General features: G+C 51.7%; 21 protein-coding genes across 21 annotated transcripts in view; 10 read left to right on the top strand and 11 right to left on the bottom strand.

The window, feature by feature from the left end:
• Nucleotides 1-3034: 3034 nt before the first annotated feature.
• On the top strand, nt 3035-3328 carry UHO2_01262 (uncharacterized protein; the record flags this gene model as incomplete). The annotated part of the gene is made up of 1 exon (XM_041553730.1): nt 3035-3328. The coding sequence occupies one exon, from the start codon at nt 3035-3037 to the stop codon at nt 3326-3328; it is 294 nt and encodes a 97-aa protein (XP_041409664.1).
• Nucleotides 3329-5302: 1974 nt separating this feature from the next.
• On the top strand, nt 5303-6316 carry UHO2_01261 (uncharacterized protein; the record flags this gene model as incomplete). The annotated part of the gene is made up of 1 exon (XM_041553729.1): nt 5303-6316. The coding sequence occupies one exon, from the start codon at nt 5303-5305 to the stop codon at nt 6314-6316; it is 1014 nt and encodes a 337-aa protein (XP_041409663.1).
• Nucleotides 6317-6439: 123 nt separating this feature from the next.
• Nucleotides 6440-8263, bottom strand: UHO2_01260 (uncharacterized protein; the record flags this gene model as incomplete). Its single annotated transcript, XM_041553728.1, has 1 exon — nt 6440-8263. One exon carries the CDS (start codon nt 8261-8263, stop codon nt 6440-6442), a length of 1824 nt encoding a protein of 607 aa, XP_041409662.1.
• Nucleotides 8264-9413: 1150 nt separating this feature from the next.
• Nucleotides 9414-10785, bottom strand: UHO2_01259 (putative NADH2 dehydrogenase (ubiquinone) 40K chain; the record flags this gene model as incomplete). Its single annotated transcript, XM_041553727.1, has 2 exons — nt 9414-10413; nt 10607-10785. 2 exons carry the CDS (start codon nt 10783-10785, stop codon nt 9414-9416), a joined length of 1179 nt encoding a protein of 392 aa, XP_041409661.1.
• Nucleotides 10786-11225: 440 nt separating this feature from the next.
• Nucleotides 11226-12542, bottom strand: UHO2_01258 (uncharacterized protein; the record flags this gene model as incomplete). Its single annotated transcript, XM_041553726.1, has 1 exon — nt 11226-12542. One exon carries the CDS (start codon nt 12540-12542, stop codon nt 11226-11228), a length of 1317 nt encoding a protein of 438 aa, XP_041409660.1.
• Nucleotides 12543-13431: 889 nt separating this feature from the next.
• On the top strand, nt 13432-15054 carry UHO2_01257 (uncharacterized protein; the record flags this gene model as incomplete). The annotated part of the gene is made up of 1 exon (XM_041553725.1): nt 13432-15054. The coding sequence occupies one exon, from the start codon at nt 13432-13434 to the stop codon at nt 15052-15054; it is 1623 nt and encodes a 540-aa protein (XP_041409659.1).
• A 1049-nt stretch (nt 15055-16103) lies between these two features.
• UHO2_01256 (uncharacterized protein) lies at nt 16104-18015 on the top strand (the record flags this gene model as incomplete). Its single annotated transcript, XM_041553724.1, has 2 exons — nt 16104-17640; nt 17720-18015. The coding sequence occupies 2 exons, from the start codon at nt 16104-16106 to the stop codon at nt 18013-18015; spliced, it is 1833 nt and encodes a 610-aa protein (XP_041409658.1).
• Nucleotides 18016-18220: 205 nt separating this feature from the next.
• Nucleotides 18221-20020, bottom strand: UHO2_01255 (uncharacterized protein; the record flags this gene model as incomplete). Its single annotated transcript, XM_041553723.1, has 1 exon — nt 18221-20020. One exon carries the CDS (start codon nt 20018-20020, stop codon nt 18221-18223), a length of 1800 nt encoding a protein of 599 aa, XP_041409657.1.
• Nucleotides 20021-27636: 7616 nt separating this feature from the next.
• Nucleotides 27637-30940, bottom strand: UHO2_01254 (uncharacterized protein; the record flags this gene model as incomplete). Its single annotated transcript, XM_041553722.1, has 3 exons — nt 27637-30304; nt 30455-30583; nt 30870-30940. 3 exons carry the CDS (start codon nt 30938-30940, stop codon nt 27637-27639), a joined length of 2868 nt encoding a protein of 955 aa, XP_041409656.1.
• A 1605-nt stretch (nt 30941-32545) lies between these two features.
• UHO2_01253 (uncharacterized protein) lies at nt 32546-33326 on the top strand (the record flags this gene model as incomplete). The annotated part of the gene is made up of 3 exons (XM_041553721.1): nt 32546-32579; nt 32642-32781; nt 32940-33326. 3 exons carry the CDS (start codon nt 32546-32548, stop codon nt 33324-33326), a joined length of 561 nt encoding a protein of 186 aa, XP_041409655.1.
• A 94-nt stretch (nt 33327-33420) lies between these two features.
• On the top strand, nt 33421-36615 carry UHO2_01252 (uncharacterized protein; the record flags this gene model as incomplete). Its single annotated transcript, XM_041553720.1, has 1 exon — nt 33421-36615. The coding sequence occupies one exon, from the start codon at nt 33421-33423 to the stop codon at nt 36613-36615; it is 3195 nt and encodes a 1064-aa protein (XP_041409654.1).
• A 2101-nt stretch (nt 36616-38716) lies between these two features.
• Nucleotides 38717-42412, top strand: UHO2_01251 (uncharacterized protein; the record flags this gene model as incomplete). Its single annotated transcript, XM_041553719.1, has 1 exon — nt 38717-42412. The coding sequence occupies one exon, from the start codon at nt 38717-38719 to the stop codon at nt 42410-42412; it is 3696 nt and encodes a 1231-aa protein (XP_041409653.1).
• A 419-nt stretch (nt 42413-42831) lies between these two features.
• Nucleotides 42832-44442, bottom strand: UHO2_01250 (putative DAL5 - Allantoate and ureidosuccinate permease; the record flags this gene model as incomplete). Its single annotated transcript, XM_041553718.1, has 1 exon — nt 42832-44442. One exon carries the CDS (start codon nt 44440-44442, stop codon nt 42832-42834), a length of 1611 nt encoding a protein of 536 aa, XP_041409652.1.
• A 1223-nt stretch (nt 44443-45665) lies between these two features.
• On the bottom strand, nt 45666-46134 carry UHO2_01249 (uncharacterized protein; the record flags this gene model as incomplete). The annotated part of the gene is made up of 3 exons (XM_041553717.1): nt 45666-45743; nt 45867-46010; nt 46120-46134. The coding sequence occupies 3 exons, from the start codon at nt 46132-46134 to the stop codon at nt 45666-45668; spliced, it is 237 nt and encodes a 78-aa protein (XP_041409651.1).
• Nucleotides 46135-46860: 726 nt separating this feature from the next.
• UHO2_01248 (putative SPF1 - P-type ATPase) lies at nt 46861-50601 on the top strand (the record flags this gene model as incomplete). Its single annotated transcript, XM_041553716.1, has 1 exon — nt 46861-50601. The coding sequence occupies one exon, from the start codon at nt 46861-46863 to the stop codon at nt 50599-50601; it is 3741 nt and encodes a 1246-aa protein (XP_041409650.1).
• Nucleotides 50602-51431: 830 nt separating this feature from the next.
• On the bottom strand, nt 51432-52486 carry UHO2_01247 (uncharacterized protein; the record flags this gene model as incomplete). The annotated part of the gene is made up of 2 exons (XM_041553715.1): nt 51432-51973; nt 52150-52486. 2 exons carry the CDS (start codon nt 52484-52486, stop codon nt 51432-51434), a joined length of 879 nt encoding a protein of 292 aa, XP_041409649.1.
• A 2063-nt stretch (nt 52487-54549) lies between these two features.
• Nucleotides 54550-55071, top strand: UHO2_01246 (putative ubiquitin-conjugating enzyme E2; the record flags this gene model as incomplete). The annotated part of the gene is made up of 1 exon (XM_041553714.1): nt 54550-55071. One exon carries the CDS (start codon nt 54550-54552, stop codon nt 55069-55071), a length of 522 nt encoding a protein of 173 aa, XP_041409648.1.
• Nucleotides 55072-55290: 219 nt separating this feature from the next.
• On the bottom strand, nt 55291-60732 carry UHO2_01245 (putative SPO14 - phospholipase D; the record flags this gene model as incomplete). The annotated part of the gene is made up of 1 exon (XM_041553713.1): nt 55291-60732. The coding sequence occupies one exon, from the start codon at nt 60730-60732 to the stop codon at nt 55291-55293; it is 5442 nt and encodes a 1813-aa protein (XP_041409647.1).
• A 989-nt stretch (nt 60733-61721) lies between these two features.
• On the bottom strand, nt 61722-62463 carry UHO2_01244 (putative transposase; the record flags this gene model as incomplete). Its single annotated transcript, XM_041553712.1, has 2 exons — nt 61722-62416; nt 62451-62463. 2 exons carry the CDS (start codon nt 62461-62463, stop codon nt 61722-61724), a joined length of 708 nt encoding a protein of 235 aa, XP_041409646.1.
• A 2789-nt stretch (nt 62464-65252) lies between these two features.
• UHO2_01243 (uncharacterized protein) lies at nt 65253-66275 on the bottom strand (the record flags this gene model as incomplete). The annotated part of the gene is made up of 1 exon (XM_041553711.1): nt 65253-66275. One exon carries the CDS (start codon nt 66273-66275, stop codon nt 65253-65255), a length of 1023 nt encoding a protein of 340 aa, XP_041409645.1.
• Nucleotides 66276-67021: 746 nt separating this feature from the next.
• Nucleotides 67022-67376, top strand: part of UHO2_01242 (putative beta-succinyl CoA synthetase precursor) — a gene marked incomplete at both ends in the record, with an annotated part of 1281 nt that continues 926 nt past the window's right edge. The window contains one exon of the mRNA XM_041553710.1: nt 67022-67376. This exon is cut by the window's right edge and continues 926 nt beyond it. Coding sequence (XP_041409644.1) covers nt 67022-67376 — 355 coding nt within the window.

Raw genomic sequence — 67376 nt, 5'->3', positions numbered from 1 at the left:
TCGAGAGACAAGAGTCAAAGGAACTGCCACTGGTCAAAGGAGAAGGAGCAGTGTATAGGACACTAGCAGGCAGGTCCTGAGGAAGAGGAGCAGTGTCGAAGGAGTCAACACCAGGTCATGAGGAGGAGGAGCAGTGTCGAAGGAGTCGACACCAGGTCATGAGGAGGAGGAGCAGTGTCGAAGGAGTCGACACAGCTCAAGAGGCACAGGGGTGCCAAGCAGGAGAGGCCCCTGAGCAGTACTCGATGAAGAAGGTACTCTCTGGAGAGAGAGCAGGAGCAGCATCGCTGGCGATGCTGTGAGGAGGTATATAACCATGCTTTCTCGTCATCATAGGTCGAGTGGATCCTCATCCACTCTACTCACCATACAACTAGTCAATACTTTAGAAACATAAGTACTCATTAGTTACAGTCAGCATAGCAGCAATCTATCAAGGTTGCTCCTCATCGTAGTGTGTGTGTTGTATCACCACTACCTGATGTCTGAAGGCACCCTGTAGCAGGTTAGTGGTCCAGATATAGATAGAACCGAAGGCAGTAGTCCACTGTGGTCCGGGGATCACCTCAAGCATCAGTCAACACACTGGACACTCGTGTTGATGCCACCAACCTTATCACCAATGCCACCAACCTTATCACCAACACCATCAACCTCATCATCATCAACACTCACACCAGACCTTGGTGTCATCATAACCTACGCATTGATATTGATCGTGCTGAGCTACCCCTGAACGGAGTGTCCACAGAGGTCAGCCGAAACCTACGATAGTATATACACGAATGCCACCCATCACGCAACTTGATAGTTGCTGAGCAATAAGCTCATCGAGACCAATACTGAGACAATAGCTGTCGCACAGTGTGATAGTCACCGAGTATCTCGACAGACCGACCTGGGTTTCAGGCGCGAGACCCCTGACACAGTGTATACAGTCGAAGAGCATGGTCATGTGAATGGGGCAAGGCAGCAGAGAAAGAACCGCTGCTCCCCTTGACCTCATACACATAGATTTGGTTATTGATGCATTGCATGCAACAGAACACACCTGCATAAAGGTGCTTGTTGACAATCATAGCAAGTATGTTTATGTGCAACCATTGCTGCAAAAGAGCCAAGTGTCAGCAGTCATGTGCCTAACACCTGACTCCCTGTGGAATGGGCCATCTCAGCGGAACTCAGCGAGTTCCAATAGGGAGGGTAGACTGAGTGTACTTCTCAGAGAACCGGTGAGGAGGCTCTCCTTAACAGTTAACCATGATACCCAATGAGTGAGGCCCAGGGAACAGATGTCAACTAACTGCTGTTGGCACTCCATACAGAGGTAATGCAGCAAGTTCAGCTCCTAGTGATGGTGTAGTACAATGCTGGCGCAAGTGTCAAGATGTCGACATAGTACTGTGAGTGACAGAGCTAGTGCTCGGTCAATGTTGCTGGCAGCAGTTAGGTTATAGGGACTGGTAGAGGTTCCAGGCCCATGGTGGAGGTTCCACCTGTAGTTGAGGTGCTACAGCATCGATGTAGGTGTTGATGACATTGTATACAGTACTCTTCATTTGATGATGAAGACTCAGACTTGTACTGATCACAATAGATTATATTGTGATGTGTGATGTATAAAGAATGTTACTGTTCATGTAGTATAACATACAGTTATGATATCTGTGAAGGTATAGTAGAGTGGATGAGTCTCTGCTCATCCAGTAGCATGGGGAGATAGTATATATACAACGCCATATCAAGAACACAATCTGGCGCCACCACATGACCTGCATGTGGCACTGCTCAGGCCTTGCTTGGTAAAGCTGACTTCAGCACCTTCCCGAGCCACCAAGCCAACTACACTTCCAGAGTGATTGTTCCCTAGCAATACATCACATGTCTGATTGTCATCGATCAATGATGACAACTTCCCACATGTACCACAGAGTGGCATTGCTCAACAACCCTCCCATCTGTTCCTGCCACTGGTAGTCCCCAATATCCAGCAAGTTATGGTCTTCTACTGGATCTCCTTGGGAACTGCCGAGTCAGGTTCTTACACAGCCCTTCAACCGATTTAACCTCTCTGTCTGCGCAGATGGCGCAGACTCCATTTCGGCTGACCGGCTCCCGTGACACCAAGCTTTCATGGCACTTCAAAGAATAGTATCATTCCTTGAGACACAGACAGGAAGGAACCTAAAAGCAATCTGATCCAACCAAGGAACAGAGTGGCATAGCAATGAAGCACTCAAGTGGTCACAGGACAAAGGAATAGAATGGCAAACAACAGTGGGATACAACAGCAAACAAAACAGGAGAGTGGAATGGATGAACAGAAGCTAGAAGCTTGAGTGAAAAGATGCAAATGCTACTGATACAGCGAGGTTTACCAAAAAGCTTCTGGCCATATGCAATCCAAACAGTGGCATTCAAGATAAACCTTACCCCAAATGCTGACAATGAACTTCCATATGAAGTGATGTTCAAGAGATCACCTGAAAGGCTCATACAACTCCTCCACATCTTTGGATGCTTGGCCTGGGTGAACATCCCAAAGGTCAAATGAGACAACAAGAAACTGGATCAACGAGTGGTGGCAGCCATATTTATAGGGTACAGTCTAGAACGAAAGGGATAGTTGTTCTATAGTCCAGACTATAGACTAAGTGTCTTTGGGAGCAACTAGGCGAAGCTCATAGAATCCAAGCATTGGATCAACTGCACCAAATGGAAGCTGATGGACATCCAACCACCTCAAACAATGATGAGCGAAGAAGACACCAAAGACTTGAGTTACTTGGAAATGAATCTATTTGATGAGAGGGACCAGGGGGCACTAAATGAATACACAGACATGGGGCCAACCATGGACAAGGAAGAAGACCAGAGTCCTGGACCATTGATGGACAATAGCTCCTTCAGACTCACAGCCACAAATACCAAAGAAGAAAGGAATCTTGACCCAACAGTCCAAGAGGTGTTAGCAGGGCCAGATAAAAGGTTTTGGGAGGAAGCAATGTGAAAGGAGTTAGAAGGACTAGAAGCAATGGGCACATGGGAGGTCACAAACCTCCCATCTGGCATGAACACCATTGACACCAGGTGGGTACTCAAGATAAGGATGGACACAAACCTGGTACCTATGAAGTTTAAAGCAAGACTGGTGGCAAGAGGATTCACTCAGAGAGAAGGTATCGACTACACAGAAATCTTTGCACCAGTGACACCAATCCAGGAAATTCAAGGAGTATTGGTGGTGGCAGCTGTGCAAGACTGGGAGGTAGACTCAGTCAATGTCAAGCAAGCATACCTCAACTCCAACCTTCAACATGATGTTTAACTAAAACCACTGGTCAGGACTGAGGTACCCTCAGGAAAGGTACTAAAGTTGATCAAAGGATTGTATGGCCTGAAACAGTCAGGCAGGGAATGGAACATTGAGCTGGATTCTTACCTTCAGAAGGTCAGCTTCCACTGTATGCCAAGAATGCCTTGTCTGTATACAAGAGGTTCAGGGAAGCAGATTATGGTCATCATGGTGTATGTAGAGGACATGTTGATTGCATCACCAAGCAGAAGAGAGGTGGACTGCACCAAAGCAGAAATAATGGACAAATGGGGGACCAAGGACAATGGATCACTCAAGGAGTTCCTCAGCATTAAAATCACCCAAGACTGCAATTGGAAGCAAATATCACTGGACTTGATGGTGTACATCCAGGCAATGGCAAATAAATGGTTGGGAAGGATGACTCAAAAGTCCTTGATACCAATGTTAAGCATAATGGCAATTGCAGAAAATGATGCATGTGATTCAAAGTGAGCAAAGGAGTACCAGGAGCTGGTGGGACAGCTACTCTGGGTCTCCAACATGGTAAGACCTGACATTTCATTTGCCATAGGAATCCTGGCCCACCACATGTTGAACCCCACAACCAGAGCATGGAGCACAGCAACACACCTGTTGAAATATCTCAACCAAATGAGTGAATACCAACTACAATTGGGAGGAGAAATGACCAAACACACAAGCCAGCTGGTGGTTATGTATACCAACATGAACTGGGTGTCAGACCCAACAAATGGGCATAGAAGCACATCTGGTGCCATCACATTTGTTTATGGTTGCCTGGTAAGTTGGAAATCACATGTCCAGAAGTGCATAGCACTGTCAGCAGTGGAAGCAGAGTTCTTTGCTGCATTGGAAGCTGCACAAGAGGCTCTCTTCTTCTCATACTTGCTCAGGGATTTAGGAGTGCCAAATGTCAAGCCAGTACTTCACATGAATAGCCAGGGGTGCATACAGGTGAGCAGAGATGCAGCAAAACATTGGAAACTGAAACATATTGACACCAGGTACTATTCCATTAGAGACCATGTACAAGATGGAGACATAGTGATAGAGTATGTGCAGACAGCCAAGAATGTGGCAGATGTGCTAACAAAACCACTTACAGGACTGGACACATTGAAACTAGCAGGCTTGATAGGACTGGGAACACCATCAAAGGGGGGAGTTGAAGATGCAACAGAATTACCAGGAGCTTAGCCGAGATGTGAGAAAGCTGAGTCACTGAGAGAGCAAGGGATGTGCATGCATGGTCGATGTGTGGCAACCAATCAGAAGAAGTTTGTGGGAGACAACACCAAGGCACAGATAAGACAATGCTGAGGTAACACATGGCACACCCAGCTAGTGGGTGACAACAGAGCTACTCAAGCATGAGACAAAGGTATATATACAGACAGTCCTGTAGTCATAGTTCACAAGAAATCTTAAGCATTGCATCTATCTTACACCTGTGCGAAAGGAGCTAGAACGTAGCCTGGACGAAGTGGTGTATTGCATAAACTTCAACTTGTTATAAGAGGCAGTGACTGACAACGGCAGTGACAAGGTGAGAGGTCGGAGTGGTGGGTGCAACCACAATGCTGTTCCAAAGGTCAGAAGGCGAAAGGAAGCCGAAAGGAGTAGGAAAGGCTTGAAGAACTTGACAAAGCGTAGCCAGGAGGCTTGCGCAAGAGGAGAGAAGATGACGGAGAAGAAGCAACGAGAGTGACAGGAGATGAGATGAGCAATATGAAGTGACACGACTCAGGTCACGTGCCTTCGCCCACCATTGAAACAAGCGCACGTTCCATTCGCACGACTCAACTTTTTTGTGGACTCAACCTTGTCAATTTCTCCACTTCCCCTTCCCCTTCCCTTCCTTCCTGCTACCTTCTGCTCTTCACCATCTCCTTTCTACCCTTCCTTTCGACCACACCCTCAGCAATCCTCTCTTACCTTCCAATTCCCTCAACCATCGCCAATATGGCAGGCACGCGTTTCGCCTATGTCCGAAACTTCGAGCTCCCCGACCCCTGCATCCCCTCAACATATCTAATCGTCCGCATCGACGGAAAAGGCTTCCACAAATTCTCCGCCCTCCACTCCTTCCTCAAACCCAACGACCCCGTTGCGCTCGAGCTAATGAATGAATCAGCACGTCATGTTATGCGTTCTTTAAAAGGTCACATTTCTCTCGCATTCGGCGAAAGTGACGAGTATTCTTTCCTCCTCCGCAAGAGCACCACACTTTATAACAGGAGGATATCTAAGATCACTACTCACATAGTATCCTTATTTACAAGTGCGTATGTTTGGAACTGGGCGAGGTATTTTCCAGAGAAACGGTTGGAGCAGCCACCGAGTTTCGATGGAAGGTTGGTTGTGTATCCGAGTGAAGGGGTTGTGAGGGATTATTTCAGTTGGAGACAAGCTGATACGCATATTAATAGTCTGTACAATACTACTTTTTGGGCGTTGGTGTTGAAGGGAGGAAGGACAGAACAGGAGGCTACGAAAGAGCTCGAACGGACGGTGTCGGCTGATAAACACGAGATATTATACCAAAGATTCGGGATTAATTACGACCAGTTGGAGCCGATGTTCAGAAAGGGGACTACGCTGATTTACACTCCTGCACCGACAACTACATCGCAGCAAGGGATCGAGGAGGAAGGAGAGGAAGAGGAGAAGGGAGAGAAAGGGGTTCTGTCGAATCCAAAAGACGAGAAAACAAGACTCAGGATAGAACTTAAGAAAGGGGCAAGAGAGGCCAAAAGCCAAGAGAAGAAGGAAAAGAAAGCCAAAGCTTCGGTGTTGAGGACGCTGCATTGCGACTTGATCGGGGACGACTTTTGGAACCCTGCTCTCATCTCCGCACTAGCAATGGAAGAGGAGACAATACCTACAGCAGAAGGTGAGGGAGGGATAGGCGAGCCATGGAACAATCCAGCACGATTCAACGGCGCAGGAATGGGCGTTTCTGTTTTCTTAGCTTAACTGACCACCCCCACACTCAATACCAAAAGAGGTCGAGTCTTCGTAAAGTATCATCTGGTGACATGGCTATGCGTAACATCTCGTGACATCGAAATCTATAATATGAATGCAGTGTGGTGTTGGCTACCAATCGAAAGCCTCCGTATGCAAGTACAGCTCCTGCACCCCGTTCCCACCGGACAGAACATGCGACCACTGCAACCGCGCAACACTGTTCGCCGTCTCGCTCAACATCCCAGCCGGACCACAAACCGTCACTCCAATCGTCCTCTTTTCCTTCTCTTCCTCCACAAAGCCACTTACGATCTCTGGCACTGAGGCTCTATCGCTATGCATCCTAATACCCTCCTTAACATCCTTTTCGATAACTTCCGGCAGTTGTTCACGACAGTACACATCGAGGGTCGCATCAAAACCCAGTGCTCGAAGATGGTCGATAATAGGTCGTAGCGAACCCTCAAAAACATCATAGACGCGGAGGGAGTGGATAGCCCAGTGGACCGCAACTCTAGATGTGATTCGGTCGTGGGAGTTGGCTCGGGCCGCAATGCAGAGGTTCATGAGTGCAGGGAGGATGGAAGTCATTCCGACACCGCCAGCCAGCATGAGATCGGAATGGTACGAGGCTGGGTGGAAGGGCGACCCATAAGGCCCATCTAGTGCCACTTTGACCGTGGTTGAGATTTCGCCTTTTATAGCAGGCAAACGCATGAGCCTTTCCCACATACTCTTTGTTAACCCGTCCCGAGCCTTGAAGTAGAAGATGAGATGCGAGTCCAAGTTGCCGTTCGGAATGGGGAGGTTCGCGACGGTGAAAGGATGTGTTTGATAAGGCGCAGCCCTGTTGAGTCCGGGAAAGCGCAAGAAGAAATGCTGTCCCGCTTGCCACGAGACAGGAGCAGAAACTTCCAATCTCAACAGCTTCTCATCTTCATCTACCACCGTCACTATTCCTTGTACACCCGTGAACCTGCTGATACGCAACGAATTCGCGAACTTCATCAACACGTGAAATCCCCATACCCCAACACTAGGCCATAACCAGCTCCAACTGGTTAACATATCCCTCGTGTGCATGAAGTAGAACACCAAAAACAGCACGATCGTTAGCACATGTTGGAAGACGAAGAACTCGTACGACATCCTCCTAAACCAGCCGAAACTCGATACAACCAACCAAGCTAGGAACGCGAGCGCAACAGTTCCTGTCCACCAAACCTTATCGTAGTAGTACCACGCTTTGAGGTTCGAAAATCCGCCATCGTGTACAGGCTGCCAGAGGAAAGGAACAGTGTGTACAATGGAGAAGAAGAGAATGACTCGGGCTGTCCATTGATGGTAGAATTGGAGCTTTTCATGGCTGATACCGGTGAGGAAAGTAAGAGGGTTGAATTTGAGTCCGAATGCGAAGAGCCAAGGGAAGAAAGCGTTGGCGATCATTCCTGCTCGTACGCCTAGAGGTGTACTACCCCAGACAACAGTGGGTCGGTAGTACGGTTTGATGGCGAAACACCATGCTGTGAATCCTATCGTTGGGAGTGTAATCGCCAAAATATTTCCGAGGGAAGGGAACCTATCAGCGGAAACAACATCGCTGAGGATGGTCCTGCGTGCAAAGATCCTTTTGGGTCGATAATACCCCACACCTCTACATATCGCTGCGACAGTCTTGTACCCCGGAATGGAAAGGACGAGGAGCGAGAGTCGAGGATTGGAGGAAGAGTGTCGAAGTTTAGCGAGAAGATTGCGTAGAACAACGACTGCGAGGAGGGAGAGAAGGACCCAAGTGGTGATACGACTGTATTTGGCCATCTCGTAGTACGAATCTTTGCCAGCCATTGCGGCTTTTTTGAGTGCGGAGGGGGGTCGACATGCTGGTCCGACCATGCCAGGTTTCCAGACGCAGCCGGGGGCTTCTTTGTGTCGTTTCAGAAGAGTATGGTCCATCTTTGCGGCGCGCTCCTCAAGTTTGAGGGATGAAGGTGAGAGGGTATCGAGATGAAGGAAAGGTGGCCGACCTGTCAGGAGGGTTGGGTGAAGAGGTTATATGAGTTGAGGGGGAAGCGGTTGGTTGTCTCGGCACCTTTCTGTGTTTCTTCGTGGGATCGGACCGTTAGGGTTGTTAGGTAGGTCGGGTTGTGCCTGGATGTCTCGTTTAGCACATGACTGTCAAAGCGAAAAGCAGCCGATGAGGGTGTGGATGTGAGGTGAGGATGCATGGCAGAAGAGTCGACTGTGGGACGACCGTCCAAGGCACGGGATACAGCAGCAGCAGAAGCGGAAGTTGTCTCGATTGGATGTCTGACAGCCTCGAAAAAAAAAAGGCTCCGAAGCGACCACAGCGCAGCACACAAGCCAACAAACAAGCACAAAAAAAATAAAAATGCGCCGAGCTTCGTTGTCGATCCCTTCCGGTCCCGTTGAAAATCAGTCTCAATCTCAACCTCAATCTCGAGTCTGACATCTGTCGGTCAATAGTCTTAGTTTATCGAGAGGCAAGCTCGTGATCAGCCCACCACGGGACTCCGGAATGAAACGACAAGGTGGGCGGATGGAGTTGAAATGGAGCGAGTCTTAATCACGGACCGCGTCTAGAAGCAGAGAAGAAAGCATCCGAGGGGCTAAGCGAAGGATCCGTAGCAGCCACGCCGCTTGCGGCGCTTCGGATGCTTTTTTATTTTTATTTTTATTTTATATCCTTTTCGAAGCCTCGGAATGACCGATATGGGTGACGATCTTCGAAACATCGGGACCTGACCGATTTGCTTTACAGCCTACCTTCGGTCCCATCATCACTTTCCTCAAATGTGACCACGTATATGGCATGCGAGTGGAAGGTCAAGTCTTTCTTGTTCATGCAGCTCGTGGCTCAGGCTATCAGCTCTACCCTTCATGCGTGACCTTGTGCTGTGTTGCGTAAATTTTCATGGATGCTTCTTTGGGAGCTTTACTCAGTCCATGAGGTACACACAAAATGTCAACTCCACCACGACAGCCGCGAAGAATAGCCAGGCCAAGCAAACAAAGCAAACAGTCAATTGCTCGCGATTGCACATGAGCGAGAAAGAATGTATACAGATGCGAATCTAAAGAACACTTAGTCGAGAACGTGGTACTTCTCCTTCTTGAGACGAGCACCACCAGTCTCGATTGGTTGCTCGAATCTTACCGTAGGACGGTATCTCCTCAGGTATGGTGCAGCAGTGTCTTCGAGTGTGTCAGGGGTGATAGCCAGATCAGCCCAGCTCTTGGTTCCCGGTTCATCGGCCTTGTCATCGATGTATCGTCGCACGACCTCGTCAGGCGAGATCATGGGCCACCATGCTAAATCGGCGATCTTGGCTGCCAACTTGAAGGCAAACTTGGGAGTGTTGAGACCAGGCTTGACCAACGAGGTGAAGGTAAGCGATTCGACAAGTTGCAAGATCTGGCCGATGGTGTACTCTTTAGGACCAGCGAGCGAGAAGGTGGCACCCATCGATGTGACATCAGCCTCAAGCATCTTTTCGAGAGCGTGGGCAACGTCGAGCGAGTGAACGGGTCGCATCCTGGTCTGGCCGTGGTTGACGCGCCATGCGTAAGGGTAGACGGCCATCTGGTTCAAGAAGCGGTCCTCGTGTCCCCACATGGTACCTGGTCGGACAATGGTGGCACCTTCGAATGCGCGCTTGACGGCAGCCTCACCTTCAGCCTTGGATCGGAGGAAAGCGGATGGAGAGTTGGCATCGGCGTTGAGGTGCGACACGTGGATGAAGCGGCCAACACCGGCGGCCTCGGCGATCTGAGCGATGCGCTGAGCGCCAGTGGCGTGGACATCGTTGAAAGTGAAGTTCTTGGTCTCGTAGTGTCGTCCGGTCAAGTTGTAGACAACATCCGAGTGTCGGACACATTCCTCGATCTGCTCGTCGTTCCTGAGATCCCACTCCATTGGTACGACCTGTCCAAGGTCACCCATGACCTTCAAATGCCTCTTCTCATCCTCATCACGATATGGGATGATGACCTGCGAGCCCTTTTGTGCGAGACGGTTGACAACGTATCGTCCAAGGAAACCGGTGCAGCCGAAAACAGTCACGACGTGACCCGAGACAGAAGATCTGTTATGAGGTATCAAGCAAGCACGACATTGTCAGCTACGATTCTTGTCGGTGCGGTGAAGGGGTTGCATTTTTTGCTGGCATGTGCGATCTGCCATGGCTGATTCTGTGCTCAAACTATCCAAGCAACTGCCTGGCTTGTGCGAAGCAACCAGCTATCCGATCCCTGCAATTCATCTCTGCGTATACTTACCGACCACCGCCGTAAGGGCCGGACTTGATGATGGGCTTGCCCGTCTTTCGGTTGATAGTGAGATCGTGAATGTTGCGAGCCTGAAGCGTCTGGGCTCCACGAAGAAGCGAGGATCGGGCCTCGGAACGCAAGACCGAAGAAGCGGCCTGCTCGGCGCTGGTTCCAACGAGGCGAACCATCTTGATTGCTGTTGCTCCTCCAGCCGGCTGTGCGATGCGTTGTTTGGAGAGGTCAAGAGGGTATAGATGCCGCAATCGGAAGGTGGTGATGAGGAGATTGCGATGCGGCCTGGACGTGGAGAAAGGTAGAAGTGATGAGAAATGCAAGCTTCTCACTGGACCGACGATGAACAGCCGCGGCGAGCCAAAGGTGGGAAGTCTTGAAACTCCAATTTCGAATGTGACTGTGTGGGAGGCTCCGAGCGCATGCGATCACACACACTCGTCTGCTGCCTTGCTCATTCGGATCTTCTTCCTTCTACACGTGACGAGTAATCGTGCGATAGGAAGCCGATTTTCCTGCTCAAGTGTCAGACTCGCTGTTTTCGCACACAATCTTTCCGTGCATCGTAACGATGATAGCAAACCTATTGGCAGTATAACATTCGGGGTCTTGTGGTCTATGCATCGACAGTGGCCCAGAGAAACATGCATGCGACCGATCTATATGGTGACCAGGTCTGTGCCAGCGCCTTCATCTCATCGGGACTGAGGTACTGTCCGCCCTTGATTTTGTTTCCTTTGGCTCTTGATTGAAGCACTTGTCGGCAGAGTCCATGTTCTTTCGAGATCAGATGGTCGAGCGAGCCCTCCGCTCCCTGCTCGGCCTTGAACTCAGGCTCTGGCTTGGGCATCACTTCCGTCTGTGCCAACAAGGGGACCTGATCACCCTTCTCTTCTGTCAGCTCCAACGGTCCTTCCGACTTCTCCTTCTTCACTGCAGCCCCTTTCTTAGTATCAGCTTCATCTTCCTCCTCGCCAGGCTTGCGCTTCTTGACACTGATATTGGGCCCTTCAGGGCCACTAAGGAAGAAGTTAAGCATGCCTTTCTGCACGCCCAAGTCCGCACATGGAAGGATGTCGGGCTTGCGCATGGCAAACATGAGAATCATCTCGCTCGTCCATCTGCCGACACCCCTGATCTTGCTCAACTCGGTGACGCATGCCTCCTCATCGTCCAACTCGAGAATCTGTCGGATATCTAGTCGACCATCTACGAAGCGTGCTGCCAGATCCTTGACGTACTTGACCTTGGCAAATGAAAGACCTGCTGCGCGAAGATCAGCATCGGATCTGCGCAGAACCATCAAAGGTGTCGGAAATGGCCATTGCTCTCGAGGGAAGCCAGCAAAGTCGGGTTTTTCCGGCATCGAGCCAGGATGGAAGGTGCGGCAGAACTTGTATAGTACCGATCTCGCAGCCAGCCACGAGATCTGTTGACCGAGGATGGAGGTTGTGACGGTCTTGAAGAGGTTGAGATCCTTGCTTTCGGATTGAGAAGCGTCCAGCGCTTCTTCGTAGCATCGTACTGGAATCTTCTGAAAGAGACGCTCGAAGCGGCGATCAGCGGAGCAAAGATGTAATCTGGCTTGCTCGAAGTCGAAAGGTAGCGCTGGGAACGGCACGGTGGTGCGAGTCAAGCAATCCTCTTCGGTTGCATCCTCTGGAATCACGAACGGCTCTTCGGGTGCCTCGGCTTTTGCCGGACTCTTAGGCTTAGCGATGTCAGCCTTGGCTGGACTGTCAGTGTTGACCCTTGATCGTTTTCGTGGACTGGCAGCAGCTTTTGCAGTGCTGATCTCGCTGTCCGTTGCCGAGCGCAGTAAGCCTCGTTTGGCGGGTGCTGTTCGAGTGGCGATTGATGCCTTGCTGGATGATCCGAACGACGCAGCGATCGATTTGGCTGGTGTTGCCGAGCGAGATCTCGTGAGCACCATAATTGCTATGTTCGAGCTAGACCACAAATCCTGTCTGCGGCAGGTCTTGGAGGACAAGTAGGTTGGTGGATGGGAGGAAGAAAGCTGTTTGAGCAACCGGCGAATGCGGGGTGAAATTTGGTTCAGGATAGATTGCCAAACGCAAATAAAATGAATGCAGGGTCCCAGCGTCTCAAGAAAGCTTTTTCCGTGCAAGTTGTGGTAGCGGACGAGACTGCAATCCAGCCAAGGGACTCTCCCGCCTCGATTGGCATCTATGTTGTATGCCAATCATCAAGACGAGAAGTACGCATAGTGGAACCGCGCAGAAGTCAAAGGCTCAATGGTAAGGGTTGCTGCTCAAAAGTTTGCGAGAAAGGGCAATGGGGCAAAAGCAATAATGGGGAAAATGCATCCTGCCCGATTGCGATCTTGTAATTCAATAAAAGGCTGGAAGTAACAAATGATAGACGTGCAAAATGGCTTCAAATTTTCTAAGGACCTGTCAAGAGGAAATACAAATTTCGAGGCAAGGCTTGGAGGGAATTGAAATGGTTGGACTCAAATTTCCTTTTGAGCTTTCGCGAAGAAAGGGAAGAAGAGCAGAACCGAAAATCTGAAGAAGAGCAACGGCGCGCTCTCAGAGAGGAGAAGAGAGGCTCTGGAAGGCGAAGAGCGCGTGTGAGCGGCTTGCTGTGTGCAACAAGTTCTTCTCGTTCTCGAAGCGCTGCTCATTTTCGTTGTTACGGTTTGCAAAAAGCATATCGAAAGACCTCTCACCACCATCTCCCGACCATCCCCTGGTGTCTGTAGCAACGTTGTCATCGTTGCTCGACCCTTTTCTCATCACCTCGACACTTCCAGCACTGGTACGATTCAACTACACTCGACCAATACATCAACCGCAATCATGGCTGAAAAGTACGACTTGACACAGACCCTCCTGCCATACCTCGACAGGCATCTGGGTCTTCCTCTCCTTTCACATCTTGCTGGATCCGGCATCTTTTCCGAGGCCGACATCTCCAAGGCCCAATATGAGCTCGCAAAGAACACTTCCATGGTTGACTATGCACTTCAGCTTCACAAGCAGGCCTACCCCAACCAGCCTGCCCCTGCCGAGATCGAGAAGCAGCGAGAGACCGCCATTGCACTGAATGACAAGCTCGGATCCGAAGTTGACCATGTCCTCAACGTCATTCAGGACCCCAGTGTTGTCTCTGCTCTCAAGCAGGACAAGACACAGAACTTGCAATGGCTCGAGGAGAAGTACAACCTCACCAGCGAGCAGATCAACGCTCTTTACCGATACGGATACTTCCAGTTCAACTGCGGTAACTACGACGATGCTTCCTCGTACCTCTACCACTTCCGCGTCCTCTCCACCGACTCTGCACTTACCATGAGCTCTCATTGGGGTAAGCTCGCCAGCGACATTCTTACCGGAGAGTGGGAGCAGGCCCTCGAAGAGCTCAAGCTCTTACGAGAACAGATTGACTCTTCAGCCGCTCACGCTACTGCATCCTACGCCCAGCCTTCCACTTCCAACGACACCGCACAGGCTGATGACTTGACCCAGGAGGGTCTCTTGAAGAAGCGTGCATGGTTGCTCCACTGGGCTCTCTTCATCTTCTTCAACCACCCCCAGGGCCGCGAGCAGTTGGTCGAGATGTTTCTTTCCCCCGTCTACCTTAACACAATTCAGACCACCTGTTGGTGGTTGCTCCGATACGTTGTTGCTGCACTCCTCCTCTCGCGACGAACAACGCGCATTTACATGGTTCAGCAGCCTGCTCCCGCTATCCTGATGGCCTCTGCGTCCGGTGTCAACGTCAGCAAGCTCAGTCCACAAGCCGCTATCAAGGACATTGTCAACATCATCGACTCAGAGTCCTACCGTCTTGCCGGTACCGACCCTATCGTCGACTTCCTCTCCAAGTTGTTTGTCGACTTTGACTTTGAGGCAGCACAGGAGCAGCTCACCCTCGCTGAGCAGGTCGCATCCAAGGACTTCTTCCTTGCCGAGTTCAAGGACGAGTTGGTCGAGGCCTGCCGTGTTGCCATCTCGGAAGCATACTGCCGCATTCACTCCAAGGTTGACATCGCTGACCTTGTCAAGCGCCTCAACCTTTCCAAGGAGGATGGCGAGAAGTGGATCGTCAACTTGGTGCGCGACACCCGTGCCGATGCCAAGATCGACTTCAAGGAGGGCATGGTCTTCATGAACCCCACTCATCCTCCTATCTACCAGACCATCATCGAAAAGACTCGAGGCTTCACCTTCCGAACTTCCGCCATGGGAACCGCTATCGACCGAAAAGCACACCCACCTTCGCTCAACAACACACACAACCTCAACGGCAACGACAAGCGTGGCGGTGCCGGCGGCCGTGGTGGTCGAGGTGGCCAGCGCAACCAGGGCGGTCGTGGAGACCGATCGCACCACAACAACAAGGACGAGTCCAAGCGCGATGGTGAGGCGGCACCTCCTGCTGAGTCTCAAGCACCAGCGCAGGCCGTCGCTGCCAACTAAGCTTTTGTATCATCCGCTTCTGTTGCTTTCATCCCAAAAGGTGGAAGACAATCGTTGGCAGTAAGGAGTTGCAGCATTGTATTTCGAAAGCTCTCTTGTTGCTAGTACCGTTCAGCCCATCTCTGTCGGAGACAAAGTGCAGACTTGAACGACGATTGTCATGCTATCTCATGTGCTTGATGGCCTCGACCAATATGTAGATTACATGCAGCGCATCATCAACCACAACATCCTTTGTGCCTAGTATCAATTTCCTCGTCTTCGTTCTGAACACTGTGGATTCATGGGGATGTAAAAGTGTCCTTATCGCTCAGCAAGAACCAGCGTGAGCAAGCGTAGAACTGAGCGTGTAACAAGAGGCAAGAAAAGGGTGTGTGGGGACCGTGATTCAGCGTCTCGACATGAGACCAAGATGTCCGTGGATACGTTGTAAGGTGATTTAAGAAGATCTTGTGACGCAATTGGGGCAACTAGTATTGCCCATCAGCCAGAAGCCGGAAGCGACTCGTCCGAAGCCGCATGAATACATCACGCCATTGTTATCGCACTCTCGGCTATCATCCATCCTTGAGCTGGTCCGCCATGCGCATTCCTCGGTGAGCGATCTATAACCATCTTGCCTGGCAATGTGAGAAACATGGACGGAGCCCGTACAAGACACCGCAAAGTTGGTCATGCCTCCTTGTGACCCACAGACCACCGCTCCGACGATAGGGTCCTGTAGCCGATGCAGAGGCCGGCATTCTGTCTGTCTCCTCGTTTGTTGCGAGCTTGCTTTTGATAGAGGTTGCACTCCAACGGAACTTGCGGCTCTCCTGTCGCACACACCTTCATACCACCAACATTTTCGTTTGCACCATCCACATACAACCTCATCCCTTCATAGACCTTGCCTCGGTCCCCAGATCAAACACTCCCAGTAAACGCCGCACCGAGCACAGCAGACATCGTCTTGACTGTTCCACCAGTCATTCCTAGCGTCCAACCCAGACCGACTCGTCCGCAGCACACTCGTGTCGACTAGTGTGCTGTCTCAATCGCAAGTCAAGATGACCCGCCGTGTGCGTGAAGACCAGGATGAGAATACGCCACTTCTGCGACACCATAACACTGATGACGGCCAAGGGCGATGGTCGTTAGCCCGCCGCCGGTCGTCCGCTTTCCCCTCCCTCTTCTCCCAGCCAGAGGACAAGGACGGCGAGGACTACCTCCAGCATCAGCGCAAGATCGACCTCTATCTGGTCGTCTTCGTCAACGTCGTATACAATGTTGCCATCGGGATCATGAACTCCTTCTTCGTCGAGTTGATTCAGACTCTCTCGTGCGCGGAATACTATTACGACTCCTCTTCGCCAGATTCCCGCTTTCCAACTCTTCCAACGACTGGAGATCCTTCCGACTTGTGCTCTGTGCCCTGGGTGGAGAAAAGAACGAGCCAGATGACTACATATGGTGACACCATCATGGGGATCACTGGCTGTGTTGCCTCACTCGTCATTGCCAAAGGCCTCCTCCCACGCTTCAGTCGACGTGCTGTAACCATTGGTGCCGTTGTTGTAGCTGTGCTTCATGCTACGACTATGGCCTTGTTACCAACACATTACTCTTTCGATCCTGCAGTTGCTTCTACCTCGACCGTACATCCTACTGTCTCACTCTACCTGCTCCTAACAACGTTGGTGGTCGGCGGACTGCTAGGTGCACCTCAGACTGCCATGCCCGTGCTCAGTCAGGTCATGGCTCTTGATGTGTGCAAGGAAGACGAGAAAACGGCTGCCTTTTCCCAGGTCTTTGCAAGTATGACGCTCGGTATGGCCATTTCATCGACAGTGCTGCAGTTCTTGCCTCTGTTCAACGTTCACTTTAGCATCCTTCACCATACGGGGCCTTTTTCACCCTTCTACATGGTAGTCGGCGTGCATTTGGTGGCGCTGATCATTGTGATCCTCCTATTGCCCGAGACGAAACCAATTCCATCACCTCAGAACCTGTCTCGAAGGACCTCCGTTTCCAGCGACGAGGACAGCCAAGAGCACTTCGGCGGATCAGACCGCCAAGTACTCGTTTCATCATCAGATCCACCTTCATCCACCTCCTCCGGCATCGCCCAGTCCCTGAAGGAAATGTTGGGCCTGTTCGGCTACCTCATCCCCTACCAACCGCATCCAGGAAGCAAGAGAGACTACAAGCTACCCCTCATGCTCTGCGGCCTCGTGTTTTGCGATACCATCTCCATGGTCTGGTCCAACCTTGTCGTGTTTTGCTCCACCCATTTACACTTTGGACCTCAGGAAGTCACCATACTTCTCGGTGTGATTGGGGCAACCAAAGGTCTCTATGCACTTTTCGCCTTACCTTTGATCGTCACATTTGTCCGCAAAACAGTCAAGAAAAAGATCCATGAAGAGCTCACAGCTTCAGCATCCATAGAGTACCTCTCAACCGAAACACGTCTAGCTAAGCGTGAAGAATCGGTCATTCTGACGGACAAGATCGTCGCACTTGGCTCGCTTGCGTGCGACTGCGCGGGATTCATTGCGATGGGCGTTGCTGCTTCCCATCTCTCAGCGGCTGGTATCTATGGCAGTAAGTGCAACCCCTCAAACCCCTATTCCGGGGCTTTAAAAAACAGATACTGATCTGAGTTTGCTTCTTGACAACACAGGCGCATTCTTTTTGCTGTTCGGCTCAGGAGCAGTTCCTTCCATCCAAGCACTAAACGTAGATTTTTTCCTAGCACAAGATCGGCCAACCGAAGACCCGGTAGCTGCTCGAGATGCGTTTATGGGATTCCTTAGTCTCCTTCGGACTCTGTTGCAGACGTTTGGCCCGTTAATCAACAATGTGATTTATGGGTGGTCGGTAGATCATGCGATGCCGGCATTGGTGTTTTTCTGGACTTCGTTCATGTCCTTCTCTTCGTTAATGTTTGTTACTAGTGTCGGATTCTTTGTCAAGTGAACCCAACACAGAGGTCAAGTTGCTTCGTCTCGTTCGTTGCTTCTCATACCACGGCTCTAAATTAGACAGGAGGATCTACATTCGCTCATATGTATATTACACGTTCCGCATAGCCTTACCAAATCATTACAAGTTGTTTCGATCAATAGCAAGCCCCGCGGTGAGTCACAGAGTGAAGCGTTGTGTAGGTGAGAGGAGATGAGAATCACTCGTCATCGAGCTTAGAAGGCGATTCAAGCGGTTCAACCGCAACCACTTCCCCATCTACCACCGCCGCCGCACCTCTAGCAGGTTGAGCATCTTCAACAAACGTCATCGTACGTCCTCTCTGTTTCGTCGAATCCAAAATCCACGCACCTGGCTCGACCAACGTTGGGAACCCTTTCCACCTCCTCTGTCCCACCACATCCTCTTCCCCTTCCTGCTGGGAAGGGTGGTACCAAGGAGCATTCGGACCATCCAAACTACCAATTTCCTGCCAAACCCAAGCGAAACCACCCAACCCAGCACTCACCCCGAGCAGTACCGTCGAGTTTACATAGTGCTGGTCCGCCAGTGGTAGCAGCAGAACAACGACCGCAGCGATGAACCTGGGTGCGATTCGGATGGGTTTAGGGAAAAAGAGTTCTCCCGGGGCATCGTGTTCTCTTTCCAGCATGACGAGGAGAGCGGTGGAAATGAGACCGATGGAGTAGGAAGCGGCGTAGATCCATCGGACACCTTGATGTACCTGATCGTGTTTGACGAGTTCGGCTGTGGCATCCCCGCAGAGGGTTAGGGCGGAGACGAGGGGAAGATGGAGGACGAAATAAGGTAGACCATAGGTCATTGGACGGCGGATTGGATGGGTGATCTTCTTACTTCCCGCTCCACAACAGTAAATACCGTGCAAAACGAAAGCTACGATGACGGTGAGAATGACCCTCGCCACTCCAGAATGCACTCCATGACCAGCCGGTTGACCACTCAACACCGAGAACAAAAATTCCCCGTGAACCAGTGTCACGAAATCGGTGAAGCGGTCAATCTCATGTTCAATCGCCACCGCTGAACTATACCTCAAATTCGCCATCCTCTTAAACAGCGGAGAGTAGAAGAACATCCAACTACCATACTCCAGCACCAACGCTACCGTAACCATCGCAATACAAGCCTTAACTCCTACAAAGATACTTCCAATCCACAATCCCACAACTAGGGACCAAACGATCGCTTGGGCCCTAATTTGAATCCGATATTGACAGATGTAGAAGGAGTAAAACGTCAGCATGCCGAACATCATACTTCCTGCCAAGAGATAGCTTCCGATAGCGGTGGCTCGAGCTAAGCTCTCTTCCCACATTTCTTCCGCTGCGGGGGCGTTGTTGCCGTACACCACCAAGCAGGCCATTACACCGAGAACAAGGAGGCGCTGGGGGAGATCGTCGACGAAGAAAGCGTTAAAGATTTCTCGCATGTAGTTCCATACCATCCATGCAGCAGTGTAGGTAAGGATATATCGCACGATTGCGTCTCCGTTATGCTCGTGTATAGCCTCTTCAGCAAGCGTTGCGATTAAACCGACGAATACCAAGTCAAAGAACAACTCCAGACGGTGGGAAGACCGTTCTTCTTCACTCCTAACCAATACGTTTCCTCTGAAATACTGCAGGGCTCTGGGTCGGCGGAATAGATAGCGACGTTCAGAGTGCAGGGCGCGGTTACGAGCATCTTGTCGTTCCATCGATCTCCAAAGACGTCCCTTTGCATCTCTACCTTTGGCATTGCTGGATGTGGTGGAGGGGGCAATGCTGGATGCGTCGGTGATTAGAGCTGGATCGTTGTTGGTGGTGGTGGGATCGATGGAATCTTCGTCGTCTTCTTCCTCCTCGGAATCGTCGGGGAGGTAACCGGCTGCGTTGACATCGCCATATTTGAGATGGTGGGGTTTGTGAGCGTGAGGGGTGGTAGGGGCGGAGGTAGTGGAGTTGACGGAGGCTACTGAACCTCGGTGCTCGGTGACCATCCTTGGAACTCTTCAAAGGGTGAAGCTTGATGTAGTTGGATGGTATGGAAGAGCGTAGGAGGGTAAAGCAGATCGGGTCAGGGTTTAGCTTGGCTAGTCTTTATATACGACCGTGCTAACATTAGGAGCGAAGAGAGGGGAGGGAAGGAAAGAAGACAAAGTAGTGGAACGTGCGTGAGGTGCAAGACATTCGGTTCGGAAGCGGATGCAAGGTAGCTACACTCATCTTCTCCCATCTCAGATGCCTGTAAACCGGGCATACCGGATACAAACGCAATCAGCTGAGAGGTGAGAAAAGAGAAGAGCGGAGTAGAGGAGAGTGGCACAAACAGGGCTGTCACACGAAAAGAAGGTCTTTCTTTTCCTTTTTCACCTTTTCTTTCTGCCTCCGCTCCTCCGCTCCTCCTTCTCTCATCTTTCTCTCAGCTGCCTCAATGCTGGTCGCAGAGGTTACAATCGAGCCTCGCCTTCACCGTTCAACGAGATCTCATCGAGGTTGTGTAGAGAGAATCGAAGGTCAAGAGCAAAAAAATCTGCAATGTGAAAATGAGGGTCCACGCACGCACAAAAAAACACCTGTCAAACCACTCTCAACCCGTGGGTCCGTCTGACGGTCCACAACTGTGAGTTAGGATTGCACTTCCGATGCATCACGTGATCATTCATGAAGGCGTGCGCGTCTGGGCTGGACTCAAAACAAATCGAAATTTTTTGCTCCGCTCTATGAAGAGCGGAGCAGAGACACTCTTCACCAAGACACTCTGTTTTGTCACTCCTCTCTTAGCTACCATCATCTCCATCATCACCAAGCCAGGTGCACTGTTAGCTGCCTGGTTTGTTTTTCTTTTTCTTTCTTGGGTCCTGCAGTATCTTGGCCAGAGCCCCTTGCTCCCAATCCTGCCTAGCAACACCATGGCCTGGCCTTGGACCATCTCCTTCTGATGACTGTACTTTTGCCACCTGGCATTATGATGGCTAACAAGGAATAACACTGCTGCTCCTGCAGATGTTCCAAACCACTCTCTTCTTTCATTCACCAGTGCTTTCCAGACTGGGTCACTGCTTTGTGCCTTGACTGCCAAACTGGGAGGCCTTGAACAGCATGAACCCCCTCCCAGGCACCTTCTCAGCCACCTTCACAGTACCCAGACACCTCCTTGTTCTTAGGTTTCCCAGCCCCAACTCCTCTCCCTTCCTTTGCAGTCCAACACCTACCAGTCCCTCCTGCATGCATTGGTGAGTACCAGCCTTCTGTTGCCTACCCTTGGCTACCTGTTGACCTCATCAACAAAGCCCATCAGGATCTCCTCAGCATTTATGACCTTCTGAAGCTGGCCAACCCTTTGTGGCCTGGCTCCACAGCTCTGGAAGAGCCAGCACCTGTCCTCATCAAGGGCTTCTCAGTTGTTAAGGGCCCCACCTCCTCCACCTCCTCCACCTCCAACCATCAGTTTATCAAAGCAGTGCCCAGCTTTTTAAACTTTGGCTGACTTTGGGTTTACCTGTCACTCAGGTCTTCAACCTTGAACAACTGTGACCTCCCAGTCAGCCTAGGTCGTTTTTATCAACATGTTGCCAACCTTGCTGAGGTTTTCCCTTGGGACAAAGTCATGGGCTACATCATCACAGTCTGCACGTCCCACTTTGGCAGGGCCACCACCACAGATTGGGCCTGCTTCAATACCAAGCTCCATGCAACACACTTCCAGGGCATCCAGGCCCACCTACCCCCTTCTTCAGCAGGCAAAAAGAAACCTCCTCTCCAACATGATGAACCCTACTGCAAACAGGTCTGCATCTCCTGGAACCAGGGCAAGTGCTCTGGCACTGATCAACAACCCTGTATTCAGAAACATGTGTGCCTCACATGTGGTAGCCAGCACACATCCTGAGCCTGCACCTGCAGCACTGCTCAGTCTGGGCCACCTCCCTGACTGCCCAAAACCAACTAACCCCCCTTGTGAGTTCCTCTCACTCCATCAACATGGTCACCAGTCAATTGCCTTATCCCATGTGGCTAAAGTGGCCCCCCATCCCCAGCCCCCATATGCGAGGAGGTCCAGGCACAGCCACGAGGAGGACCAAGCTCAAGGAGCAGGCACAGCCACGAAGAGGACCAAGCTCAAGGAGCATGCAGATGGTTACCACTCAGGGGCTCGAGAGACAAGAGTTGAAGGAGTCGACACCAGGTCCTGAGGAGGAGGAGCAGTGTCGAAGGAGTCGACACCACTCAAGAGGCACAGGGGTGCCAAGCAGGAGAGGCCCCTGAGCAGTACTCGATGAAGAAGGTACTCTCTGGAGAGGGAGCAAGAGCAGCATTGCTGGCGATGCTGTGAAGAGGTATATAACCATGCTTTCTCATCATCAAAGGTCAAGTGGATCCTCATCCACTCTACACAACCATCATAACTAGTTATCACTTCAGCATAAGTATACATTAGTTTCAGTCAGCATAGCAGCAATCTATCAAGGTTGCTCCTCATCGTAGTGTGTGTGTTGTATCACCACTACCTTGTCAGGGGTCTCGCGCCTGAAACCCAGGTCGGTCTGTCGAGATACTCGATGACTATCAAACTGTGCGACAGCTGTTGTCTCGGTATCGGTGACTATCAAGTTGCACAGTGACAGCAGGTGGCATTCATTGTATATACTATCATAGGTTTCGGCTGACCTCTGTGGACACTCCATTCAGGGGTAGCTCAGCACAATCAATATCAATGCTTCGGTTATGATGACACCAAGGTCTGGTGTGAGTGTTGATGATGATGAGGTTGATGATGTTGGTGATAAGGTTGGTGAGGGTTGATGGTAATGAGGTTGATGGTGTTGGTGATAAGGTTGGTGGCATCAACATGAGTGTCCAGTGTGTTGACTTTGACACTTGAAGTGATCCCCAGACCACAGTGGACTACTGCCTTCAGTTCTATCTATATCCGGACTGCTAACCTGCTATGGGGCGCCTATGGACGTCAGGTAGTGGTGATACAACACACACACTACAATGAGGAGCAACCTTGATAGATTGCTGCTATGCTGACTGTAACTAATGAGTACTTGTGTTTCTAAAGTATTGACTAGTTGTATGGTGAGTAGAGTGGATGAGGATCCACTCGACCTATGATGATGAGAAAGCATGGTTATATACCTCTTCACAGCATCGCCAGTGATGCTGCTCCTTCTCTCTCTCCAGAGAGTACCTTCTTCATCGAGTACTGCTCAGGGGCCTCTCCTGCTTGGCACCCCTGTGCCTCTTGAGTGGTGTCGACTCCTTCGACACTGCTCCTCCTCCTCATGACCTGGTGTCAACTCCTTCGACACTGCTCCTCTTCCTCAGGACCTGCCTGCTAGTGTCCTATACACTGCTCCTTCTCCTTTGACTGGTGACAGTTCCTTTGACTCTTGTCTCTCAAGCCCCTGAGTGGTAACCATCTGAGCTTGGTCCTCTTCGTGGCTGTGCCTGCTCCTTGAGCTTGGTCCTCCTCGTGGCTGTGCCTGGCCCTCCTCGCATGTGGCTCGTGTCCTCCTTTGCATGTGAGTCCATAGGAGTCCATGGTCTCCATGGAGACTGCACTACAACCATGCTCTCTACTGGTATTGACTAGATCTTCGATACCTGTGCTCCTTCCATATGAACCTGTGACCCTCCTGCTTCTTGAGCATCCAGGCCCATGACATACCTGACATCCAAAGGCGCCCCATAGCAGGTTAGCGGTCCGGATCAAGATAGAACTGAAGGCAGTAGTCCACTGCAGTCTGGGGATCACCTCAAGCATCAGTCAACACACTGGACACTCATGTTGACACCACCAACCTTATCACCAACACCATCAACCTCATTATCATCAACACCCACCAACCTTATCACCAACATCATCAACCTCATCATCATCAACACTCACACCAGACCTTGGTGTCATCATAATCTATGCATTAATATTGATTGTGCTGAGCTACCCCTGAACGGAGTGGCCACAGAGGTCAGCTGAAACCTACAATAGTATATACCCAAACGCCACCCATTGCACAACTTGATAGTCGCTGAGCAACTAGCTCATCGAGACCGATACCGAGACAATAGCTGTCGCATAGTTTGATAGTCACCGAGTATCTCGACAGATCGACCTGGGTTTCAGGCGCGAGACCCCTGACACCAGCCTCTGCCACACACAGCGGCAACCCCACCTCCTCGGTCCCGCCACATTCCAGCTTGGAGCTCCAACTTCCCAATGTGGCCCAGCAACTCCTTCAGGCACCTGCCAGCTCTAGTGATCTCCCCAGCATCCCAGCCAGCTCCAGCAGCCCTCCCCTTCCTCAGTCCTCTGCAGGTACCGTTGGCTGACCTTGCCTCAGCTACACTGTTGTCACTACAGATCCTCCTGCCTCCTGCCCAGCCCAACACTACCTTAGCAGCCCCCCTCCACCCCAGCAATGGTTGCCCCTCTCAATATGGCACCATGCAGGCTGCTTTGGGCTACTGGGCCAAGGTGCTCCTCAACTACCTGGACCACCCCTTCATCAATCAGCTTTTAGGAGCTATTGACCACAGTGTCCATCTTGGCTACTTGGGTCCCCTCTGTAGCCACAGCTGCTTCCAGAGTATCAAGAATCTCCCAATGGACAATGAGGGCAATGCCCATATCCATTCCAAGGTTATGTTGCAGGTCAAGGAGGGCCAGCTCCTTGAGGTGGACCCTCAGCAGCTTTGCCTGGTGTGTTCCCCAGTTGGGACTGTTCCCAAACTGCACTCCACCAGACTCTGGACCATTCACCATCTTTCTCACCCCTGCCTTCCCTGCCCTCACCAGCTGCTGTCAGTCAATGATGGCATTGCCACTCACTTCACCACAATCTGTTATGCCTCCCTCACTGCAGTCCTAGAGTTTGTGCAGAACAATCAGGGCTGTTGCCTCTGGAAGAGTGACCTAACTGATGTGTTCCAGCATGTGGTCATCACTCTTGATGATGCTTGCCTGCTTGGCTTTACTTTCAACAGCTGGTTCTACATGGAGATGGGCATCACCTTTGGGGGCCAAAGCTCTCCCTGGATCTTCAACCTCTTTGCAGAGGCCTTGCACTGGATCCTGCAGTCAATGACATGACATCCTGTCAACCATTATCTGGACAACTTCTTTGGAGCTATCCTGGTAGCTGACCACCCTGGCAAGCCCCTGCATGTGCTTGCCTTAGCATGCTCAGCTCTTGGCCTCCAACTGGCACCCCAGAACCTTCTGGGACTGCACCAAGTTGGAGATCCTTGGCATCAAGGTCGACACTGTCCAACAGTGTGTTGGGATTACCATTGAGCACTGCTCCTGCATCCTGGACGCCATCGACCACCTCTTGGCCTGGCGCTCAGCCCACCTCATTGACTAGCAGCATATTGCCAGCCTTCTCCAGTTTGTATCCCTCATAGTCCCCCATGGCAAAGCATACTTGTGCAGACTGTATGATGCCTCCAAGGCTGCTCACTGCCACCCCCTGTCTCTTTGTTGCCTCTCTTGTCTGGCAGCACAGGAGCTCAGATGGTGGCAGTCCACCCTCCACATTTGGCCTGGTCACTCCTTACTACAACCCTCACCACTCACAGTTGAGTATGTCTTGACTGATGCATCCAAATGGGGTTATGGGGCTCATCTCGGGCTCATGCAGACCCCTACTGCAGCCTTCTCCTGAGAGGTACCTTGTCACCACTGTTCAAGGGACATCTGTTTCCTGGAAGCCCTTGCCATTCTGGAGGCACTGCATGCCTTCTCCCCTCTTTGGAGCAGCCCATGCCTTGTTGTCCTCCACATTGACAACACCAATGTGGAGTCAGGACTTCACACTGGCCATTCAAGGGACCCTCTCACTCAAACACTGCTCTGCAAGATCTTTGGCCTCTGTTTCCTGCAGCATATCACCCTCTGACCAGTTTGTGTGGCTTCAGGGGACAACCACCTGGCTGACCTTCTCTCTCACCACCATTTCCATGCTTTACAGCAGTGCTACCCACTGGCACATTGGCTCCTCTTCTCCCTCACCCCCATGAAGCACCCCAAGCCTTCACCACTGCCACAGGCTGCTCAGCACTTGCAGCTTCCTACATCTGGCAAGGACTTGCTGAATCCAGCCACAAGTGAAGTGCTGGTGTCCCTGCCTGCTACCAGGCCTTTGTCCACCTCCACTTTGGTCTGAGTACCCCCCCCCCCCCCCCTTTCTAGCCTCAGACTTGTTCCTCACCAAGTGGGCTTGTGACATGGCATGGTCCCACCCTTTCCACAGCATCAAGCATGAGCTCGATGCCCTGCAGTCCTGGCATGTTGACCTTGGTTTCAACCTCGATGGTTTCACTCACAGCTGGTTGGAAAGAGCAGTCCAGGGCATCAAGCACACACATGGCCTTCACCCAGCTGCATCCAAGCTCCCCATCACCCTCCCCCTTCTCTGAGCCATCCTCGAGCAGCTCCAGTCCATGCCCCTTAGTGGCTGGGACCATCAGGTCATTGCTGCAGCCTTTGCTGTCTCATTCACCTGTTTCCTTTGATGTGGCAAGGTTGCCTGGAACCAGCTGTTGCTGACTCAGTTGCTGGTCAGGTCTGTCACATGGCAAACAGACTATGCCATACTCCTTCTCCTGGTGTCTAAGACTGACCCCTTCAGGCTTGGGACCCTGCTTGTGGTCCCCAAAGTTGGCAGGGTGGAGTGCCCATATGCTGCACTCTGCCTCCTCTGTCCTACCATCCATAGGCCCAATGCTCCCCTCTTTGGGCTGCATGATGGGTACAGACCCCTCACTTGTGTGACCTTCCTCCAGCACCTACACTCAGCACTCTCTCACCTCAGGCTGGACACATCTCAGTATGCAGGACACTCCTTTTGTTGGGGAGTGGCCACTTGGGCAGTGTTGCAGGGTGTTGATGCAGACACCATCAAGCTCCTTGGTCAGTGGACCTTGGACTGCTATCACCAATACATTGACCACTCAGCTGCTGAGTGATGTGTGATGGTTGCTGCTGCCCTCTACTTGACCTGGCAGGGACCCCTTGTCCCTGCAGGCCCCTCTTGGCAGGACCCTGTCCTCTAGGCTGGGTGGAGCCTCTGGCCCCTCTGCTGTGACCACTGTCTGCTGCACAGGTGACACTGCAGCTAGTGGTGGGCTGGGAGCCTCCTTGTCGAGCTTCGAGGACTTCACAGGTCCTTGTCCGCAATCCACTTAGTATTTTCCTGATTCTTGTTTTCGTGCGATTGAGTCCAGAAGGGATTTGCCTAAATCAACTAGCGTCCCCTCCCACCGTCTCATTAATATGTTGCAATCCGACTCTTCACTGTGCACGCTGAGAAGATCAGATCGCAGTCCTGTAATTGCAACTCCGCAAAAGAGGCTTGAATTGGTCTTGGCATGCAACAACCCATCTCACGCCCTTCTTTCTGCCACTCCCGTTCTTCGTTCGGCTACACACAATACCAGGCTCGGATGCAAATACGTTACCTACGAAGCTTAGATCCGGGATCTGCACACGACGATCCGGCAATCTCACACATCGAAAGAGAGGAGGGTATACTGCTATGATTAAAAAGTCCTCGACGTGGGGAGGAGAACTGGTACAACGTGTGGTTACTGCAGAGAAAGACGGCTCTTAACGCCCGAGTTCGGAGATAGGCACACCGACACCACCACCGCCTCCAATACCATTGAGCATGCTGTTGTTGGTTGCATGGTCAAAGTCATTGAAGATGGGGAGGATGCTTTGCATGTACTGATCCAGAAGGTCATCAGTGCCTAACCAGGTGTTGGCGACCGTGTCAGTGGCGGAGGTGTTGTTCTGACCTACCGACACCCCGAGAGGGGTGTTGCGATAGGCGGATGAGAGAGAAGGAGCGTTGGTACCGTTGTTTGGTACGCCAGCCAAGTGGCTGTTGCTGGTGCTTGCGTGGGCTTGGTAGGGCTGTGGGTAGCCAGCAGCACCTGGGATGGACGACGATGCAGGGTTGACACCAGCTGAGCCGAAGAGAAGAGATCGACTTGCCACACCAGGCGTCTGGACACCATTGTGGGCGGCAGTTTCGAAAGCCAATGCCATCTCACTGACTGGGGCTGGGGCTGCATTCGTTCCTGCTGCTCCTGGCGTCGATGGTGCTGTTGTATTCTTAAGGTCGTAACCTGAAGCAACAGTACCTCGCGCACCACCTCGCTCACCATTGGCACGCGGACTAGGCGCACCCATCCCACTCGAACCGGCCGACATATGAGATGACCCTCGCAAGCGCTGTCTCTTCTTCCTCGACTTCTCCGCACGATCCCTCTCGACCAGCTCGGCACTGAGAGAAAGGATGAATCTACCATAGAAGCGCGCGAACGATCGCGAGTGGGTCGAATCCTGCGGGTCGCCGGCAAGCATGAGCCCGAGTCGCACCACCAATCCACGTGTGTCGATCGGACCATTCTTGAGCAGATGCACACCCGACCAACCCAGCATGGCAGCTACAATACGGCTGATGGTATGTGCTTCCCCTTGCAGGTTGTCGAGCGCGAGCTGGCACGCTTCTGTCAGCAACGACACGACATTCTCGCGAGCAGCTTTCATCGAGTTGCCGCAGACACGAAGGATGCGCATGTTGTTTGCCTCACAGATAGTCCTTCTTCGATCGGATTCTCGAATAGCGTGAGTGTTGATGAGCACCTGGATGTGCAAGCCGATAATGCGCATGATGGTCGAAGTGAGTCGGTGCTTTTCGAGGGCTGGATGCTCGCACCAAGCTTCGTACCACGCTTCAAACAAGACGTTGGCCGAGACACGGATGCTTTCGATGGAGCCAACCTCGTAGTAACTCTGACTGAAGATGCGTGTTCGCATAATCTCCTCGATCCGGCGCAGATGCAGGAAACTAACGATCTGGATGTCACCGTCGAGCGAGATAGGTGACTTGAGCCAATCGTTGAGCGTACCCCAGTCCACATCAAGGGTAGTGTTGGGTCGCTGACCAGAGAAAGAGCTGAAACTCCTCTCCATGATGGCGGCCAGCGCCCATGTCCTGGAACGGTCTCGTGCATATCGACGAGCCATCTCGTCTTGCTGAGGTGTGTCGTCCCGCATGGCAAGGTCGAGCTCTTTTGCCATACGAGCGGCAGTTCCGATGAGCAGCCAGGCGCGATCTTCGGCCATGAGTGGAGTGAGGTGCGCCCACATGGGCCACACGATGAGACCTTTGACCACCTCGACACTCTTGACGTTGCGGCTGAGCACCTCTACGACGAGCGAGTCGACGAGTGCACGGAGTTGCTGGAACTGCTGAACGGCGCGTGGGCTGCGATCGATGGAAGCGGCGATAGCGAGAATGACAGAGAAGAGAAAATTGGACGACTCTTTGATGGTGGCCAGATTGTGAATGACAGAATCGAGAATGCAGAATTGCTCGTGGACGCTTTCCATGAAGATCTTGAAGAGGCGGTGTATGTCGTCCATGGTGACGATACCTTGGTCGAGAGGATCGCATCGACGCGTGTCCCAACTCGCCGAAGCAGATGCACCTGAGAAGTAGGAGGCGCGTTCGCAGGCAGCATGACCAAGACAGGATCGTGTCCAGCCACTGGACTCGAGCATGGCAGAGATATCGCGTGCGGACTTTGCCTGTGCGTCGTCTTCTTCATTGATGGCATCATGCGGGAACGCATGAGACGAGCCACGCTTCTTGTTGTCCAGAAAAGCTGCAGGACTGTGGGCATCCTCGTCGGCCGGATCAAGCTCTGCGGCGAGTTCGTCTTGTTCACTGTCTGAGTCGGTGCATCGCTTTCCGAGGGCGGCCTCGGAGAGACAGAGGAGTGGATTGGTGGAAGAGGGTGGCATGCGTGATTCACGGATGAGAAGGCCGTCGTGGTATTTGGAGGTGCGTCGGCTGCTGCTGCCGTTGCTCGCGATGCTGTGATGACTGCCATAGTGACCATTGGGGGAAGCGGCGGTGGGGACGGTGGAGTAGAGATGAGAATTTGACGAAGATGTGGTGACTGCACTCAGAGGTGACTGATGGTTGCTGGCGTCGGATCCGTGTCGGTTTGTATTGTGCTGGTGGTGCTGAGGGTGAGGGTGATGACGGTCGGTGTCGACGGGATGGTAGGATGCAGGCATATTGGATGGACCAGGATAAGGGCGATCCCATGCGACACTGCGTCGATATGACAAGTTGGAAGAAGAGTCGGGAGCAACAGGGGAGCTGCGGTCGAGTTTGGAATCTGGAGTGCGTGCCTGTAGTTGATGCTCAAGCTGACGTTGGAGCGCTTCTGACTGTTCTCGTGCACGTGTTGCCAGGCTATTGAGAGGTGAGAGGAGAAGGTGAAGAGAAGAGGAAAGTGAGAGAAGCGAAGAAGGGTAAAGATCAGTCAGCAAGTGTCGACATTGAGTAGACCTTTGGCACATTGAGTCAGAGAAGCCGAACGAATGGGCAGAGATTTGAACTCACTTTTTTGTTCCTGGCTTCTTGCCTCTACGGGAAGCTGTCCATGAGCAGTCGAGACCCTTTGCTTCGCAGCGAGAACAGTTCTGTGCGTCTTTGCGTTTGCCGTTGCATTTGATCTTTGCCTTTCTGCACCTGTTGAGCAGATACGATCCGATTAGCACCGTAGAAAGGAGGAAAAAGGGGACGGAAAGCGAGGGTAGGGACCGAAGGTAGGGACAGAGGATGACGAGCGCAATGTCGGTCGATGTGATCAAGACGGAAGGGGACAGGGATGGTGTCAGTACTTGGGGATCCAACAGGGGAGGGGAGGAGGCGGCCGAAGGGTGCGATAAGGTATGCATTGCCGCAAACTCGAGTGTCGTGATACCTGTTTTCAGCTTGATCCTGCGCTCTAGCTTGGGGTTGCGGAAGTACTCACTCTAGACAAGCTTGAGAGTTGCGGACCCTTGGACGATCGTCTTGCTGTTCCTCATCCATGCTGGTGTCCATATTGTCGAAGTGATGAGGGGTGAGGGAGGAGATGATGGTTGCTGAATGAATGGATGGACAAGGGAAGCGGCTGGCCGAGAGAAAAGTTGCGAACGACAAGGGGAAAAAGCGCAAGCGAGGCGGCTAAGGGAAAATTTGCCTCTCTTCTCTTCTTTCCCTCTCTGGCTTTTTGCCGGCTACACACAATGACGGGCGCAGGCTTTATATTTTGTTTTCTGCAATTTGTTTTCTGCAATTTTCTCCTTCTTCTTTGTGCGCGAGTGGCAGACCAGCAGTGTTGCAGCTATTGCCGATCATGTCGCCCGGAAAGGACTGTTCCATCTCAAAGCTGCCAACTCGTCGCTTTGTGAACAGACTACGATTCGACACTCGGGCTGAAATACCACAAGGTCTTAGTCTTGAGACGGAATGGTAGCTCCTGTAAGAGGTGTGTAGACGCAAAGATTTCCACCGCTATTCACAATCAGTCCGTGGCTTGCACCAGGCTGACGGTGTTGTCGAGCTGCTACGATGTACTGAGATATCAGAGCGGCGGAAAATCACGGGCAGGGTTTCTTCAGGCCAACCAATCCCCTGGAGTCATCAGCTAACCATGACGAACCCTGTTGAACTCCTTGGACATCGAACATCTGGGAGATGCGTTTCATTTCAAGAGACATGCGGGGTTGAGGTGAGGTCGTAGCTTGGGGGAAAGAGTAGAAATGAATGGGTCGAGCACCAAGAAGCTCGTGGGTGTCCAAAGTATTCGCTGCTCGATGATGTCGTGGCTGAAATGAATGCGCGGTTTGCAACTCTGCCCTGAATCAAGGGTCGCATTTCTGTTGTAGGACGTACAGCAAATAGCTATGATCACAAGTACCGATTGCGATAATGTATGAAAACTAAGTACAAGATAATGACTAGTATATATATGTTCCAGCGTTCTGTGTATACGTGTGTGATACAGGGATGATAAGGCTGAAAACATGACGGGGAAACTATGTCGGCTATCTGTTAACCGGCATGATACATATCCGAGTGAGCCAAGTTGGCGTTGGCGTTAGTGTCAGATCGGACTAGAAGTCACATACTTTTACTTTTTCGCTTGTCGAAAAGCGAGGCGAGGGTGAGCCACGCATCCTCGCGTCTTTGTCTTTTGTTCTGGAATTATACCGTTGCAGCGAGAAAGACTGCTATGCTGTGCGGGGGATTTCGTATTGCCCATGGATGGCAGTGGAAATAGGGACACAATTTGGGATTGAAATGGTTGCCTGCATACGGGCCCTGAGACGATTACAATTTCTTTCCCAGCCTGCATTTGATCTTGCCTGTCTGTCTCTCTGTCCGCTCCTGGCTCCCCGACCTCCTCCTCTGCTCAGAATGCAAAATAATAATAATAATATATATATATATAAGAGATTCGGACTTGCCCTTGTTGTCGAGCATGACATGAAGGGACTGAAAATTACAGACAGAGGCTCAAAAACGGCTTCAGAGGAAGACCGGAATGAAGACGGGTCAAAGTCGGATATCATGGATCTTGCCGAGCATGCCCTTTCCAAGGGTCGCCGGTCGATAGAATTGTAAATCGAGGCTCGTAATCTGGCTCTTTGTCTGATTGCGACCATGGACCGTGGAGGCGCCGAGCCATCGCGACTGAGTTCCTGAGACATCGCTTCGCCACAGTATTCCTGTTGTAACCTCTTCTGCCTTGCTCTCCAGAGACAGAACTGAGAGACGCAAGCGACCCTTGCTTGGATTTTGACCCTGACCCTGAGGCTGCTGCTGCGTTGCGCAAATCGCAGATCCACGCTGGAATGGCCATCGTCAGCCCACGCGGCCAACTGCGCCTCTCTCAAATTGTCTGTCTGCCTGTTCCCTTGCTCTTGACTTGAATTGACTTGACTTGACTTGACTTTTAACCGTCAGCTGGGACTGTGCTCTTGGTACATGCTCTGCAGCTGCTGCTCCTTCCCCACGTCTTCCCACCTTGCATTCTCTCGTCCTACTGTGACTGTAGAACCTTGTCGTCGCCTTATCCTCATCCTTATCCTCATCCTTGACCATCCGCCAACATCCTATCGCACATCCTTCTCGGTTCTCCTCTTGCCAAACTTTGAGCTACATCCAAGTAGACAATCTGATCAACGCATCGTCTCATCTCGGATCTACCGAGCCGGGCCTGATCTTCCCACATTCGGAAACCTCCTCAGCAGATCAACCTGGATCGCCGCAGATACGACAAGCTGCTATCTGCATTTTTGCGATTGCGCAATCCTCCGTCGGCATCAATAGTTCCATCGGCCTAAGCCGACCAGAGCCAGCTGCTATCGTTCCATTCCAGAGCGCTGCTCGGATCATCCGCTATACTCTATTCACTTCAACACCTTTCAGAATGGGTCGGTAGATCAGAGTCAAGCTCGTCACATCACGCCGCAATACAAACTCTACTCCTTGCCACCATTCCGGCCTCTGCTGTGTAGTCACATCCTAATCTCACCATGTCATTCAATTGGAAGGGCCTCCTTGGCGTCAATCAGACCTCGGCCTCTCCTTCGACTGCGTCACCCACAACAACTGGTTCACAGGATGCTTCGGCTTCTTCCAGCGCCGGTGCCGCTTCCCACGTCGCAACCAATGGCACCGCTTCTCACACCCCAGCCAGCGCATCAGCAGCGAGTCCTTATGCGATGCGTCCACCACTCAACTCCAACCCTTACTCTGTGACACAGCCATCTGCCGCACCGGTCGCGCTCTTTGGCGCCATGATCCCAGGCTCCAACTCCCATCACAGCACCAGCTTCATTCCTTCATCTACCTCCACAAATCAATCATCGATCCTCTTGCGCAAACCCTCCGAGATCCCAATCAACTCAGCAGAAGGAGGCGGCTACCTTCTCGGAATGGAAAATTTTGGCAATACCTGCTACGTCAACTCGATGCTTCAGTCCCTCTACTTTTGTCGTCCCTTCCGGGATTCGGTCCTCAGCTACAAGCATCCATCCGGTCGAGACCGTTCCGAGTCCGATCCAGGCAATCAGGACAGCGGCTCGAGCGTGACGGATTCAGTGCCTCGCACACCACCAGACCATGCTCCGGATACAGTCGATGGCATACCACCTCCAGATACACTCTTTGCAGCTTTGCGCGATCTCTTCGAGGTCATCCAGCAATCTGGTAACCAGAAGGCGCTCTCCTCACCAACAACACTCACTTCGACTGGCTCACTACCGGTCGCGAGTCTTATGTCGCCCTCTCCCCCCAGCTTGACTGAGCAGCCTCCCGTCATGAGAAAGACATCCATCCTCGGTCGTCCTTCTGTGGCGAGCGGCACTGCTGGCAGAGGAGGCGCCGGTAACCATGTTGCTACCCCACCTGCTGCCAACTCGGGCGCAGCCACAGCACAGGCCATCCCCATCACTCCTGGCTCCACCGCGAGCGCAGGACATCCCAACCTTTCCATATCCACCAGTTCAACAGGAACACTCGCCTCGGGCTACCCTGCCGTCGACTCGAGTGCGGTCAAGGCATTCCTCGGCACACTCAAACGCGAGAATGTTCTCTTCGATAGCACCATGCACCAAGATGCGCACGAGATGCTCAACTTTGTGCTTAACAAGGTTGGAGAGGATCTCATCCAGGCCGACAAGGCAAAAGGGCGTGTCAAGATGCAGAGCCGCAACCCTTACCTGAATCTCGGGTCCGGCTCCCACAAGACCGTCGATGGGCACAGCAAGCACAGTGTCATGCAAGTGGGTCCCAACGGCAATACTTGTGTTCATCGTCTCTTTGAAGGTGTCTTGACCAACGAGACACGCTGTCTCACCTGCGAGACCGTCACCTCCCGAGACGAATGCTTCCTGGATCTTTCCATCGACATTGAGAAGAACTCATCCGTCACATCCTGCTTGCGTCAGTTCTCGGCATCCGAAATGTTGCGATCAAGGAACAAGTTCTTCTGCGACTCGTGCTCCGGCTTGCAAGAGGCCGAAAAGCGCATGAAGATCAAGAAGCTTCCCAACGTGTTGGCTCTGCATCTCAAGCGCTTCAAGTACGAAGAGTCGGTGCAGCGATATGTCAAATTGGCTTATCGTGTCGCCTTTCCGCAAGAGCTCAGACTCTTCAACACGTCGGACGATGCAGAGGATCCCGATCGACTGTACGAGCTTTGTGCCATAGTGGTGCATATCGGCGCTGGTCCCCATCACGGCCACTACATCGCTGTAGTCAAAGTCGGCAACCGCTGGGTGCAATTCGATGACGATGTCGTCACATACATTGACGAGTTCGAGATCACAAAGTACTACGGCGACCGACCTGGCCTTGGAAGCGCCTACGTCCTTTTCTACCAGGCTGTTGACCTCGACTTTGGGGATCTTGGCCTCAAAGACCCTGCTCTCGAGGCTCAGATCCAACAAAGAGTTGACGCCAGCGCCGCCAGTGAAAGCAGAGGCAGGGATGGACTCAAGCTGCCAGAGTTGGCTGACCCACGTAACAACCTGCCCTCGCCCGACCGAAGCGGCGCTGCAGCAACTGCCAATCGACCGCGTCTCGATTCAGTCACTGAAGCAAGCCCCCTCGACACTTTGGGTGCAAGTCAGTCGGAATCGAGTGGAAATGGCTGGTTCGGATCGTTCCGCAACCGTGAGAAGCGAGCCAGTAGTCAGTCCAAGCGTAGACCTAAGACCACCTCCGCGGTGGATTCTGTCATTGGCGGTGTGCCTGCTCTGCCAAGCTCGGCAACGTCCGGCGATCTGGCAAAGAATGGAGTGACAGAGACGGACGGCTTGACACCAGACAATGCTTCGGTCTCGACGCACTCTACCAGCGCGAACGATGGCACCTCTCGTGGAACACCCGCGGTCGCGTCCTCGTCCATCACGCCCTTGACCGACTACGCCGGATCCGCATCCATGCACGCTCCACAGACTCATTCATTGGGTGTGAATGCCGCTGTTGAGGCTGGCCTATCGCCTGTACGCAATGGTCCATCAGTCATCGATATGAGCACGCACTCGACGACCACTACCGATGGAAACACGACGAGGGCAACAACAGAGTCACCCAACGAGTCCAAGTATGGACGCATGATCGCCAACCAGAACGATGCAGCTACGAACCGCGAGATGCGCGAGCAAAACCTGATGCGAGGTGTTATGAAGCGTCGAGCTCGTGCCGCTTCCGAGGGCTTTCCTTCCGCCGGCAGGTTGTCAGAGGCGCCGTGGGGTTCCAATGGTCGATCACTTGCGCATGGAGGAACGCTGGTCGCTGAGAACGAGAAAGGTCGTCACGCGGTTGTGACACCGTCGGCCATTGACACAAGCGTGTCATCGGTATCAACCTCAACATCGCCACAGCGCGAAGGTTCGTCCGGACCATCGTTCGCACCTCTCGGAAGACTATTGTCCTCCAGCAACCAAAAGGCAAACGTCAAGAATGCACGCAGAGCATCTTCGAGCTACACGCCCATGTCGCCAGCCACGGACAAAGGCGAGAAGAAGGAAAGCATGCTTTCCAACCTGTTCTCCTCTTCATCATCTTCGGCGGCACAGTCGAAGCGCAACCCCATTCAGCAGGTGCCAAATGGTGCAACAACGAACGGCACAGGCACGGATGAAGGGCAGCCATCCCGCAAGCCGAGTCTGTCGACCCGCACGCTGAGCAAGACGTTTGGGTTTGGTCGCAAGCAGACTTGATCTGACAGCACTTATATCACCCTGCGACAGCCAGCACAGGATCATAGGAAAGCATGTATCTAATCAGCCACCAATACACAGCACCGGCTTGTCGTATTGCAATTATACATTGGAACCAATCTCACTTCTACTTTATCATACTCAACAGTGTGAACGCGAACTTTTGAGAGGCTTTGAGTTGCAAGTTGTTCGGTCGCCTGACCCCATTTCGTCTTTGTGCAGCGGGCATTATCCAAGGATTGGTCGAGCTGAGCTTACACAGTACATTAATGCATGATGATGCATAGTCGTGGTGTTTTGCCAGCAGAGCAAGCTCAGGGAAGGCTAAGAGACAAGGGCAATGATTCAGTGGGACAAATGGCAGACAGACGAGACTGCAAAGTTGAGGGTTAGCGAGCGGTCCGTGGAAACTTTTTCGGAAATTGGAGCCCTGCCTCGGCCATGCATACCTAGCGGAGAGGCCCGATGCTTCGACGACAGTCTTTCAACTACATCCCATTGGGACAACTCTATGACTTGTGTTGACCCGAGGGATAGAGAGACAAGGTTGCGATCGAGGTCTTGGTGTTGGTCTCATGAGAGACGCGTCAAAAAGATTTATCGTGCGAATGGAAACATGCGCATTTTTCAATGGTAAGCGAAGGGGCACGTGACCAATGCTCAGAACTTCATTTTCGTCGCACGTTTTGATTTCTCTTCCGCTCGTTCTTCTCTCTTCCTTCTTCTCCATCACTTTCTCTCTTTGCGCTTGCCCCCTGGCTGCGCTTCGTCAAAGTTTTGTCCTCCATCCCGCCCTCATCATTGCTTGCCTCTCAACACCTTAGTCTCCTGTATCGTTTCTTATATTCGTTCTCGCGCGCATTCCGCCTCGCTTACACGCGACGCTCGACCGGCCGTGCCCCTTACGGCCACGGCTGGGAGCTCGCAAGCGACTCTCTCGAGTAAGGCAATCTTAACATCCTTTTTTTCCCAAATTGTCATGCGTGGTCAAGTGCGATAACTCACCGTTGACGATAGTCGCTGAACGCCGACAGCAGACAGGTCGCGTTTTGTTGTGATGCACCCAAAAGGTTCACACACACACGAGCGTGTACCACACACAGACCGCCATTGTTGCCGAGCGTCTGATCGCTACCGACCGAAGCAACCAACACACACATCTGCCATTCACGGCATGGGAGCCACCTGCAGTCGCTTATGCATTTCACTGCAAACTTGACTGCACAACGGCTGCAATCACCACGTGTGTGTATCGAATCGATTCGATGTGCTGCAGCTGGCACCGACCTCCGACGCTTTTGCAACAGCGTCTAGCACCGTCAGTCTCGCATCCAACGTCTTCGTCATTGCTGTTACGCTGTGCTGTGCTGTTGTGCTGTGGGATCGCTCATCAATGACTCCAACGGCTTGACCAAGAAACAGCGAGGAAAGAACAGTTCTCGGATCGGATAACTGTACCCCGACTCCGTCACCGTGGGTTGCGAGGCACACAGACAATCCAGTCCCACGAATGATTACACACTTGTTCTCCATTCTTTCACTTTGACGGTGTTGCGCCCTCTGAACTGACTGGCACTGTGTCACTATGCGGCTGAAGTTTGTTGATGCTGCAGTCCACCTGTCAAGTCTGCAGCAGATGCGATCTTTTTCGTCCTCCCTCGTCCCTAAGGCATAATCCATCGCTATTGTGCACAACTATTGTGACAAGGAGCGGATCACAAAATGCCATGATCGATTGCAATCATCGAATTGTTGCCAAGTCAGCTCAGCGCTGTATTGATGGTTCGCTGGCGTAGCCCTTTCCTCTCCTCACAACCTGAGTTGCTCGTCCGGCACCCTTTTGACCAATGCCCACAGCTCAAATCCAAATCTGAACCCTGTTGATCATTGAGCCCTCCAAGTTGTTCGTCGAGACTCGTTTACCCCACATCTCGATTCGTCTTTCTTCACCCGGCTCTCCTGTCGCTGACGATATATACAATAGTGTTGACTCTCACTACCTTTCGCTCCCCCCTTCAGCCGACTCCTATCTCTTCACCCTTCGCAAACTCGCAACCCTCGTCCACATGAGGCTAATCGACAGCCGGTAGATTGTGGCACGATGCGTTCAGCACCCGTCTTCCAGCCGGCACTCAACTCGTCGCGGTCCGTGCCCCAAGCACGGGCATGCGATGATGGCCTCACCTTTGTCGCACACTACCCGGCTGACAAGTACGCCGCATCTCTAGCCCAGGGCGCTGCTCGCCTTGAGCTGTGGACTGACCTGCCAGTGTTCCAATCAGACGCTGCCTCGACCTCCAAGGCCACCTCTTGGAAGTCTGTTCCCCTGGTCCACGTCAAGGCTACTGTGGGGTATCAAAGCGGCTATTCTTTTGTTGCCAAGGTCAAATGCAACGACGAAGCAGCAGACGGCGTCTTTGGCTTCACTTATCGCATCGTCCATCCCGATGGTCAGATCGACTGGCTTGGATCACCTTCCAATGACGGTCAAATCTATGTTCCATCGCTGCAAAACTCGCCCTTGACCATTCGACAGCTTGTACAAGCTCACAAAGGCACCGATCTCTCCGTCCTCGATACTAGTGACTCCGACCACGGGCAAGATGGAGCGATCACATCTGCTACCCTGTCTGCCTCCCTTCGCGATGCCTCCGGCAATCTGTCCTTCAGCATCAAGTTGAGCGACGTTCAATCTGGTCTGGTGATTGAGAGGACCAAGTCGACGTGGTGCACCTCTAGACGCTTCCAGTCACTCGCCGACGTCTCGCCTGACTTTGGCGCGAATCTTTTGGCTTTGGAGCTCGCACAGTCCAGTCGACGAGAGATGCTGGTCCTCATGCCTGTCTTTGAAGACGCCAACGTCACTTCTCGTCTCATGCGTGGCTCCTGTACTGGCGACAGAGTTGACTTCCACATCAATGGATCCGACAAGCCTCAAGCAAAGGTGTCGTTCGCTCTCGGGACAACTGACAAACTCGAACAAGCAATCGCAGCTTGCCGAACTCATGCTGCAAAGTCACTTCGCACCTGCAGTCACGAGCCACTAGGACTAAGCTGGTCCGCCAAGAAGGCGCTCGATCTAGAATTACCACAATCGCCCGGCGTCGAGGATATGATCCCCTCTCTCGCCTGCTCCTACTCGGAGCCCGATTGCGTTGACATCTCCTTCTACTCAGACTCCACCGCCGTCGAAGGTAGCTATCAGGGACTTAGCACAGTCAGCTCGATGGTCCCCCCGACTCACGAGGAGGAGATTGTCAGCCGACACGCCATGCAGGAGGAAGATGATGACAGGTCGACCGTCAATGGCGATCGTACGATTCAGGCAGACACCCGCGTCAGCCCCCTGCAACCCAAGGCTGGTCTCGGGTTCTGCACTTGGGAAGCAATGCAGAACGAGAATCGCCGACCCTTGCTGTCCGAAGTCGTCGCTGCGCTTGAGGCAGCAGAACATCGTATGGGAAAGGGCTCAATCACTGCCTTGCTGATTGACGATGGATGGCAAGATGTCGTGCACGGTGAAGGACATCGTGGCAGACTCAACAGCTTTGACATGGACCCGTCCGTTTTCGATCTCGAAGCAGCCAACGATGGAGATCAGCAAACTTCTGTGCTCTCTCGCTACGTCTCACATATTCGCCAGAGGTTCCCTTCAATCAAGTCAGTAGGCTTCTGGATGGCACTGGCCGGGTATTGGGACGGTATCCACCCTGATGGACCCATCGCCAAAGAACTCAGCGCGCCTCTTCGTCAGGTTCATATCAAAGACACTCACCGTCAGGCAAGCCGAGACTGGTATATCCAGGCAACGGAGCTGGACATGCATCTCTTCTGGGATCGAGCCTTCCATTCGCTTCGTCAGAGCGGCATCGACTTTGTCAAGATTGACGCTCAAGCTGAGTGGGAGTGGATACAGGAGGATGCCACCAGTGACAGAATGATGCCTCGTGCTTCTAAACTGGGTAAAGCAGCATTCGAAGCGATGGAGGGCGCAGCTACACGCTACTTTGGCGCTGGAGGCGGCGTCATTCATTCCATGGGTTTCACATCCGCGCTCACAAACACTTCCAGGACACTGCACAGCCAGGGCATGGCCATCCGTTGCACTGACGACTTTTTCCCTCAAATTCCTGACGCCCACCGTCACCATCTTGCGCACAATGTCTACAACTCATTGTTGCTCCCTGAGCATCGATGCGATGCTGACATGTTCTCGCACTGCCTGCAAAAGGAAAGTGAGGATTCGCAGCAGGACCACACAGGCTATCACGCCTCCTTTCGCTCCTTCACCGATGCAAGGCTGTGGGTTTCGGACAAAGCGGATGCACCTCAGCATGCTTCGTTGCGCGCTCTTGTATCGCCTGGACAGCTGTCAGAGCAAGGTGCAAAGATCGGAATGCAGGCAAGAGGTCATTTGCTGCCAGATGCGGCATTTGACGATCTCATCGGCGAAGGATCCGGTCCAGCGCTTAAACTTATGGCCCAACACGAGAAGACTGGGAGCGCGACGCTGGGTCTCTGGAACCTGCGTGGTGGTCAAGCCAGCTCCTTTGACTCGCTCCATGTGAGCCAAATTCTGCCAAAGCCTGGCCACTGTGTAGTCATAAGCTTCCGCACAGGCAAACTGTGGCTGCTCGCCAACAGCACTGAGCATAGCATGCTGAGCACGGTACTCGAGGCAGGCTCATGGGAGGTCCTAAACTTCTCACCCTTACTCAACACATCAGTAGACGGCGTACACGTAGCGATGCTTGGCTCCACAGAACACTTTATGACCCCCGAAGGCATCCACTCGATCACCATTTCGACCTCCAACCCCGCTAGAGAGGTCCGGCGACGTCGCTCTGCCCGTCGTCCATCTCACCATCGCAGCCGGTCTTCCCGCTCTAGCACATACAGCAACAGTTCTGTTGGAGACTCCACTGAAACAGCGCTCACCACCACCACCACCGCTGCTACGAAGGTCGACACACTGATGCAGCAAGAGAACGGCTCTCAAGCAGTCCTGCTCTCCCTTGCACTGATCAACGGCCTCTTTGCTGCATTGTACGGTGTTATTCGATCATCACAGCGCACCACTGTTGGCAAATCAAAGAAACTCCCTCGACCTGACATTCTGGATGCGGTGATCAGCATGCTCGACAAAATCCAAACATTGATGGTCTTTGGTCTGCTCATTGTAGCTTCTTGGACATCCATCATCCCCATCTCATCCGGAAAGGAAGGAGGCAATACTTGGTTGCCGGCATGGGGCAAGAAGCAGATCTCCGAAAGCGATTTTGACGATCAGACACTCAAACGGGTCAGACTTCGCCCCGCTGACGCAGTAGCCACCTTGAAGCGCTGTCTAGCATCTCGCACCATTACCCCCCTCCGCGAATTCCCAATCTCCATCGAAGAGCCACGATCTCCCATCACCCCTTCTCCCAGTTCTACAGTTCAAGCCAAGCCACGAGTCATCACCTCTGAACCCATGGTCATCGCTAAGCCGGATGTCATCTTCATCTCGACCATCGACATGGCCGCTAAAATCGCCTTCCTTGTCATCTGCCCAGCGCAGAGCTGCATCAAATCATGCACCATCGACCGCGTTCAATACGATTGCAGCGCCACTCCATGGATCACAATTTCTGCTGTTGAGATCGAACAAGGCTCAGCTAAGTCGCAAAGGAACGAGGACGGTGGGGCATTCAAGTTGGAGGTGGATATGAATTTGTGGTTGGAAAGTCAGGATGAGACTTTTGTGCAGAGTTTGTCCGCGCCTGTCAGCGTATCTGTTCGGGTTAGCGGTGCTTGATTTGTAATGAATGAAATGACTTTGACGACAATTGATGTTTGTCTGTGTACGTGTATCAAGCTTGAGAGTGTGCTGAGCTTGTGTGGACTGTCTGAAGGGGGTTGAGGGTGTAGGAAGGAGGGCCAGCGTAGGAGGCACAACGACTAGAGTGGGCGTTGGTCCGCAGCTCACAGCTGTCAAATTGCGCTTTCCCTCTCCTTGCCCTTTTGCGTGCCCACGTACCGCCTCACACATTCTCACTTCAACTCAATCGACGCCTGCTCTTCCACACCTTATCACTCAGACATTTGCAAACTCAAAGGTGCAGGGAATGGTAACATCGCCATCGCAATCTGTCGATTGGGAGTGGGAACCAAGACGAAGCCAGAAAGTGGTGCAAGTTCTCCTGGCCCTTCCTCACCTTCTTCCCCGACCTTCTCCTAGTATGGGTATCGGAACCTACTCCTCTGTTTATCAGTCAAATCACTCAAATCTTCCCCATCATCTACTTCCCTCTTCCCTTCCTCCTCTCCCTCTATCCCGTCCTCCCCTGCCGACACGACGTCCTTACACCCTCCCAACCCATTCCTCCTATTCCACCTCGCATGAACCCCCCCAATCCCAACCAAACAAGCCGCGGCAACCCCAAACACGACCACCAACGTAATTTTCGCTGGAACAAACCCAGGTGCATCCTTCACTCTATACGTCTGAGGACCGATCAAATTACCCACTGAGTATCCGACTTGAAGTACCATATTGAACACGATCCGCTTCGTCGTTCCTGATACACTACTGCTCAAGAAGCTATAGATGAAAGGAGAGGCTACCGGATATGTGAAACAAATGACATAACCTGAATAGCGTCCAGCAGAGCTAGTAGAGGGGATTGCGATCATCATTACCCCTCCCACAATCGCCAGGATGTACATTAATACCCCAGGAATAACGCGGGTGTGTGTGACGTGGGAGAGCCAAGCTCCGAAGTAGACGGCAACAACTTCCATTGCTCCTGGAGCCATGCCTAGAAGAGAGGTCGTTTTCGAGTCGTAGCCGAATTGAGAGATGATTTCGGAGCCGAAGTTGGATACTCCTCCGTTAGCGATGTTTGCGGCGCAAATTGCGACAAAGAAGAGGTATAGACGGAAGTCCTTGACAGCCTCGATTAGCTGGTTCTTTTTGAACTTTTTATCGTGGATACCTGACTTGTTGCTCCTAATCCTGTGCACCGCGATCTGGCGTTCACGGGTGGTGAGGTATCGAATAGTAGCTGGGGAGTCCGGCATAAATGCTAAAACGATGAAGCCGAACAAGAACGCTATTCCTGCTAAGATCAGGTACAACTGTTGCCAAACCCTCAACTTCCCCCCCTGATTCTGCACTTGTAAAGCATAGCTTATCCCACCACCAAGTATTTGAGCCCAACCATTGTTTGCAAACCACACTGACGTCCTCACCACCTGCTCTCGCTTCGTATAAAACCTTCCTGTGAGCAATACCAGCGCCGGAGTCAAGGCTGCTTCGGCCCATCCGAGCGTTAACCTTACCACCACTAGTTGGGGGTAGTTTCGACACGCTGCATGAGCACCAAGTGCAATTGCCCAGAGAACAATATTAACCCCGACATATCTGGATAACGAAAACTTCTGCAGAAAATATCCATGAACAGGAGTGGCAATGAGGTATCCAACATAAAAAAAGCTACCTAGCCAACTGTATTGCTGCCCGTGCAGATGCGTATCCTTCTTAAGTCCAAGGAGGGAAGCGTAGTTGAGAGAGGTCTTGTCGAGAAATTGAAGGAGGACTGCTAGACACATTAGGGGCATGAGGTAGAGGTCTATTTTTCGGAGCACTCGGGTGGTGTCAGCAGCTGTGATAGGGTGGGTTGGGTTGGAGGCGAGTTCGAGTGCGACTGCATTTTCGTCCAGGTGGTTGTAAGGCGCGGACGTGACTTCGGTTGTGGGGTAGGGGTGTTTCTTTTCGCCTTCCATGGCAGGGGTGGTTGAGGTTGATAAGGATGAAACCCGTGTTGATAAAGTGGTGCTGACCATGATGGCTTGCGCCAGGAAGAAGATGCTTGGGACCAAGAAACGAAGGGGGAAGCCCGAAAGAGGTCCTCTTCGAAGTGTGGCAGGTTAAATAGGTTCTTCAAGATGATGTGCAAGCCTCCTAACCGAAGCAACTAGAGTCGCTTCTCGCCACGAGGCCAAGACTCAAGCTGGTCTTCAGCTCAAACGATCTCTTATCTATCCCACCTGCAATCTCAGAAGACATGTGAGCGAAAGGCTCGGTCAATTTACACATCGTACGGTGAAGCGGTTGGTTGAAGAACCGACGGTTACGAAAAGCGTCGTACAATCGGCGAATTTGTCCGGATAGGCGCACGCACACACGTAAGAGGTAGCGCAATTCGATCGCTAAGCGACGCACGAAGCTTGATGCGTTATCGCAGATCCTGTTCTGATTCGTTCATGCCACACTACTCTGTCCAAGGTCTACTTTCTTTGAGTCAAGTGTGCATGCTCTCTTCCATACCGCACGTCCATTGCAGCTCAGCTTTGGGGTCACAACGCTTCAATTCAGGCGCCGGCCAGGGACAGGTCTTGCAACGGCGTTCAGTTGACTAACTTCCAACTGTGATATGACCGCCGGTCATCTCAATCAAGCGCAACCTCGTTACGTTTTAGCGTATCAGTCTTGTGCAACACTACCCAGACATATAAATTTTCCTTATCTCAACCCTTCGCTTCGAAGATATGGAGAGAGCGCTCATGGCCAATTACATTTCTTGTTGTGAACGGAGAGTCGGGCGAGCCAACGGCATACTTAGTCGCCTGCGGTCGGTCAATTTTTTTCGCCGCAAAAGTGTGAAACCTAACACCAAACATAGACAAAGCTCGTTGCGAGGATCGTTGATGTTGTTTGTGACTAGCCCGATCTTGCTCTCCTTACCTTTCGGCTGGGTTACAGCGTCTCAGGTTCCACAAGATCATAGAGAGAGTAGCAGCAGAGAAGTCCAAATCGGAGAACAGTGCGATTTGGGAATGGGTATATATCATTGCAGCCACGCATAGAGCCTTCAGTTGAGGGCGATCTAAAGCGTCGGCGGAGTGAAAGCGTGGGAACGAGACGAAGTACAAATACAGTGTCGGGTACGAAAACGAGTTGTGCTGATCGCGCAGGAGTCTGGGACAAGACCAACCAACGGGTGATCAGATCAAATGCTGCAGTGTGCCGAAACGGTGGGATCGGAAGAAGTGGGAGGGTGTTGCAATCAAGCAAGATCTTTGCCAAGACCGTCTTCATCGACAGCTTCCATGTTTGCCAAATTGAACGCTGCGTTACGTCGGTACTAGATATCAAGGAACGATCGACCAGAGAGAAGGAGAGCAATGGAATCAGAAACGATGGAAGTGTCAGCAATCGCGAGATGACAGAAGATCGCGCGAGTCTGGGAATGCGAGCTTGGACTTACAGCTTCCGACAGCTCAGCAACGATTGTGATGGCCTGATTGTGGTTGTTGATCTCTACAACAGATCTATCGAGTTCGAGGAGCGCTTCATTGAGACGATGGACGCTCTTGGTGATTCGTTCAAGCAGTAGCGACTGCCTTTCCTCCTGTTGAGGCCCGAGTAGCAAAACATCATCAATGTTTCATTACACATCAGAGAAGCGATCGTCAGCGATCTGTAAGCTGTCATCGAAATTGTGAGGAGAGTGAACTTACATGTGGGTTCTCCATGATGGCCAATTGTGTGGTGGTGACGACGATGGTGGTGAATGATATCGAAAGTGTCACTTTTTGTGTGAGTGTTGCTCTCAGGCAATACACGCGCGCGTCTCTTTCTCGCTTTCGTGTCGATTGCAGCTTAATCATCAAAATGCGTGTGCGTCACGTCACCTGATGCAAACCAACGCGAATCTAACAAATACGGCGCTTGCAATTTTAGCAAAGCCCTCGTACGAGTCGACGCGGAGTAGCAAGCCAGAAAGCAAAATCCCGTCTGGACTCAATCGCACGAAACAAAACCGAAGTTGTATATACGTGACACGAACAAACTCGGTCAAGCGCAGAAACGAGCAGCAAGGGAGGGTGTACAGAGAGGGCAAATAACAACGAACTAGGCTGCTAATAGTACGCCTGGGTTTGGTGGAGATGATGGTAGTGAAGAGCGGAGCGGAGAAGCGGAACAATGCGATTGTTGAGTCCAGCCCAGTCGCGCACGCCTTTCTCTGACGATCACGTGATGCAAAAGAGAAAGGCATTTTTTTTGTGTGCGGCAAATCTTCTTACGGCTGCACTCGACTGCGCCTCAGCCACCTAAACCACACGCTCTGTCCTTCTATCACTCTTCCACCATCGCATCAAAGAAGATCATCAAGAAAGAAAACACTCTCTTCACCGCAAAGAAGTGCTTCTTTGATCTTATATCCACCTCACCTACCCCACTTCGGACCTGCTGGCAGCATGACCAAGACTGTTGCTATCCAGTCGCCTGAGATCGCTAGCGTCTCGTTGCACAACAACATTCCAACGCATCTCCATCTCTACGTTATCCCTTTCCTCTCGCTCTACCCTGTTTGGGCCTATGCCTACTTTGTCAAGTACGATGACTGGGTTCGATCCGAAGAATGGACTTTTGTCTTTACCGTCCTTCTCATCTCCGGTCACGCACTCAGCTTCCTCATTACCAAATGGAGTATTGCTGCCAAGGTCTTGACCACATGCACCAACGCTAAAAGCCTCGAAGATGTGGAACTCGTCCGTGTCCACCCTTTTCCACACAAAGGTGAGGGAGCCATTGTTCCACTAGACCGAGTAAAGAGACCAAATCTCCCTATCGAAGTCTCCTTCACCTACCAGGCAGATAAATACATCCTTGCTACACCCGACGCCTCCGCCGCACCCACCGACATCTTCGTCTCGCCTCTCATCAACGAACCTACTTTCCGCCGTCTGCCTTATCCTGCCGACTCCAAACCGCACCTTTCGCAGTTCCAGTCCAACCGCGGGTTCAAGACCGAGAAGGATGTCGAGCTTGCACTTGGTACTTTCGGCAAGAACGAGCTTGACATTCCTAAGCCCAAATTCGTCGATCTGTTCCTCGAACATGCGGTGGCACCTTTCTTCGTTTTCCAGATCTTCTGTGTTGGTCTTTGGATGCTTGACGAGTACTGGTACTATTCGCTCTTCACTCTGTTCATGCTTGTCGTATTCGAGTGCACAGTGGTGTTCCAGCGTCTCCGCACACTCAGCGAGTTCAGGACAATGTCGATCCAGCCTTACAAGATCTGGGTCTATCGTGCTGGGAAGTGGGAAGAGATGATGACTACCGATCTTCTCCCCGGCGATCTTGTCTCCATCGATCGTTCCAAAGAGGACTCTGCTACACCTTGCGACCTCTTGCTCGTCGCTGGCTCGACTATCGTCAACGAAGCTATGCTTTCCGGTGAAAGCACACCTCTCCTCAAAGAAAACATCGAACTTCGTGACGGAAAGGATGTGCTCGACGTCAACGGTGCTGATCGTAACAATGTCGTTTTTGGTGGTACCAAGGTTCTTCAGACTACTGCACCTGAAGCTGACAGCAGCTATGCCAAGGTTCGTGCTCCCGACAACGGCGCACTCGGTATTGTGCTGCGTACCGGTTTCGGAACTTCTCAGGGTCAACTTATCCGTCTCATGGTCTTCCAAAACGAATCTCGCGTGACGGCGAACAACATCGAGAGTTTTGTTTTCATTGGTTTCCTGCTCATCTTTGCCATCGCTGCAAGCGGATACGTCTGGGTTAGAGGAACCGAAATGGAACGTCCCAAAGGCAAGCTCTTACTTGATTGCGTACTTATCATCACCTCCGTAGTGCCGCCAGAGTTGCCAATGGAGTTATCGATGGCGGTCAATGCTTCACTGATGGCGTTGGCGAAGTATGCGATCTTCTGTACCGAGCCTTTCCGCATTCCCTACGCCGGTCGCGTGGATGTGTGCTGCTTCGACAAGACGGGTACCATCACGGGTGAGGATCTCGAGGTGCAAGGTGTTGTCAACTGTACTCCTGGTGGCGACTCCCCACTGATCCCGCTGAAAGAAGCATCGGCGGAGACAACACTTACTCTCGCTTCTGCCCACGCACTTGTCTTGCTGGAAGACGGCCTCGTAGGTGACCCTATGGAAAAGACTACCCTCGAAGCGATGGATTGGAAACTCAACAAAGGAGATATGCTCACTCCTACAGACCCAAAAGCCGGTCCTCATCGATTCGGAGTCAACGTTCGTCGACGTTTCCAGTTCTCTTCCGCTCTTAAACGTATGTCTACCATCAACCACGTCGTCGACCAATCCGGTAACCGTCGTACATTCATCGCTGTCAAAGGTGCTCCGGAGACCCTCAAGACCATGTTCGCTAACCTTCCAGCACACTATGATGAGACGTATAAAGGCTTTACTCGTAGAGGATCGCGTGTGCTCGCACTTGGATACAAGTTCGCAGACAACATCAAGCCGAATGATACGAATGCGATCAACAATCTGCAGAGGGATCAGGTGGAATCCGAACTCAAGTTTGCAGGGTTTTTGGTCTTCCACTGCCCTTTGAAGCCGGATGCAGTGGAATCGTTGAAGCAGCTAAATGACTCTTCGCACCGATGTATTATGATTACTGGTGACAACCCTCTTACTGCTGTACACGTTGCAACGCAGGTAGAGATCGTGGATCGTCAAACTCTAATCCTCGACGTGAAGGAAGGAGCTACTTCCGAGTCCGAATTGGTTTGGAGGTCGGTAGACGAATCCGTCATCATCCCCACCTCATCCTCCGATCCTATCGATACAACCCTGTTCAACACCTACGACATCTGCATCACCGGTGTAGCCATGAAACAATACCAAGACAACCCCGAAGCATGGAACCATTTGGTCCAGAACACTTGGGTCTACGCTCGTGTTTCGCCCTCTCAAAAGGAGTTCATCTTGAACTCTCTCAAGTCTTTGGGTTATATCACACTCATGGCTGGTGACGGAACAAATGATGTTGGTGCACTAAAGGCTGCTAACATTGGTGTTGCACTACTCGATGGAACCCCGGAAGATCTCCAGAAGATTGCGGAACACCAGAGAATGGAACGAATGAAGAAAGTCTACGAATCTCAACTTTCCCTTACCGCTCGTTTCGGTTCAGCACCCCCACCCGTGCCTCCTATGCTGAAGGAAAGGTATCCTGAACTCGAAAAAGCACGAGACGAAGCCTTGGCGAATATGAACACTGCTAGAGCTACCGACCGTACCGCCAAATTCGATCTTTCCTCTATCACCGCCCAGATGACCGACGCCGATATTGATGATGGACCGCCGCAGATTCGATTAGGTGACGCTAGTGTTGCTGCACCGTTTACGTCTAAGCTCTCGAACGTTGCGTCGGTGCTGGCGATTATCCGACAGGGTCGTTGCACTCTAGTGGCTACGATTCAGATGTATAAGATCTTAGCGCTGAACTGTCTTATTCAGGCGTATTCACTGTCGGTGTTGTACTTGGATGGGATCAAGTTTGGCGACTACCAGGTGACTATTTCTGGTATGCTAGCTTCCGTTTGCTTCCTATGCATTTCCCGAGGACAGCCTATCGAGAAGCTATCCAAAGAACGACCCGTGGCGAACATCTTGAACGCCTACGTATTCGGTTCGATCCTAACCCAGACAGCATTACACATCGCTACGATGTATTACATCCAAAAGCTTTCCATCGCTTTCGAGTCGCCCGATGACGTGATCGATCTCGAAGCAAAGTTCTCTCCCTCTCTTCTCAATACTGGAGTATACCTCCTCGGTCTCAGCCAAACTATCTCCACCTTCGCTGTCAACTACATCGGACGACCCTGGCGCGAGTCCATCCGCGAAAACAAGTATCTTTACTACGGACTAGTAAGTGTGGGAGGAATTGCAATTGCAGGAGCGACCGAATTTATGCCAGAGTTGAACCAGTGGTTGCAATTGGTAAAGATGCAGCCAAAGTATCAGGTTCAATTGGTGACTGCGATGACGGTGGACTTTTTGGGTAGTTATGCACTAGAGAGCTTCTGGTCATTGTTTGCGGACGTTAAGCCAAAACCTTTGGTGACCAAGGGACAAGAGAGGAGGTTGGAGAGAAGAAAACAAGAGCTAGTGCAGAAGAGGTTGGATGAGGAAAAGAGTGCTGGGGAGAAGAAGGAACTCTAATTCGATCAACATCAGCTTAATTATCTTGTTGTAAAGCAGGAAGAGTTGCCCTTCGAGGTGATACGCCACGTTTGTATATAGCTCTTTGAATCTGAGTGGTTTAGACATCAGACCGGAGTTTTTCTTTGCTTGTGTTGTGTAGGTGATAAGCTTGTTAGGATCCTGCTTGCTTCTTATCGAATGAGGGTGAGGCGGTCTCAGTAAGAGCCTTTGTGAGAGTGGGCTGGACAATTTACCAGTTCGTTCAGAACAAAATAATAACAACAAGAAAGTCAAGAAAAGAGAATCGAAAATCAGGCTCAGGAATTCCAACAGGCTCCACGGACACCAGCTCGAGAAAAGGGATCAATCCCCTTCCGCTTTCCACTCGTTCGTTCGCAATCAACAAGGCGCATTCGGAATCCGATGCTGCATCCAGAGGCACAGCTTCACACCATGCTACACGGCAGAAGCCCAAAGAAGGCACACAAGAGCATAGAGAAAAGAAATTCAAATTGAAGCGCAAAGAAACGCAAGACAGATACATTACAGTACAAGCTATGTGTGTCAGGCTCAGTAAAGAGAAGAAGCTTGAGATGCAGGGAGCCGATCGATCAGTCAAAACAGCCAGAACGGAAGGTTGGACGAGTCAAGTGAAAGGTATGGCCAAAGCAGCTAAACGGGGAAAGTAAGGGAGTTGGGGGAGGGGGAGAAGCTAGAAGCAGAAAGACAATGAAGTCATAGCTCATCCGAGCCTGCTCCAGATCGTCGAACAACAGTCTGTGAGACTATGGACTACCATGGGATGTGTTTCCAGGAAGCATGGCTGCATACTCAAAAGGGATGTAGGATTAGGCATCCTCAGCACGGGGTTCCTGAGAGATAGCACCGTATCCACCCGAAGCAGGCGAACCAGCAGGAACGCAGAGGCTCTCAGGAACGAGAACATGTCCCTCATCAGGAGTGGCGAGGAGCAACCAAGCACCCCAGATAGGCTTGGCGATGACATCGAGGATGGCAAAGAAGAGGATTTCTTTGTCAGGGTTGAGCTTGCCAGTTCCCTCGCAAAGTGCGAAAGCAACGGGGTAGAGGGTCCAGACAACAACAAGGGTGAAGGAGATCTGGTTGTAGAGACCACCGACCTTGGGGCTGCGAAGGAAAGCGGTGGATCGGCCCGAGGTGACGAGCTGAAGGAGAATCCAGGCTAAGGCGACGCAAGAGAAGGTGAAGAAGCCCCACTTGCCTGTCTTGGTAGGGTGAACACCAGCAATGACACCAGTGACGATCATGACCTCGTCGGCGAGGACAAGGACGATGATCTCAGCAACGGGGAGGCCAGCAAGAAGAGTAAGGTCGAAGAGGAGGAGAGGGGTGGTAAGAGCCCAGTCGAGATCTGTTTGCACGGGAGAGAGCAGAGGAAGAAAGCCAAAGAGAAGTAGAGGTCAGCAATCTGTTCAGTTTATACATCTATCAATCAGGTCTTTTGTGACATAACAGCTTCGCTCTCACGCAAGTGCTGCTTGTGCCAAAGACCCTGTTCACTTCGCTTCTCTGTGTATGTATACTCACATCGAGCGTAGAAGAATTCGCGGGGAGCGTGGTGACCCTCGCCAATAGTGGTGTAAGTCTTTCCGACGCCAGTAGCCATGGCAAAGTAAGAGAGAGAGGCAATAGCAGTGATGAAGAAAGTAGTGGTGTGCATAAGACGGTATCGGTACGAGGCGCGCTGGGACGAGATGAAGAAGAGAACGGAGAAGCCGGCCATGACGAAGAAGACGGCCCAGAGGTAAGTGTGACCCCACTGAGTGGAGACGATGGGGTGCTCAAGGTGAGGAGGGATGGGAGGGATTCCAACATCGGGCTTCTTGAAGGCGTCAAGGACGCTGTCGTAGTAGAACGAGTTCATCTTGTTCAACGGGATGCTGTCGCTGGCTGACGCTGAGTGAGGAGTGAAGAGAAGAATGGTATAGATAGAGGTGTTTAGGGATAGAACAAGCTGCTATGGCTTTAACTTGACGACGACGGCGGCGGAGGTGACGGCGACGAGCGTTTCTCTTAAGGTGAGTGGATGGTGGAGGTACAGACGAAAGAGGGAACACAGACGGAGGAAGCAAGATGAGAGGCTGGGATATTAAGCACTGAGCTCAGCTCAACTCGAGAGAGGGAAAGACAGCGAATATGCTCACACCTTGGGCTTTCGGAAGGGCCGATGCACATTTCCTGCAACACGGCTACGCCGACGTGGGCTAACTGCTGATGGACTGAGGAGGAAGAGGCAAAGCTCACAGCCAAAAGCTCGAGAAATCGTGCGCGCACAGTCCAGTCCCAAGTCTAAGTGCAAGGATGGAGAGAACAAATTAGGCAAAAGCTCAGAGCTCATGATGTGGTCCGAAGATCGCGGCGGGTCGAAGGCCAGGCCAGCGTCTAGGCGAACGAAGGGGGCATCATGGTGCCGCTCAGCGTGGGAAAAGAGAAGACCGGCCAGAGAGAGAGAGAGAGTCAAATGACCTTGAGGATCGATGGTTGGCGAAGACCGAAGAGAGTGGAGGCAGGAGCAGACAGGCGAGCAGAGCAATGGGCAGTTCAAGTCGGCATGGCAACCAAGAGAAGCACGATGACAGTGTCTCTGTGACTTGAAATAGGAAATGCACGGACACTCTCGTTGCATCAAGGTTTCGCTCGCTGACAGCTGAGGTGCATAAGCCAATTTTTCCCTTTCCTTTCCTTTGCTCGGCGACCTTTTGTTCCAAGAGCTCTTCATCGGCCCTTCCGAAAGCAACTTCGGACAAGCCGACATAGCTTCAAGGCAACGGCTTTCTCGCTGCCATTTCTTGAGCTGACAGAGGCGGGACAGCTGACCATGAGCTCTAGTGCGACAACGAGAACGCAAGCAGTGATTATTGAACGCGAAACAGAATCGCAAAAATGAGCCAGACGCAGGGTGACTTCATGGCAATCCCACGCTGATCCATTCACCGCACCTCTCTTTCGCGTAGATTACACCGTACTCTGGGCCGACATCTTTTTCCCTTGCGGTATCGTTAACTTCCCCCCACACCGAAGGAAAAGAGGGGGTGGCTTGCTATGCCTATCCCTCGGACCGACCGAAAGACTCTTCCTACAGTGAGAGACAAACGTCTTCGCTGTCATAGTGTCAGATTCAAGGAAGGGGCTGCGTTCCACTCCCTCCCACAGAAGTGTCTCACATCCGCTGTCGGATGTGAACCATCCATCGACACAAGCAAGGGAGGAAAGCTCGGCTACAAATTGCGCTTACCCTAAAAGAAAGGGTCGTAACTATTCATACCGTACTGCAATTGCTGGATGGATGACCTGCATCGCTCGATTGCAAGAGCTTCATTCATGCACACCCGCTCACGGGCCAGGGCAAGGCACAGCAGAAAACCCTGTACTTTTCCTCCACTTTTTTCCATTTCGTGGTTGCTTCGCTTCGGCGAATTTGCGAGCAAGGGTGGGCCAAAAATAAACTCACCGGCCATCTCCAATTTTTCATCCATTGGATGTCAGATCACAAAGAACTCACAAGCCAGAAGGTAGAAAACTTCGAAGAAGGCAAAGGTTTCGGAGACCGGGAAAGGGTTCTTGCCTGATAGCCGGAAGCGAGTGAATCCAGCTCTTCTCGAAATGTGGAGAGAATGTTGTGTGAAAGGTTAGCTTTGGTGTTGCTTCTTCTTACACCACCAATCACTACCTTTCGAACCATTAAGGTCACACAGATACCATCTCAGAACGTAGCAACGGTCTCACGCATATCACGAGTATCCAACTTCAAGCCCTCCACCTCCGAGCGCGGACGCCATTACCCACACAAAAGGCGCTAGCGAGCTTGACCCGACAGCCATCTTCTTGCCCACGTCGAGCATCGACGCGCCAATACGGATCAAATTGATCTACCCTAAGCTCGCTCAGCACCCCATCGACTAGCTGATAGTATATAATTGGGGCATGATGGCATCACAAACATCAACCAAACGCCTACTAAAAGAATACACCGCAATCCAACGCGAGCTAGGCCAATCTCCCACCTCCCCCTCTCGCTCACCCTCCGCAAACCCCTTCCTTCTCGAACTGAGACCGTACGACCTTGACGCGGAAGACCTCACAGAATGGACCGCTCTTCTCTCCGCTCCACCTCAATCACCTTATTACCCGGGACTCTTTTACCTCAGTATAAACATTCCACCATCCTACCCTACCAAACCACCAGTGATTAAGTTCAAGACAAAGATATTTCATCCGAATGTTAGCTGGAAAGATGGAGACATATGTCTAGACATTCTAGCCGCTCAATGGTCTCCTGCTTGGGGGCTAAGCTCTTGTTGTACAGCAGTGCTGGCATTGTTGGATGCTCCAGAACCGGATTCACCGTTAAATGTGGACGCAGCAACGTTGTATAGAACGGGAGATAGGAGGGCTTGGGAGAGTATGTGTCGGATGTATACTTTGTTATATGCTCAGAGTTCAGCATAGTTTCGGGGACTACCAGCATTTGAATTGTATTTGTATCCTTCTCACGCATTCATATAGCATCGCTCAATATCACAGCATCACATCACACCAACATCAGGCTTCTAGGGCTGCCTGGCGAGCTGAAAGAACGAAACATGGAATGCAATCGGAAAAAAAAAACAAAAAACAAAAAACAAAAAACGATATGCAACAAACCCCCTGCCCGTCAGCCCGCATCCCTCAATCATAGATGAGAAGAGGGTTGATCCTATCCATAGCAAACAAAAAGTTATTACTATGATCTTCCGCCTCCAAAAACCTCGTCGGATGTAACACCAAAGAACCTCTACATTCGTCAAGTAACATTTCCATCTGTTCTAATTCTCTTGCTGAAAACCCTTCTACTTCCTTCTCCTTCTTTTCTCCTTTCTCTCCTTTTAGTGTTCCATTTTGACCCGGAGAAGGAGCATCTCGAAGGGATTGGGGAATATTCTCATCCTCCTTCTTATCCTCTTTTTCTTTCTTCTCTCCACTTGAGCTAGGATGGGGAATAGAACCTTCAGGCCCACCCACACTAGCACCGGGAACGCTGTGCGCTTGAGCATCTCTCTCACCCCTACTCTCCTTTGCACCGAATTTTCCGCTGCGAGCTAACCGGTCAGCCCAACTACAGAAAGCTTTGTATTCGGCCCAAGTGGTAACGGTGTCATCGGGTACGCATTTGAAGACTTTTCGGAAGATCTGCATGTTGTGAACTGCGCATGTGAGCCAGTAGTCGACGTAAAAGGAGTCGTCGATGGGGTCTTGGAATCGGTGTGGGTCGATATCGAGTGATGCTGCGGGAAGGTTCCAGAGTGAATTGGACATTCGAGCTGCTACCTTGCGTCGGATGTCTTCGGGGCCGCCGCCAACACCAGAGAGAAGAGTCGAATCTTCGGAGAGGATTCGTCCTCGTTGACCTGCTCGGTGGAGCATTTCGGTTTCTCGTTCGGGACCGAGGGAAGAGCTGCTAAGCGATCCGAGGAGTCGGTGGCGGTCGACTGAGGATCGGTGGGGGCTGCCGTGCGCACCTACACCTGCACCACCAGACCGCTTCGTTTCGCTAGAATGACCGTTGATAGCAGGTCCATCTTCAACCAACAGCTTCTCTTCCAACGTCGGTTCCATTAAGTTATCGTACTTGCCATCGACGAACTTCTGCGACTCCTCACCTTTTAGCGCCAGATCAACGCGTTCCTCTCGAGCAGCCTGGTATCTTTCGTTATGGTTAGCTGAGTTCGACGAAGTATGTTCGCCCAATTCTTCAGCCTCGAACTTATCCTTACTATTTGCCAGCGTATCTTTGACCTGACGACGCACAGCCGAAGTAGTACCACTACCCCTCTCCGTCACATTAGAAGCAGCATTCTTCAGAGCCTGCTTATTGCTCTGCACATCCACCAAATCAGCCGGCGAGCTCTCCGTATCACCCTGTCTCTTCAACCCATTATGGCTCTGCTCCTGCTCTGGATCCCACTTATCATCACTATCCTCCAACCTCGCGTCCGAAGAAACACTTGCTCCAGCAGCAGTTGACCCTTCATGACCATTCACCGACGCTTCACCTTCTTTCCTCTCACTAGCCTCCAACTCATCCACATCCACACCCAGATGCTCCCGCATCAATCTCATCCTCAAGGTATGAGCAAACCTTCCCACCTTGTACGGTTTCCCACCCATAAAGCTATCGATCATATCATGGTCCCTAATCACCGAAGCCAATTCGGAATCACGATCACCCCGCTGACTACGCTCGTTGATGTTGGCGGATCCAATAATGGCCAACCTATCATCGACGATCATGATCTTGTCATGGAGGTAGATCTGCTCTGTGGTCAGCTGGCCTCCGCGGAGCTTACCCCAAGTACGCAGCGAGAAGAAGCTGATGTACTGTTCTGGGTCGATGCCTTCCCTTCGCAACTTGCCAAAGATCGAATGCTCGCCTCTCGAGATCGAACGGTTCTGCAGGTCAACGATGAGTCGCACCGAAGAAGCATCCGGATGGTCAATCGGCATTGGGAAACCTGGGATCAAGGGGATAACGATGATCGCCCTCCAAGGTGTACCTTCGCGGTGAGCTCGAATGATACGACTGACAAGAGCTTCGCCGATCCTGTTCTCGATCTTGTTACCTTCCATCACCGTAGATGTAACAAAGAACTGGTTCTCGATGTAAACAAAGTGGTCACTCATCTGGATCGACTTGAGGTAAGCATTCTGAATCGAATGCTCGACCTTGTTCGCCGTACCCAGACTCCACGGTCCAGCCGAACGGCAGATCTGAACCTCGCAAGTACCCGTGAGTCCGTAGTTCTGCAGCTCCTCGGGCGTAAAGTCGGGCGGAGGCACCAAGAAAGGCATCTGTCGAGTATGATTCTTGATACGAAGCAAGAAGTTCCATCGCTGGATAAAGTGTCGGCAAAGATCACGAGCGGGCTGACCGACGATCTGCAGTCCAACATCGTGCCATGGCATACGCGGAAACTTGTCACGCGAGAACAAGTCTTCGTGAGGCTTGCTAAGCGTGTGCCATTCCATGACACGCTCATTGGCATAGTCCTGTCCAGGCCAAATGTGGGCCTCGCGACCTTCCTTAACAGGTCCGAGATATCCAGATGGGTTTGACAAGCCGTGATCCGACTCTGACTCTCCTTCCCTTTTGTGGTAGAGCGCATCATCGACCAGCACATGCGCAGGCGTATCGTATCGACCAAAGCAAAGATCCAAGCCTCCCATGAAAGCGATGGTCTCGTCGATGACACAAAGCTTCTCGTGATGAGCCCAGTAGAATGTGCCTGTCTGGAAATGACTTGGCGAACGCTGAACAAAGATGTTACGGTGCAAGCCAATGAGACGCTGCTTGGTGTAATTCGAGTCGGTGGGTGTAAAGTTGTTCGAAACCTCATTGTAGATGATGACGAAGATCTTGACGCCTTCCTCTGCCTTTTTCTTGAGCACGTTATCGAGTCGCCATTTGGGATGACCAGGCCTGCGCAAATAGAGTTCGGGGCTGAGCCACCAGTCGTGAATGAAAACACGGTCTTTGGCCATCATAAGCGCCTTGCTCAAGTTCCAGTAGTAGTCACGTCCATCTGCAAGCCACTGTGCCGAAACGTTGAGTCGAATGGGCGCAAAACTCTCGAAGCGGTTGGTGCCGCCAAAGATGTTACGAGCAGCCATCTTTTGCATTGACACAATGAACTGCTCCATCATGCGCTCGTTCTTGGCTACGAGCTTGAGCTTCCTCTCAGCGTTGCGTATGGAAAAAGTGTGGCTGCTGGCATGCCTTTCAGACTCGTGGGCTTCATCGCGCTTGTTCGGGTCGGCGTCCTTAAAGTGGCCTCCGGTCAATAGCGCAGTCTGATCGTACGAAGCGTCCTTGGCACCTCTAGAGCCGGATGATTCAGGCTGTTCAGAGCTCTCGATTTCGGCCCCTTTCTTGTCGTCGCTGTGAGTAAGGCCATGGGCTATATGCATCGTCTGCTTATAGAGTCGCTTCGGCCTCTCCACCTTAAAGTCGTTATCCATGAGGAACACATCGTAGAGCTGAAGGCTGTCAGGCTCGTTGACGATCGCAATGAAGCTCTCTCGAACGACGAACCACTTGGGCTCGTACGCTTTTGCCCAACGCGCTGGCGTAAGCATACTCTTCTGATCCTTTTTCCGGGATGAACGCGACAGGATACGCAAGTAGCCCTGTTTGCCCTGATATCCACCTCGACTAGCGAGCGAGACGGACAGCGCCGAGATCTCGAAGAACTTGCAAAGTCGATTTGCCTCGGCACGGAACATGGTGCGTCGAATGAGCTCGATGATGTAGTTCTCGAGCGAGTCTCTCTGCGCACGCGCGAACTCGCCACGTGAAGTCTTGCCCTGCCTCTGGAGCTGGTTGAAGTATGGCAGACTCATCTTGGGGAAGCTTGGCAAACCGAGATCGCCTTCTGTCGAGTTACCTCCAATCGATCTTCCAAGGTAGCCACGGAGGGCAGCAGCTCGATAGTGAGCATGAAGATTGATGAAATCACGTAGCTCGCGGTAGATGACCCACTTGACGAGACCATCGCCGTACTCGAGCTCGATCCGGAAGACGGCATGCGTATTGTGCATCGGGTTGACACTATCGGTGACGCGAAGACGTAAGTGGTTGAGCAGAACGGGGATGCGACGATGCTTGGACTCGTCACGTTCCACAGCCATCTTGAGGAGGAAGACGGGCAGAATACCGGTCTGGAGTTCCTTGGCAAGATCAAGAGATACGGCGCTTGCCTTTTGCTGCTCGACTTTGGCCTTTTGTGACTCTCGCACCTTCTTCTTGAGCTGTGCCCACCTGGTCTGTGGATGCTGCGTGCCTTCTGGTGAGGTGGCATCTGGCGAAGCGGCACCGTCGTCCCTGTCCTTGCCCTTGTTGGAGCCGAGCATGACCTTGGTGATGGCACGCAGCTTTTGCGAGTCGGAAGAGAGCTCCGGTGTGGGAACCTGATCATCGTTACGCTGCTGTGCGTTGTTGTTGTCGTGGCTGGCTGTCTCAGCAGACGGTGTGGGTGGCTCAAAGGCGTTTCGCAGTTTGTTGGAGTTGTCCGCCCATCGACTGGAATTGCGTGAGGGCTCAGGTCTAGTACCTGCCTGTTCTGACTGCTTGCCTTTGGGATCACTTCCACTGCCAGAGGCATCGCCATTCTCCTTGCGGTGTGTGTTGCTACGCTGATTGTTGCTGGAACCAAAGAGGTTGAGGGCAGGACGAGCGGGTGAGGTGGTATCAAACATACCGCCGAATAGACCTTTGCCCTTATCTTTCTCGTCATCCTTGTCCTTATCGTTGCGTGACTTGTCCTTAGGTGTGGACGGGCTAGACTCTTCGGGCGTCGGCCCAAAGCTGGAAAAGCGACGTTTCCATGTGCCTGCGGCCTGCTCCTCCTTCATCTTTGCAATTTTGGCGCGCTGCTTATCATCGGGTCGCGAAGCCCAAGAAGGACCGCGATTGGCAGCATGTTGTTGATGCGCGTTCTCGTCAAGCTCAGCCTTGTGATGACTGTCTTGAGACTGGTTGCGCTCGGAATGAATAGGCCCACCAAGCTCAGCTGCTGCTGTCTCGGTCTTGTTTTGCTTCTCGATGTCCTTGTAGGAGCCATCCATCTCGTTTTCAAGCTGCTTATCATATAATGTGCCCTGTCGCTGTGCGGTCAAGCCATCGTCACCGAGAGCGCGCTCGATCATGGATTGGCCCATGTCGTCTTCTCTGTTGGCATGCGGATGCTTTGGGTGCGATTGCCACGATGACTCCTGCTGTGCTGTGCCATTGGCGTTCGAAGCGTGGTCCTTCACGTTGGATTCGCGTACTTGCGCATGCTTTCCAGCTGAAGATGGGACATCCACAGCGTCGGGGTGGTTGATGCGGCCGGCTGGATCGTGCGGATGGTTGCCTGGACCTCCATGGTAGGAGTCTCTGTGATCTAGGTTCTGCTTCTTCGTGTCATGGTTTTCCTGCTTTGCACTGCCGTTGGCAGTATCGGGCTTATCCTTTGCTGATGAAACGTCATGGTTCTGTTCAGCCGCATCCTCACCGTAGGAAGAGAGGCCCGTAGCTTGCGCCGCAGCATCCCACGCCTGGTGGGCGAGGTCTGCGAAGGATGTTCCAGACGACATGGTTCAGAGCGCTTGCTAGTCTAGCAAGCTGAGACGATGACGACAAGCTGCTGATGCTGCTGTTGCGAAGTGACAGCAATGCCTTTGAAGCTTCATCAGAGTCTGCGCTTGCGAACAGTGTTGGATTGAGTATAGCGAGTACTTGTGGCGTCGAAGCAGCGACAGGCGGTAGACTGGTGAAGAAGAGATGGTGGAGCTGAGAAAGGAGTTGAGAAAGGAGCTGAGCAGCCTTGACCTCGTGATGATGGCCTGAGCTGTGGGTGCGGTTCCTCCGACTCGCTTACAGCCGTTTTAGCAGCAAGATCAGCCACCTTTTTGCAGCGTAAAACACACACACGCAGACACGGACCTTCCGACACGATACCCACGCCAAAAGTGTGATTTCCTGATGCGTGCAGCAAATTGACGAAACCGTTGCCTCGAATCCCTGCCACCTTGGTTTATCACAATAATCTGTTGAAAAGTGAAGACGTTTTTGGTCCCGATACTAGCGATCGGGGAGAGTCCAAGTACGATGTCACTACTGTTTTAGGGCAGAAACTATTGAGAATGACGATCCGACGAGATGATATTGGTTGACGTAAGCAGACACAAAAGGGATCGGATGAGGAATGGCCTGATCGGGAACAGAGAATCGGGTGCAACACAGTCCCGCTTGTTGTCATGACCGAGTGCAACACATTCAGGTTCGTTGTCATGGTTGATCATTAGGTAGGAGTATTCCCACCTATGGCATGTGCCACTCAATTGTATATACAGCACATGCATAAACTGTCCCATAATTTTACATGTCACCATACATCACTCTAATGCTCAATAGCTATAAGTTGTATTGCCACACTGTCTGATACTGTCTGAAAGCCCTGCTTCTTCTCTCCAAGACTGTGTAATTGATATTGACATTGACTAAAAAAATTGTGCTATGAAGAAGAGCCAATTTTTTTTTTTTTTATTGTGGGACAGTTTATGGAGCACTCCTCAAGAACACCTTAGTACTTCGTATTCCCTCCTTTGGCCTTCAGAACTGCCTTGGTGCAGTCTGGCATGCTCTCTATTAGCATCCTACATGTCTCTGGAGTGATTGCTGTCCATTCAGCTTCACATCTCTTGAGCAGTTCATCCCTGGACTTTGCAATTGTACTATACTGTGAAAGTTGCATTTTGAGATGGTACCAGAGGTGTTCAATCAGGTTTATGTCTGGCGACTGTGCTGGCCATTGCATAACCTTAATGCTATTGCTTTCCAACCACATTATTGTCTTCTTAAACATGTGTTTTGGGTCATTGTCTTGCTGAAACATGATGTTGGTGTATGCATGCTGAAGCTGCAAATCTGAGATTGTTTTCAAAAGCTTGTCATTCAAGATATCAATGTATTGGTCTGAATTCATTGAACCCAGCATCAAGCACATACCTCCCACCCCTTCCCACATCATACAGCCCCAGATCATGATGGAGCCACTGCCAAACTTGACCATTGGCCTGACAAGCTTGCTGTTGAAGCTGGCATTCTTAATCCAACAGAACTGCTTACCATCCAGTCCAAAGAAGTTGATCTTCATCTCATTGGACCATACCACATTCTTCCAATCCTCAACAGTCATGTCCTTGTGCTCATTAGAAAATTTGAAATGGGCTTTGTAATGTCTCTTGAGTAGCTTTGGTTTTTTCACTAACCTTTGTGCTTTGTAATGACAGTAATGAAGTGCTTTTCTTACTGTGGTTGGGCATGCTTTGATTTGAAATGTCTCCTGCAGTGCATGAGATGCTTTCCTGACTGTGGAGGTTGAATTGAGCTCAAAATAGTGATCCAGGAAGCAAACATGACAAGGCTGGAGTTTTTTCAGCCAGCCCCCTGTCATGGGCCTGGATGCTCAAGAAGCAGGAGGGTCACGGGTTCATATGGAAGGAGCACAGGTATCGAAGATCTAGTCGAGATCAGTAGAGAGCATGGTCGTAGTGCAGTCTCCATGGAGACCATGGACTCCTATGGACTCACATGCAAAGGAGGGCCAAGCACAGCCACGAGGAGGACCAAGCTCAAGGAGCAGGCACAGCCACGAAGAGGACCAAGCTCAAGGAGCATGCAGATGGTTACCGCTCAGGGGCTTGAGAGACAAGAGCCAAAGGAACTGTCACTGATCAAAGGAGGAGGAGCAGTGTCGAAGGAGTCGACACCAGGTCATGAGGAGGAGGAGCAGTGTCGAAGGAGTTGACATCAGGTCATGAGGAGGAGGAGCAGTGTCGAAGGAGTCGACACAGCTCAAGAGGCACAGGGGTGCCAAGCAGGAAAGGCCCCTGAGCAGTACTCGATGAAGAAGGTACTCTCTGGAGAGAGAGAGCAGGAGCAGCATCACTAGTGATGCTGAGTAGAGGTATATAACCATGCTTTCTCATCATCATAGGTCGAGTGGATCCTCATCCACTCTACTCACCATAACTAGTTATCACTTCAGCATAAGTATATATTAGTTTCAGTCAGCATAGCAGCAATCCATCAAAGGTTGCTCCTCATCATAGTGTGTGTGTTGTATCACCACTACCTGACGTCCGAAGGCGCCCATAGCAGGTTAGCAGTCCGGATCAAGATAGAACCGAAGGCAGTAGTCCACTGCGGTCCAGGGATCACTTCAAGCATCAAGTCAACACACTGGACACTCGTGTTGATGCCACCAACCTTATCACCAACACCATCAACCTCATTATCATCGACATCACCAATCTCATCACCAATACCATCAACCTCATCATCATCAACACTCACACCAGACCTTGGTGTCATCATAACATTGATATTGATCGTGCCAAGCTACCCCTGAACAGAGTGTCCACAGAGGTCAGCCGAAACCTATGATAGTATATACAACGAACGCCACCTGCTGTCACTGCACAACTTGATAGTCACCGATACCGAGACAATAGCTGTCGCACAGTTTGATAGTCACCGAGTATCTCGACAGACCGACCTGGGTTTCAGGCGCGAGACCCCTGACACCCCCCTTTGACTTTGGAACATCAGTTGGGGTGCTTTTGCTGATGCAATTCACAGTAGACTTGCTCAAACCAAGTTGCTAGGTGACTGATTGGATAGATTCCCCATTGTGGATGTGAAAGAGTGCCAATCAGCACCTCTCTGGGGTGGTTTTTGGCATGATGGTATAGATATGATGGTGTCAGACTGGAAGTGCTGCCAGATTGCTCACAGTCATCTGATTGAGCTGAAACTTTCCACATCACTACTTTTGATGTGTATGAAGGTGCCCACCAAGTTACATTGCAAGTTTCATTGTAGTCAAAAGCCCACAAGGTCAGGAATGGAGTGGTGTCACTATTTGGGAGCATGCTCCATAAACTGTCCCACAATAAAAAAATAAAATTGGCTCTTCTTCATAGCACAATTTTTTTAGTCAATGTCAATATCAATTACACAGTCTTGGAGAGAAGAAGCAGGGCTTTCAGATGATATCAGACAGTGTGGCAATACAACTTATAGCTATTGAGCATTAGAGTGATGTATGGTGACATGTAAAAATATGGGACAGTTTACACACATGCTGTATACATGTGAGCAGCACATGCTGAAGGTGGGTGTACTCCTACTTAATGATCTACCATGACAACGAGCAGGACTGTGTTGCACCCGATCTCTGCTGAGATCGGCTCGGCTCAATCTCTGATCAAATCGGTCATCTAACCGGATCGGCACTGCCTGATCTCCGATCAGATCGGCTCCGCGTCATCCTTTAGCGTCGCACTGGATCGTAATCTCCAACATAATCACACCCTTCTCCGCATCATCCTTGGGGAGCAAAATGACCATCCCAGCTCTGCTGAAGGTTACGATCCAGCAAGACACCTAAGATGACACAAGTCGATCTGGTCAGAGATCGGGTACTGCTTAGTCGCTCGTTGTCACACTTCATCATTGAGAGGGATGCTCCCACCTTTGGGTATGTGCCGTTACTGTATATATATATATATATATATATATATATCAAGTGGAGAGCTCCAGGCTGCCATCATGTTCTTTTCTTAGTCAATCCAGTAATAGTGTTTCTCCCCCAATAGCAGTAGTACTGTGCTTCGACTGATATTGATCTCTGAGCGTCGACAACCGTCCTCCTTCTATTCTTTTATCAAGCTCTTGCTCTAATCTTATCCACACTTTGTGCGTCACACCTTTTTGACTTGGCTTCTCTTGGCTGGATGCCATCTCGATGCCGCTCGGTCCCCTTCAAGACCCTCTCTTTACCTCGTTTACGATCCATGTGACAATGAGGCGTTGTTCCAAGAGTAGTTAAGTCGAAAGCAAGTGTTTCCCACCTCCGTCACGACGCAGGATGTCTCTTTCCATCTGCGTTGTCACTTCCAAGTCGGGTCATCTCCGAGTACATCTAACTTACATCGAGAATTGCCGATGTCTTACAGACACTTGTGATGAAGCATGGTCGAATGCATTGCAATGGTATACAGTGATGAGCGGAACAAAAAGAACAGAGCCAAGCTGTGTAGCAGCTTGATTACTTGGCAGCAACGCTACTTGCCTTACCACCTTTCGCACCCTTCTTGATCAGATCGAGAAAGTTAGATTTGCTCAAATCCGCCAATCTCGCATCCTTACTCGCCAAACCTGCCTTCTTACTCGTCGTCGCCGCCGCTGCTACTGCCGACGTCTTGGCCGCAGTCTTCCCACTGGCAGCCTGTTTCTTCTCCACTTGTTCCAAATCATCCTCAGTTGTAGTCTGAGCCGCACGAATAGCATTAAACAGCTTCACTACACCACGTTGAGCCACCTTCCTCAGCTTCCTCTCATATGCTTGACTTCCGCCTTGAGCAGCAAACTCCAGCAACTTCTCTGCATCGTCTTCAGCCGAAATGGCAGGATAAGTCTCGATGATGTTTCCATCTTCATCTTCCAATGGTGGCAGAACACCAGGTGGACCCCAACCGCCGATTACGTCTTTGACGTGGGAGCGTTCTTCGCGACGACGTTTTTGTTCGAGCGCGATACGGGCGGCTCGTGCACTGAGCGAGGTGGATTGGGCTGAGCGACGAAGGTGTGGAGCGAGTGAGAGGATGGCCGGCACTTCTTGGGTGGGTTTCTTTTTCTTTTTGCTGACTGGTGGTCTGGTTTCGCTTTCGTCTGCTGCTGCTTCCTCGTCGTTGTCGTTCTCGGCCGCTTCGTCTAGCGTCTCGAGTGCGTCGGCTGATGTGGATGGTGCGATGCCGAGGAGGCCTTCAAGAGCGGAACCGAAAGAGGTGGGAGAAGTGGCTCGACGCTTGCGCTTGGCAGTCTTCTTGCTTTTGGAACCAGCTCCTTTGGCTGCTTCGATCTCGTCCTCTGTGTCTGGCTCATCGTCATCGAGTGAGATTTGGTCGTCTTCCTCCATTGCATCTTCTGAGCCACTTTCCTCCTTTGCAGCGGACGTTTTGCCCTTTCCAGCATTGCCGTTCCGTTGAGATGGTCCTGCGCGGGAAGAACGAGCAGCAGGAGCCTTCATGGTCATCTTGGAGCCACCGGCTCCGAACTTTCCAGCTGCCATCTTTCCTAGCTTTCCTGTCTTGTTCGAGCCTTCGATGGAGATCGTATTGATATTCAAGGCACTGTCGGCGTTCTTCCTTTGGTCTATATAGGGGGAAAGATGGAAGTGTGGGAGGTGATGGTGAAGATGAATAGAGACCCAAAGCCTACCTGATAGAGCACCAACACTGAAGCCAAATTTTCCCTTCTTCTTCTTCGCAGGGTCGTTCCACGAAAGTTTGGCTTTGGCTGTGCTCTTCAACTTCCGACTTCCGCAAATCTGTCTAGAATGCCATCGGGCAAGATTTAATTAAGTTGCAAGATTGCAAGAATTTCGCGCTCTATGAAGCCGTGATCGAATCACGTTGTGCAAAAAGGGAGCGAATCGGAGCCAAATCGACGGAATAAGCCGAGCGAAGGCCAAATTGCTTTCCGTCTACGTTGGAGTGAGCAGGAAAAAACGGCCCGTCCGTCTGTCAGTCTGTTTCGCGTTCTGTGTGTAACTCTCTGTGTCTTCTTTAGAGGAGCTCGGATGTCGGGCGCCAACAGCCAAGCAAGCAACCAAGCAACCAAGCAACCAAGCAACCAAGCAACAGCGAAACCGAATTCAACTGGTGTGCGAGTGTGTGTGTCTGTGGATATCGTCGCAGACACTGGTCGGTCGATTCTGATATCGCTCCTGCCTCCCTTCTCTTTCTTCTCTTCCTTTTCCCACATCCTCCCTCTTCTCCTCACCACCGCTCATCCCCTTCAGCAACACCAATCATGATGCTGTTCAACGCGCTCCGAACTCGCGCCACGATGGCCAGGACCATGGTCCGAGGTGGCCCTGCCGCCGCCCAAAAGCGATACCTCTCGATCCACGAGCATCTCTCCATGGACATTCTCAACAAGTACGGCATCGCCACTCCCAAGTACCTTGCTGCTAAAACTCCCGAAGAGGTCTACAAAGCCGCTCAGTCCTTCGGTGGAAAGGAGATAGTGATCAAGGCACAGGTACTTGCCGGTGGTCGTGGTAAAGGTCACTTTGACTCTGGTCTTCAAGGTGGTGTTCATCTCATCAAGACCCCCGAGGAGGCACGTGATCTTGCTGCCAAGATGATTGGTAACCACTTGATCACCA

This window comes from Ustilago hordei, assembly GCF_900519145.1.
Source record: "Ustilago hordei strain Uho2 genome assembly, contig: UHO2_contig_02, whole genome shotgun sequence".
NCBI classification, from domain to species: Eukaryota; Fungi; Basidiomycota; class Ustilaginomycetes; order Ustilaginales; family Ustilaginaceae; genus Ustilago; species Ustilago hordei.
This window is presented reverse-complemented; position numbering and strand designations above follow the sequence as displayed.